Source organism: Nicotiana sylvestris, chromosome 3 (assembly GCF_000393655.2).
Source record: "Nicotiana sylvestris chromosome 3, ASM39365v2, whole genome shotgun sequence".
Classification (NCBI taxonomy): Eukaryota; Viridiplantae; Streptophyta; class Magnoliopsida; order Solanales; family Solanaceae; genus Nicotiana; species Nicotiana sylvestris.
The window spans coordinates 36,328,099-36,400,187 of record NC_091059.1 but is presented as its reverse complement, the minus strand read 5'-3'; the positions used below and the strand labels follow the sequence as shown (position 1 = coordinate 36,400,187).

The following is a 72,089-nucleotide window of genomic DNA, read 5'->3' as shown; positions in this document are numbered from 1 at the left end:
TAGCTGGCAGAGCGGGCGGTGGAACACCTGGTGCCTGAACCATACCACGGAAACCCTGCTACTATGACTTAGTAGCCACCAATCTCGTACAAGCCCTCCGGATATGACCATACTCACCACACTCAAAGCATCCACCTGAGTGCTGCGGTTGAGAAAACTGATACTGACCTAGGCAACCTGAATGACCACCCCAAAAACTCTGGAGCGGCGCGTACTGATAGGAGCTGGTGGTGCACTGTAGGGATACTAATCAGAACACTGCATATGAGAACAACGACCACCTGAAGCACCATGAGAAACCTGAAGGGCTAACTGAAAAGGCCTAGGAGGATGGCCTCTCTGCCTCCAGACAAGGTACCACTGAATCGGCCTGAATGATGAGGCCTCTTGTCAGACCCCTGACCACCTCCCTACGATAGAACCATCTCAACTCTCCTGGCCATATTGGCCGCCTCCTGGAAAGAAATCTCACTCCCAGTCTCTTTGACCATCTGAAGTCGAATAGGATGGATAAGTCCCTCAATGAAACTCCTCACCATCTCTCTCTCGGTGGGAAGTATGATAAGAGCATGACGAGCCAAGTCGATGAATCTGGTCTCATACTAAGTAACAATCATAGAACCCTGCTGGAGACGCTCAAACTGCCTCCGGTAGTTCTCTCTCTAAGTGATAGGGAGAAACTTCTCCAGAAACAGCTGAGTAAACTACTCCCAAGTCAAAACTGGTGATCCGGCTGGTCTAGCCTAGCAATAATCTCTCCACCAAGTCTTGGCGGATCCAGACAAGTGAAAAGTAGCAAAATCGACCCCATTGGTCTCCATTATCCCATATTCCGGAGAACCTCATGATAACTATCTAGATAATCATGGGGATCCTCTGAAGATATACTGCTGAAAGTAGTAGTGAAGAGCTTGGTGAATCTGTCCAACCTCTACAAAGCATCGGCAAACATAGCTGCTCCATCACCGGTTTGGGTTACCACACCCGGCTGAACTGCTCCAATTGGCTAAACTGCTAGAGTTTGGAACTGGGGAGCTACCTGCTCCGGAGTGCGAGTAGCAGGAGTCTAGGCTCCTCCTCCAGCCTGAGAGACGACTGGTGCTACAGGAAGCAAGCCTGCCCGGATGACACTCTCCATAAGGCCCACTAGACGGACCAGAGCATCCTGGAATACAGGGGTACCAATAAACCCCTCTGGGACCTGAGCTGGGCTCATTGGAACTGCTGGGGCCGGAACATCATCATTAAAGTCAACTTGAGGCTCCGCCGTTGGTGCTGCTGCTCTAGGCTGAGTTCTGCCCCTAACTCGGCCTCTAGCACGGCCTCACCCTCTACCCCTCGTGGGAGCTGCTACTAGGGTCTCAGGCTTCTGGTAAGTGGATGAGGAAGCACGTGTTCTCGCCATCTGCGAAAGAACAGAGTAGAAATTCAATTAGCATTGAGAAACCAAACCGCACGACAGGAAAGAATAAATGTGAAGTTTTTCCTAACTCTATAGCCTCTGAGGGATAAATACAGACGTCTCTGTACTGATCCCTCAAACTCTACTAAGCTTTTCCGTGAATTGTGAGACCTAAGTAACCTAGAGCTCTAATACCAACTTGTCACGACCCAGATTTTCCACCCTCGAGAGTCGTGATGGCGCCTACTTGTGAAAGCTCGGCAAGCCGCGTATTATTGGATCACTAAATTATTTACTAGCCCTTTTCAAAAATTTAAACTAACATGTGATTAATAGTGAAATATTAACGATAAATAAATACAAGCGGAAGACTTAATCTGATAAATTAACCATAAACAGTACGACAATGCTAACATACATCTCTACCCGAAATCCGATGTCACAATATCACGGACCGTCTACGAATACTACATACAAATGTCTGAAAAGAAAGTACAATCTGTCTCAAAAGCAAATGAAAACAGAATACATATAAAGATAGAAGAGAACGTTGGGTCTGCAGACGCCTGCAAGACTACCTCGGGATCTCTAGCTGGACTGAAGGCAGCTACCCAATGCTACGGTCCAAAAGTTGCCGCTCTGGGATTTGTACATAGTGCAAAGTGTAGTATCAGCACAACCGACCCCATGTGCTGGTAAGTGACTAGCCTAACCTCGGCGAAGTAGTGACGAGGCTAGGACCAGACTACCAAATAAACCTGTGCAGTTATATAATATGCACCGAAAAATAAAATAGGAAAATAACAAGTAAAGATGGGAGGGGGTAGATGTTGTACGGGAATATTAGTACCAACAGTAAATTAAGAGAAAAGCATAAGAACAATTTAGAATTTATAGCAAAACAATAAGGAACTCGGAACCAATCTATGAACACTTTGTATTATCAATTCTTGCGGCGTGCAACCCGATCCCAAAACATAACAACTCTGTTGCAGCGTGCAACACAATCCATATTATTTATCACTATTGCGGCGTGCAACCCGATCCAATTATATTATTGTTGTGGCGTGCAATCCGATCTATAATATTGTTGCGGCGTGCAACCCGATCCAAATATTATATTGTTGCGGAGTTCAACCCGACCCAAATATAATATTGTTGCAGCGCGTAACCCGATCCACATATACTGTTCAACACTAATCACAACAAGAGTCCCGACAATGGATCAATAAAGAAACAACACTATCATGGCAAGGGAATTGACAGTGTACGTAAATATGTCCCGCAAGGGAAAATCAGCTATAACCAAACATGTTCTGACATCTAACTACCTCAACTAGCACTAATACTCAATCATAAGTAATTTCCACGAGGATAATCATAATCCTTTTTCAACTCAGAGAATCCACAACTTAGGCATTCGTAGTATTTATTCAGAAAACAACAATTTCAATCTAAGACTCACGGTCTTGCTTGACACCAACGTATAGATACTCGTCACCATGCCTATACGTCGTACTCAACAAGTAACATGTAGCAAATAGGACTCAACTCCTAATTCCTCAAGCTACCGGTAACGGATACTTATTCTTGATTGTAACCTTGTTCAACTACCGGTAATCAATACACATTCTCATCGATCTGTCCGTCTTCTTAACAAACAACACCGGCACACCCCAAGGTGAAACACTAGGTCTAATGAGCCTTTTTTAAGCAAGTCCTGCAACTGCTCCTTCAACTCTTTAAACTCAGGCGGGGCCATACGATATGGCGGGATAGAAATGGGCTAAGTGCTCGGAGCCAAATCAATGCAAAAGTCAATATCCCTATCGAGTGGCATACCCGGCAGGTCTGAAGGAAATACCTCAGGGAACTCACGAACAATCGACACATAATCAATAGGAGGAATCTTGGCAATAGAATCGCGAACATATGCCAAATAGGCCAAACACCCCTTCTCGACCATATGTCGAGCCTTCACATAAGAGATGACATTACGGGTAAAATGGCTAGGAGTCCCTCTCCACTCCAAAAGAGGTAAATCCGGCAAGGTTAAGGTCATAGTATTGGCATGACAGTCCAAGATAGCGTGGTAAGGTGATAACCAGTCCATCCCCAGTATGACATCAAAATCAACCATGTACAGAAGTAAAAAATCTATACGAGTCTCAAGACCCCCAATCACAACTATACAAGAATGATGGACTCGATCTACCACAATAGAATCACCCATCGGTGTAGACACATATACATGAGCACTCAAAGAACTACTAGACATGAACATATACGGTGCAAAATAAGACAACACATAGGAGTATGTAGACCCTTGATCAAATAAAATTGAAGTATCTCTGCCACAAACCAGAACAGTGCATGTTATAACTAAATTAGAAGCCTCAATCTCAAGCCTGGCTGAAAAAGCATAACATCGGGGATGGTCTCCACCACCCTAGACTACATCTCTGGGACGGCCTGCAGCCGGCTGGCCTCCACCTCTAGTGGTCTGAGATCCACCTCTAACACCTCTACCTCCACCTCTAGCACCTCTACCCCTACCCCTAGCTGGCAGAGTGGGCGGTGGAACACCTGGTGCCTGAACCATAGCACGGGAACCTTGCTACTATGACTGAGTAGCCACCAATCTCGGACAAGCCCTCCGGATATGACCATACTCACCACACTCAAAGCATCCACTTGAGTGATGCGGTTGAGAAAACTGATACTGACCTTGGCAACCTGAATGACCACCCCAAAAACTCTAGAGCGGCGGTGCACTGATAGGAGCTGGTGGTGCACTGTAGGGCTACTGATCAGAACACTGCATATGAGAACAACGGCCACCTGAAGCACCATGAGAAACCTGAAGGGCTAACTGAAAAGGCTTAGGAGGATGGCCTCTACCATACAAATCTCTTCCTCCAGACAAGGTACCACTGAATCGGCCTGAATGACGAGGCCTCTTGTCAGACCCCTGACCACCTCCCTACGATAGAACCATCTCAACTCTCCTGGCCACATTGGCCGCCTCCTGGAAAGAAATCTCACTCCCAGTCTCCTTGACCATCTGAAGTCGAATAGGATGGATAAGTCCCTCAATGAAACTCCTCACCATATCTCTCTCTCTGTGGGAAGTATGATAAGAGCATGACGAGCCAAGTCGATGAATCTGGTCTCATACTAAGTAACAATCATAGAACCCTGCTGGAGACGCTCAAACTGCGTCCGGTAAATCTCTCTCTGAGTGATAGGGAGAAACTTCTCCAGAAACAGCTGACTAAACTACTCCCAAGTCAAAATTGGTGATCCGGCTGGTCTAGCCAAGCAATAATCTCTCCACCAAGTCTTGGCGAATCCGGCTTGGTGAATCTGTCCAACCTCTACAAAGCATCGGCAGACATAGCTGCTCCATCACCGGTTTGGGCTACCGCACCCGGCTGAACTGCTCCAATTGGCTAAACTGCTAGAGTTTGGAACTGGGGAGCTACCTGCTCCGAAGTGCGAGTAGCACGAGTCTAGGCTCCTCCTCCAGCCTGAGAGACGACTGGTGCTACAGGAAGCAAGCCTGCCCGGGTGACACTCTCCATAAGTCCCACTAGACGGACCAGAGCATCCTGGAGTACAGGGGTACCAATAAACCCCTCTGGGACCTGAGCTGGGCCCATTAGAACTGCTGGGGCCGGAACCTCATCATTAAAGTCAACTTGAGGCTCCGCCATTGGTGCTGCTGCTCTAGGCTGAGCTCTGCCCCTACCTCGGCCTCTAGCACGGCCTCACCCTCTACCCCTTGTGGGAGATGTTTCTAGGGGCTCGGGCTGCTGGTCAGTGGATGAGGAAGCACGTGTTCTCGCCATCTGCGAAAGAACAGAGTAGAAATTCAATTAGCATTGAGAAACCAAACCGCACGACAGGAAAGAATAAATGTAAAGTTTTTCCTAACTCTATAGCCTCTAAGGGATAAATACAGACGTCTCTGCACCGATCCCTCAAACTCTACTAATATTGTCTGTGAATTGTGAGACCTAAGTAACCTAGAGCTCTTATACCAACTTGTCACGACCCAGATTTTCCACCCTCAGGAGTTGTGATGGCGCCTACTTGTGAAAGCTAGGCAAGCCGCGTATTATTGGATCACTAAATTATTTACTAGCCCTTTTCAAGAATTTAAACTAACATGTGATTAATAGTGAAATATTAACGATAAATATAATATTGTTGCAGCGCGTAACCCAATCCACATATACAGTTCAACACTAATCACAACAAGAGTCCCAGCAAGTGATCAATAAAGAAACAACACTATCATGGCAAGGGAATTGACAGTGTACGTAAATATGTCCCGCAAGGGAAAATCAGCTATAACCAAACTTGTTCTGACATCTAACTACCTCAACTAGCACTAATACTCAATCATAAGTAATTTCCACGAGGATAATCATAATCCTTTTTCAACTCAGAGAATCCACAACTTAGGCATTCGTAGTATTTATTCAGAAAACAACAATTTCAATCTAAGACTCACGGTCATGCTTGACACCAACATATAGATACTCGTCACCATGCTTATACGTCGTACTCAACAAATAACCTGTAGCAAATAGGACTCAACTCCTAATTCCTCGAGCTAAAGTTAGACTCAACGCTTACCTCGATGCCACGAACACAATTCAAGTCTCTACTATCGCTTTACCTCTTGATTCCACCACCAATTCGCTCGTATCTAGCCACAAGTTACTTAGTTACATCAATAAATGCTAAATGAATCAATTCTAATGCATGAAAATGAGTTTTCTAAAGTTTTACCCAAAAAGTCAAAAATCGCCCCCGGGCCCACATGGTCAAAACCTGAGGTTCAAACCAAAACCCAATTACCCATTCCCCTACGAACCCAAATATATAATTTGTTTTGAAATCAGACATCAATTCGAGGTCCAAATCCGAAATTTTTTAAAAACCTAGGTTCTACCCAAACACCTAATTTCCCGCATAAATATCATTGATTTTGAGTTGAATTCATGTGAAAAGATGTTAAATATTGAAGAAAACGAGTTTAAATTCACTTACAATCGATTTGGAAGAAGAGTTGTCTTTGAAAAATCGCCCAAGAGTGTTTCGGTTTTGAAAGAGTGTGAAAAATGAGCAAGCCTGCAGGCCTGCACTGAAACAGCTCAAAACCTGCAATTCTCCAAGTCCAAAATCAACCCCGTGGCCTCTCCAAAACACACCCGAGCCCTTGGGGCTCCAAACCAAATATGCACACCAACCTAAAAACATCGTACGGACTCGCTCGTGCATTCAAATCACTAAAATAACATCAACAACTATGAATTTAGCATCAAAATCATGAAATTTCTTAAGAACTTCAAATTTACCAATTTTTCTCAAAAACGATCCGATTCATGTCATTTCAAGTCCGTTTCTTACCAAATTTTACAGACTTATCTAAAATCACATATAAGACCTGTACCGGGCAGCAGGACCATAATACGGGCCCGATACCATCAAGTTTTAAACATATTTCATTTTCAAAACTCATAAATATTCCAGAAAATAATTTTCTTTAAAAATTTATTTCTCGGGCTTGGGACCTCGTAATTCGATTCCGGGCATACGCCCAAGTCCCATATTTTCCTACGGACCCTCTGGGACCGTCAAATCAAGGGTCCAAGTCCGTTTACCCAAAATTTTGACCGAAGTCAACTTTATTTATTTTATAGTCAAAATGCATCATTTTTCACAAATTTTCACAAAATGGCTTTCCGGATACATGCCCAAATTGTGCACGCAAATCGAGGTGATGATTAAAGAGGTTTTCAAAGCCTCAGAATGCATAATTCATTTTAAAAACAAGTGATGGCCTTTCGGGTAATCACATTCTCCACCTCTAAAACAATTGTTCGTCCTCAAACGGACATAAGAAGGAAGTACTTGAGTCGGGGAAAAGATGGGGATAACGGCTCCGCATATCGGACTCAGACTCTCAGGTCGATGCCTCAGCAAGCTGACCTCTCCACTAAACACGAACAGAAGGAAAACTCTTCGATCTCAACTAGCGAACCTGCCGGTCTAGAGTAGCTACCGGCTCCTCCTTATAAGACAAGTCCTTGTCCAACTGGACAGTGCTGAAATCTAACACGTGGGATAGATCGCCATGATATTTTCGAAGCATGGACACATGAAACACTGGATGCACGGCTGATAAGCTCGGTGGGAATGCAAGTTTGTAAGCCACCTCTCCCACTAGATCAAGAATCACAAATGGGCCAATGAACATAGGGCTAAGCTTGCCCTTCTTCCTAAATCTCATCACGCCCTTTATAGGCGATACCCAAAGCAATACCCGCTCACCGACCATGAATGCTAAATCTCGAACCTTACAATCGGCATAACTCTTTTGCCTGGACTGAGCTGTACGAATCCTTTCCTGAATAATCCTGACCTTATCGAAGACATCCTAAACCAGATCTGTACCCAACAACCGAGCCTCCCCCAGCTCAAACTATCCAACCGGCGACCAACACCGCCTACCATACAAAGCCTCATAGGGAGCCATCTGGATACTAGACTGGTAGTTGTTGTAGTAGGCAAACTCTGCTAGAGGCAAAAACTGATCCCACGAGCCTCCAACGTCAATGACACAAGCTCGGAGCATATCCTCCAAAATCTGAATAGTCCGCTCGAACTACCTGTCTGTTTGGGGATGAAACGTTGTGCTCAACCCAATCCGTGTGCCCAACTCTTGCTGACTGCTCTCCAAAAATGTGAGGTAAACTATATGCCTTGATCCGAAATGATAGACACGGGTACACCATGAAGACGAACAATCTCCCGGATATAGATCTCAGCTAACCTCTCGGAAGAATAGGAGACTGCCACGGGAATGAAATGTGCTGACTTGGTCAGCCTATCAACAATAACCCACACTTTATCAAACTTCCTCTGAGTCCTTGGGAGTCCAACAACGAAGTCCATAGTGATCTGCTCCCACTTCCACTCAGGAATCTCAATCTTCTGGAACAACCCACCAGGCCTCTGATGCTCGTACTTAACCTGCTGACAATTCAAACACCGAGCCACATATGCAACGATATCCTTCTTCATTATCCTCCATAAAATAATGCTTCCACAAATCTTGATACATCTTAGCGGTTCCCGGATGAATAGAGTACCGGGAACTATGGGCCTCCTGTAAAATCAACTCTCGGAGTCTATCCACATTAGTCACACAAACTCGACCATGCAATCTCAGAACTCCATCATCTCCTAAGGTAACCTGCTTGGCACCTCCGTGCTGCACTGTGTCTCTAAGGACACACAAATGGGGATCATCATACTGTCGATCACGGATACGCTCCAATAAAGAAGAACGAGCGACCGTGCAAACTAACACACGGCTGGGCTCAGAAACATCCAACCTCACGAACTGTTTGGCCAAAGCCTGAACATCCAAAGCAAGCGGTCTCTTATCGACCGGAATATAAGCAAGACTGCCCATACTGGCTGACTTCCTACTCAAAGCATTGGCCACCACATTGGCCTTTCCCGAATGATATAAGATGGTGATATCATAGTCTTTCAACAGATCCAACCACCTTCTCTGCCTCAAATTCAACTCCTTCTGCTTGATCAAGTACTGCAGACTCTTGTGATCCGTGAATACCTCACAATCCACACCATACAGATAATGCCTCCAAATCTTCAAGCGTGAACAATGGCCGCCAACTCCAAATCATGAACCGGATAGTTCTTCTCATGAATCTTCAACTACCACAAAGCATAGGCAATGATCTTGCCATCCTGCATCAACACCGCACCAAGTCCAATATGAGATGCATCACAATAAACTGTATATGGCCCTGAACCTGTGGGCAAAACCAACACCGGTGCCATAGTCAAAGATGTCTTGTACTTCTGAAAGCTCGCCTCACACTCGTCAGACCATCAAAACTGGGCACCCTTATGGGTCAACCTGGTCATCGGGGCTGCAATAAACGAGAACCCCTCCACAAACCAACGATAATAGCCTGCCAATCCCAAGAAACTTCTATGTAGCTGATGTTGGTCTAGGCCAGTTCTTGACTGCCTCAATCTTCTTCGGATAAACCTGAATACCCTTTGTAGATACAACATGACCCAGGAATGCAATCGAACTCAACTAGAACTCACACTTCGAAAACTTGGCATATAACTAACTATCCCTTGGAGTCTAAAAAACCACTCTAAGATGTTGCTCGTGCTCCTCCCGGCTACGGGAATATATCAAAATATCATTAATGAAGACTATCACGAACGAATCCAAGTAAGGCCTAAACACTCAGTTCATCAGATCAATAAAAGTTGTTGGGGCATTTGTCAACCCGAATGACATCACCAAGAACACATAATGCACGTACCGAGTGCGGAAAGCTGTCTTAGGGACATCGGATGCCCTAACCTCAACTGATGGTAGCTAGATCTAAAGTCAATCTTCGAAAATACCTTGGCACCCTGAAACTGATAAAACAAATCATCAATCCTCGGCAACAGATACTTATTCTTGATTGTAACCTTGTTCAACTACCGATAATCAATACACATTCTCATCGATCTGTCCTTCTTCTTAACAAACAACACCGGGACACCCCAAGGTGAAACACTAGGTCTAATGAACCCTTTTTCAAGCAAGTCCTACAACTGCTCCTTCAACTCTTTCAACTCAGGCGGGGCCAGACGATATGGCGGGATAGAAATGGGATAAGTGCTCGGAGCCAAATCAATGCAAAACTCAATATCCCTATCGGGTGGCATACCTGGAAGGTCTGAAGGAAATACCTTAGGGAACTCACGAACAACCGGCACATAATCAATAGGAGGAATCTTGGCACTAGAATCGCGAACATACGCCAAATAGGCCAAACACCCCTTCTCGACCATATGTTGAGCCTTCACAAAAGAGATGACACTACGGGTAAAATGACTAGGAGTCCCTCTCCACTCAAAACGAGGTAAGCCCGGCAAGGCTAAGGTCACAGTATTGGCATGACAGTCCAAGATAGCGTGGTAAGGTGATAAGCAGTCCCTCCCCAGTATGAAATCAAAATCAACCATGTACAGAAGTAAAAAATCTATATGAGTCTCAAGACCCCCAATCACAACTATACAAGAAAGATGGACTCGATCTACCACAATAGAATCACCCGCCGGTGTACACACATATACAGGAGCACTCAAAGAACTACTAGACATGACCAGATATAGTGCAAAATAAGACGACACATAGGAGTATGTAGACCCTGGATCAAATAAAACTGAATCATCTCTGCCACAAACCAGAACAGTGCATGTTATAACTGCATCAGAAGCCTCAGTCTCAAACCTGGCTGAAAGAGCATAACATCGGGGCTGGGCTCCACCACCCTAGACTACATCTCTGGGACGGCCTGCAGCTGGCTGGCCTCCACCTCTAGTGGTCTGAGCTCCACCTCTAACACCTCTACCTCCACCTCTAGCACCTCTACCCCTACCCCTAGCTGGCAGAGTGGGCGGTGGAACACCTGGTGCCTGAACCATAGCACGGGAACCTTGCTACTATGACTGAGTAGCCACCAATCTCAGACAAGCCCTCCGGATATGACCATACTCACCACACTCAAAGCATCCACTTGAGTGATGCGGTTGAGAAAACTGATACTGACCTTGGCGACCTGAATGACCACCCCAAAAACTCTGGAGCGGCGGTGCACTGATAGGAGCTGGTGGTGCACTGTAGGGCTACTGATCAGAACACTGCATATGAGAACAATGGCCACCTGAAGCACCATGAGAAACCTGAAGGGCTAACTGAAAAGGTCTAGGAGGATGGCCTCTACCATACGAATCTCTGCCTCCAGACAAGGTACCACTGAATCGGCCTGAATGACGAGGCCTTTTGTCAGACCCCTGACCACCTCCCTACTATAGAACCATCTCAACTCTCCTGGCCACATTGGCTGCCTCCTGGAAAGAAATCTTACTCCTAGTCTCCTTGACCATCTGAAGTCGAATAGGATGGATAAGTCCCTCATTGAAACTCCTCACCATCTCTCTCTCTCTCGGTGGGAAGTATGATAAGAGCATGACGAGCCAAGTCGATGAATCTGGTCTCATACTAAGTAACAGTCATAGAACCCTACTGGAGACGCTCAAACTGCCTCCGGTAGATCTCTCTCTAAGTGATGGGGAGAAACTACTCCAGAAACAGCTGAGTAAACTACTCTCAAGTCAAAACGGGTGATCCGGCTGGTCTAGCCAAGCAATAATCTCTCCACCAAGTCTTGGCAGATCCAGACAAGTGAAAAGTAGCAAAATCAACCCCATTGGTCTCTATTATCCCATATTCCGGAGAACCTCGTGATAGCTATCTAGATAATCCTGGGGATCCTCTGAAGATACACTGCTGAAAGTAGTAGTGAAGAGCTTGGTGAACCTGTCCAACCTCTACAAAGCATCGGCAGACATAGCTGCTCCATCACCGGTTTGGGCTACCACACCCGGCTGAACTGCTCCAATTGGCTAAACTGCTAGAGTTTGGAATTGGGGAGCTACCTGCTCCGGAGTGCGAGTAGCAGGAGTCTGGGCTCCTCCTCCAGCCTAAGAGACGACTGGTGCTACAAGAAGCAAGCCTGCCCGGGTGACACTCTCCATAAGGCCCACTAGATGGACCAGAGCATCCTGGAGTACAGCCATCTACGAAAGAACAGAATAGAAATTCAATTAGCATTGAGAAACCAAACCGCACGACAGGAAAGAATAAATGTGAAATTTTTCCTAACTCTATAGCCTCTGAGGGATAAATACAGACGTCTCTGTACCGATCCCTTAAACTCTACTAAGCTTGTCCGTGAATTGTGAGACCTATGTAACCTAGAGCTCTAATACCAACTTGTCACAACCCACACCCTCGGGAGTCGTGATGGCGCCTACTTGTGAAAGCTAGGCAAGCCGCGTATTATTGGATCACTAAATTATTTACTAGCCCTTTTCAAAAATTTAAACTAACATGTGATTAATAGTGAAATATTAACGATAAATAAATACAAGCGAAAAACTTAATTTGATAAATTAACCATAAATAGTACGACAATGCTAACATACATCTCTACCCGGAATCCGATGTCCCAATATCACGAACCGTCTACGAATACTACATACAAATGTCTAAAAGAAAGTACAATCTATCTCAAAAGCAAATGAAAACAGAATACATATAAAGATAGAAGAGAACGTCGGGCCTGCAGACGCCTGCAGGACTACCTCGGGATCTCTAGCTGGACTGAAGGTAGCTACCCAATGCTACAGCCAAAAGTTGTCGCTCTGGGATCTGTACATAGTGCAAAGTGTAGAATCAGCACAACCAACCCCATGTGCTGGTAAGTGACTGGCCTAACCTCGGCGAAGTAGTGACGAGGCTAAGACCAGACTACCAAATAAACCTGTACAGTTATATAATATGCATCAAAAACTAAAATAGGAAAATAACAAGTAAATATGAGAGGGGGTACATGTTGTACGGGAATATTAGTACCAACAGTGAATTAAGAGAAAAGCAGAAGAACAATTTAGAATTTACAGCAAAACAATAAGGAACTCGTAACCAATCTATGAACACTTTGTATTATCAATTGTTGCGGCGCGCAACCCGATCCCAAAACATAACAACTCTATTGCAGCGCGCAATACAATCCATATCATTTATTACTGTTGCGGCGTTCAACACGATCCAATTATATTATTGTTGTGGCGTGCAACCCTATCCAACTATAATATTGTTGCGGCGTGCAACCCTATCCAAATATTATATTGTTGGGGTGTGCAACCCTATCCAAAAATAATATTGTTGCAGCGCGTAGCCCGATCCACATATATAGTTCAACACTAATCACAACGAGAGTCCCGACAAGGGATCAATAAAGAAACAACACTATCATGGCAAGGGAATCGATAGTGTACGTAAATACGTCCCGGCAAGGGAAAATCAACTATAAGCAAACTTGTTCCGACATATAACTACCTCAACTAGCACCAATACTCAATCATAAGTAATTTCCACGAGGATAATCATAATCCTTGTTCAACTCAGAGAATCCACAACTTAGGCATTTGTAGTATCTATTTAGAACACAACAATTTCAATCTAAGACTCATGATCATGCTTGACACCAATGTATAGATACTCATCAACATGCCTATATGTCGTACTCAACAAGTAACATGTAGCAAATAGGACTCAACTCCTAATCCCTCAGGATAATGTTAGACCCAACACTTACCTCGATGCCACGAACACAATTCATGTCTCTACTGTCGCTTTACCTCTTGATTCCACCATTAATTCATTCGTATCTAGCCACAAGTTACTTAATTACATCAATAAATGCTAAATGAATCAATTCTAATGCATGAAAATGAGTTTTCTAAAGTTTTACCTAAAAAGTCAAAAATCGCCCCCGGGCTTACATGGTCAAAACTCGAGGTTCGAACCAAAACTCGATTACACATTCCCCCACGAACCCAAATATATAATTTGTTTTGAAATCGGACCTCAATTCGAGGTCCAAATCCCAAATTTTTGGAAAACCTAGGTTCTACCCAAAACACTCAATTTCCCCTATGAAAATCATTGATTTTGAGTTGAAATAATGTGAAAATATGTTAAAGATTGAAGAAAACGAGTTAAAATTGAATTACAATCGATTTGGAAGAAGAGTTGTCTTTGAAAAATCGCCCAAGAGTGTTTTGGTTTTGAAAGAGTGTGGAAAATGAAAGATTTTCGGCTAAGTTATAAAATTGCAGGTTGCAGATGTCGCAATTGCGAACCCAGACTTCTGCTAAATTCGCATTTGCGAGTTGGGAATTGCGGACAACTTGTCGCATTTGCGATGACTGGCTAAAATAGGGGGGATCGCATTTGCGATAGAATCCTCGCAGTTGCGAGGTAGGCCACCCTGGGTTACATTTCGCATTTGCAACATGGCCCTTGCATTTGCGAGCCAGGCTTCGCAAAAGTGAAGCCTGCAGGCCTACACTGAAATAGCTGAAAACCTGCAATTCTCCAAGTCCAAAATCCACCCCTTGGCCTATCCAAAACTCACCCGAGCCCTCGGGGCTCCAAACCAAATATGCACACCAATCTAAAAGCATCATAAGGACTCGCTCGTTCATTCAAATCACTAAAATAACATCAACAACTATGAATTAAGCATCAAAATCATGAAATTTCTTAAGAACTTCAAATTTTCTAATTTTCTCAAAAACAATCTGATTCACGTCGTTTCAAGTCCGTTGCTTACCAAATTTCACAGACTTATCTTAAATCACATATAAGACCTATATCGGGCGCCGGAACCATAATACGGGCCCGATACCATCAAGTTTTAAACACATTTCATTTTCAAAAACTCATAAATATTCCAGAAAATAACTTGCATTAAAAATTCATTTCTCAGGCTTGGGACCTCAAAATTCAATTCCGGGCATACGCCCAAGTCCCATATTTTGCTATGGACCCTTCAGAACCATCAAATCACGGGTCTGAGTCCGTTTACCCAAAATATTGATCGAAGTCAACTTAATTTATTTTATAGTTAAAATTCATTATTTTTCACAGATTTTCACAAAATGGCTTTCCGACTACGCACGAAAATCGAGGTGATGCTGAAAGAGGTTTTTAAAGCCTCGAAAATAGAATTTATTTTCAAAAAAAGTGATGACCTTTTGGGTCATCACACTAATACCTGCCTCCATATCTGCATGAGGCGAATCCCTGTCTCCCTATCTGCATGAGGCTAATCCCTGCCTCCATACTTGTATGAGGCTAATCCTTGCCTCCATATCTGCATGAGGCTAATCCCTGCTTCCCTATCTGCATGAGGCTAATCCCTGCCTCCATATTTGCATGAGGCTAATCCCTACAAAAATAGGGTGTGGAAGGGTGTGTCAGGAAAAGCAAATGACAATTGCCTCTTCAGAAAAGCAAAGAACAAATGACTTTTCGAGACAAAGATCTGACCAACCATTACGGACGATCAAGATTAACTCAACTATCTCTTAGAAGTCTATATAAAGTCTTCAAATGTAATATAGAGGGCAGACCGAAAATCGCCCTTCTCTTTTCATATATGTTTTCCCTTCCCTCTCTGTAAAAGTTCCTCGTACTGCAGTTTTCAATGTTCTAAATAAAAGTAAGTTTCTTAAACTTGTGTTTATTTCCTTTAAATTCCGCATATTTTTATCTGTACTTACGATCCTTCCACTTGGTATCAGAGCCATGTTAACTAAATCCATGAGAGGCTAAACTCTCAATTGTCTTTAAGGTTTTCATGTTATCTATCTCATGCTCTAGATCTTAATTGTTATATACTATTCATTCCAGTATATGTTTATCGTTCAATCCTGTTATCTAGTGTGAAGTTCATAGTGTGAGGGTCTCTGAAAGAGAGTTAGCTGAACCTTATTAGCTGTCGTCAGTTGCCGTCGTCGTTATAGGCCAGGAAGAGCCGCAGTTTGACAGGACACAACAGGACACAGTAAACAGGTTCAACTTCCAACCCCCAAGAAAACTTAGAACTAAGATAACTTAAACAGGATAAACAGTAAACAATATATTTCTAAGAATAGTACAAAACTATTAAGAGAAATAGTACTGAAAAAGATAACAGAAAAGAAACCTTAAGGACAATACCCCTCTCTTTAACTTCAAAGAAACCTTTAATCTCATTATCACTAGGATATGAAACACAGAACCTTTAGCATCATAGAATCTTATAATAAATTGAGGTGGAAATTCTTGAAGCACCTTCGAGATACGAATAAAAGAATTAGTAATTCCCGACTCAACATTAGATCAACAAGATCTATCATTAGAGAAAACAAAATAAAGAACGTAGCTTTATGGTTATTAAAAGATGAAATAGATTTTAATAAAAGAAATATCAACAGGTATCTTGAGCAAAGGCAAATGATAGTGAGCAATATACGAAGTATTAATCGCTCTATTAGCAGATAATATTAAAATCTTAAATGAAGCAACAACCTTCTTTTCAATATATTAGAAATATAAATTATGAAAGATGGATACTTAATAAAGAATTAAGAAAGATAAACAGAAAAATAGAGTGTTCTAAACACAATCTAAGAGTTTGTAAAACCCTTGCTTCAAATAAGAATATTAGCAAACTACCTCTATTAAACATAATAAAGGAGATTAATTATTATAACAACAATTTAAAAAATTGTGAATCACTAAAAAATACATATCTTGACAATTTGGGTATGCTAAAAACCTGTATTAGCTGGTACACCTGTCAATATTAATATGAATAATTCAGAAAGAAATAACACGCTAAATAGTGTTAATATTTCGGCAGTAGCAGATATTGCCAAAATAGAAAATGATTTACAAAATTGGAGTATTCCTAGAGAATCCTTTAGCACTATATATCATACAGGCAAGTTTGATTTTATTAAAAGTTATAATATCAAAACTTGTGAATCAACGATCGCTATTAATAACTCAATCGAAACCATTAAGTTATTAGCAGCACATGACATACAACAATATAGGAGAAAATATAATTTCCTACATATTGGACTAGTACAAGTAGCTCTCAAACCTTTATACAGATTAGGTTTAGACACACCCCTTTGTCTCTTATGTCGCATATTTTTAATAAAAGAAATATCAACAGGTATCTTGAGCAAAGGCAAATGATAGTGAGCAATATACGAAGTATTAATCGCTCTATTAGCAGATGCTCTTCTCAATATTAAAATCTTAAATGAAGCAACAACCTTCTTTTCAATATATTAGAAATATAAATTATGAAAGATGGATACTTAATAAAGAATTAAGAAAGATAAACAGAAAAATAGAGTGTGCTAAACACAATCTAAGAGTTTGTAAAACCCTTGCTTCAAATAAGAATATTAGCAAACTACCTCTATTAAACATAATAAAGGAAATTAATTATTATAACAACAATTTAAAAAATTGTGAATCACTAAAAAATACATATCTTGACAATTTGGGTATGCTAAAAACCTGTATTAGCTGGTACACCTGTCAATATTAATATGAATAATTCAGAAAGAAATAACACGCTAAATAGTGTTAATATTTCGGCAGTAGCAGATATTGCCAAAATAGAAAATGATTTACAAAATTGGAGTATTCCTAGAGAATCCTTTAGCACTATATATCATACAGGCAAGTTTGATTTTATTAAAAGTTATAATATCAAAACTTGTGAATCAACGATCGCTATTAATAACTCAATCGAAACCATTAAGTTATTAGCAGCACATGACATACAACAATATAGGAGAAAATATAATTTCCTACATATTGGACTAGTACAAGTAGCTGTCAAACCTTTATACAGATTAGGTTTAGACACACCCCTTTGTCTCTTGTTAAGAGATGACAGATTATTAAATTTTGACGATTCATTATTAGGAGTCCTACAAAGTAACCTAGCTCAAGGCCCGGTCTACTTTAACTGTTATCCAAATTATTCGGTTGACATAAATGACCAGAATATTTTAGATACTTTGACTCTTAATATTAAAACAAAAAATATGAATAGTAAAATTAATACAAGAGAGATAGCTGTAATATACCGAGTATATTATAGGCTAATGAAAACCACTTTAGCCCCGAAGGCTAAAATTGAAAGTAATAAGGGAGTTACAATGCTCATGGAAGCAAACCAAGAGCATAGTAATACCTTCGTCCCTAGAATGATTCGATGGGATGAAATATTATCCAAAGATGAATGGCGTTTTGAAGCCATAACTCAACCTAAATATGAACTAGAAAGTTCACACATCGAACAAGTAATTCAACACCCAACTGGGGCAGTAGACTTAAAATTTTTAAGCTCTAACTCAATAAGCGATGCTTCTTCCAGTAAAAGAATGTCCTTCAGTGGACCTTCTTCTTCTAAACCCCCGGAGGAAAGATATAAAAGCGATAAAAGCGATGAAGAATTAATTGAAGAACTTGATAGGAAAATAAAAGGAGTAGATTTTAACAAAACTGTTCCTAAAGTAATCTATCAAAAGGGTCCTTTTATTCATAAAAGTTCATCCGCAGAAACAATAGATAGGCTTGGAACTCTTAAAGAAGAAAGTAACTTCGAAATAGATTGGAAAAGTCTAAATGCTCAGTGGAAACACCCTGATAACAACATTAAAAGAAAATGGTATGTAAATGCCTATTCTTTAGATCAACGAAAGTCTTTCAAGAACAATTGGATTAAAGATCTAAAAAGACTTAAATGTGATATAGAATTCTTTAGATGGTTTGAATTAACAGGGCAGATTCCAAATCAAAAAGAATCTTTACAAATGATTATTAACAAATGGTATACTAAAAATAAAGGTACAATAGAAGCCACTATTCCGCCTTTAGATGAAATAGTGATACCAGTTCAAACTGAGGTCATAACAGCTTCCCCCTTCAAAAGAGAAAGCATTCACCTCGATAAAGAACCAATAAATAAAGATTTGAACAAAATAATTGTCCAAAATAATTATACGAACAATCTTTTACATGTTGTAGCTAATCAATTAAAAGACACTAACAGATTAGGAATCCCAACAAAATCAACAGTAGCACCTACTATAGAAACACACCCTACTATCAAAATCCCTGAATTTTCAAAAGAAAAGTTCCCGCAATTAAAAGATAAATTTGATTTTACAAATGAACTTCTTGAAGAACAACTTAAAACAAAACTGAGTATATCAAAAATCCATACAGAACAAACTAGTAATAGTATAGATAAAACTATAGAACTGCATAAATTACAAAACCAATTAACTTCATTAAATAAAGCATATGAAGCAATACTAAAGGATGAATCCATCCCGGATAGAGAAGCAAAGTTAATAATAATAGAGAAAGCTTCTAACGAATGCTCAGACTCTATTAATAAGATAAAACCTCTTGTAACATTAAAAACTATTTATGCTAATACTCTTGAAGTAAGTAAAATAATGGGAAATCCTAGACATCCTAATAAGAAAAATTATAATGGGAGACCAACATTCCCAGATGTTCAATTTCAAGAAGGCATCTATCTATCCTACTCCAGTCATGACGGAACTGGAATTTCTGAATGGAATATTGATGGCCTAGCAGAAGGCCAAATCTACAAAAAACTCCACGAAATAGGAATTGCGGTAACAGCCTATAAAATGAAAAATGCGTCAGATAAAAACGCTGCAACTCTAGTAGTATCAGGTTTTACCGGTTCATTAAAAAATTGGTGGGATAATTACCTTTCAGAAGACGACAAAAATCAAATTCTTAATGCTACGACCATAGCAACTATAATAAAAACTGAAAATAATAATCAAACAACTGAACAAGTAGCTAAAGAAGATGCCACAGCAACTTTAATCTACTGTATAGCCAAACATTTTATCGGTGAACCAAAACTATTCCAAGATAGAAGTCTTGAACTTCTTAATAATCTTAGCTGCCCAAAATTAACAGATTTTAGGTGGTATAAAGATATGTTTATAGAAAAGGTATTGGTCAGAGAAGACTGTAATAAACCTTTCTGGAAAGAAAGATTCATTAGTGGATTACCCAGGCTGTTTGCCGAAAAGGTAAGAAATAAGATTAAAAATAGATTTAATGGCTCAATCCCATATGATAACCTAACGTATGGAGATTTAATAAGCTTTATAAATGTCACAGGTTTAGAACTATGTACAGACCTAAAGCTAAAAAGCCTTATTAAAAAGGACAGGCTACAATCCAAAGCTGAACTTGGTAGTTTTTGCCAGGACTTCGGTTACAAAACAATTGCAGCTCCTTCAAAAAGAGCATCAAAGAAAAACAAACATAAATCTTCTGATAAACCTAGAAGACGCCATAAGCGTAAAGAAAAGAAAGAGGGCGAAACCTCTAAGAAGAAAAGGTTTAAAAGGAAGAAAAATTATGGTGATAAATGCTGGTCTTGTGGAAAAACAGGGCATAGAGCCAGTGACTGTAAGGTCACGAAAAAGAAAAGAAATAAAGTAAATTCTTTAGAACTTGATGAAAATACTAAAGAAACACTTTACGCTATTCTAGAAGATAATGACAACAGTTCATCATCTTCATCATCTTCACCCACTGACAGTTATTCGAATAGTGACAATGAACTTATCAATGTCGCATATGATTCAGGCAGTAGCAGCTCAATAGAAAACAACTGTAGTTGTACTGGCGCAATTTGCGTGTGTAGCCAAAACTCACTTAGAGTAATATCAGAAGACTCCAAAGAGGTCTTATTCGACATCATCGAACACATTGATGACGATGACTTAAAGAAAAAGTATCTAATTGAATTAAAAAACATTATGGTTAAACAAAAGGGAAATCGGCCACAGATAGAACCTTTTGATATGAAGAAAGTAATGGATAGATTCTCCGTTAAAACAGAAGAACCCACTACAGTCCAACATCTTCAAACTGAACTTAAATCAGTAAAAGAAGAATTAAAAGATATTAAGCTTAGACTTAATAAAATCGAAATGGAAAATATTACTGATAAAATATTATCCCAAGTAAATAAGGGAAAAACGATTAATCAAGAATTCCTCAACGAAGAAGAAGATGGTAATGATTATGACAACACTTCAAAATTAAATGATTCAATTATAGAAGAATCGAAAGATGATTCAGCAGCCCTAGTTAAACTTACTAAAGTAAAGGCTAAAAGTTATCATCTCCCCATAACCTTAAAAGTGCAAGATATGACTTTTAACAAATTAGCATTATTAGATTCAGGTGCAGATAAGAACTGCATAATGGAAGGAATAATACCATTAAAGTATTTAGAGAAAACTACACAAAGATTATACTCTGCAACAGGAGAATTATTAAAGATAAATTACAAATTATCTAAAGCACATATCTGTAATGACGGAATATGTTTTATTAATGATTTTATAATAACTAGAGATATAAACGAAGAAATAATTCTTGGTATTCCTTTCCTGACTCAAATAAAACCGCATTACGACGACTTAAGTGCCCTCTGCACTAATGTATTAGGAAAAGAAATACGATTTCCTTACCTAAATCCAATCTCTAAAGAAGAAAGTGATTACATTAAATCACAAACAATTTTTAAAATAAACCTATTATCTCAACAAGTGAATTATTTAAAAAATGATATTAAAGTTCGCAAAATTGAACAAACTTTAAAAACCCCCGGAGTAGAAGATAAGATTAAACTGTTTCAGCAAAAACTCGAGCTAGAAGTTTGTTCCGATTTACCTACAGCCTTTTGGGAAAGAAAAAGGCACATAATCCACCTACCTTACATAAAAGAATTTAATGAACAAAATATACCTACTAAGGCAAGACCTATTCAGATGAATCATGACTTAATGGAAGTCTGTAAAACGGAAATAGGTGATCTTCTCCAAAAGAAGATTATTAGGCCTTCTAAATCCCCTTGGAGCTGTGCAGCTTTCTACGTTAACAACAACGCAGAAAAGGAAAGAGGAGCTCCTAGGTTAGTAATTAACTATAAACCTTTAAATAAGGTATTACAATGGATTAGGTACCCGATACCTAATAAAAGAGATTTATTAAAAAGAACTTATAAAGCTAATATTTATAGCAAATTCGATATGAAATCAGGATTTTGGCAAATTCAAATTGCTGAAGAAGATAAATATAAAACGGCCTTTAATGTCCCATTTGGACAATATGAATGGAACGTAATGCCTTTTGGGTTAAAAAATGCCCCATCAGAATTCCAAAATGTGATGAATAATATATTTAACCCTTATAGTAACATGTCAATAGTTTATATTGACGATGTATTAGTATTCTCAGAGGACATAGATTCTCACTTTAAACACCTTAATATTTTTTTAAAATAATAAAACACAATGGTTAGTAGTCAGTGCTAAGAAGATTAAGTTATTCCAAACAACCATTAGATTGTTAGGGCACGACTTATATCAAGGTACTTATAAACCAATCTGTAGAGCCATTGAGTTCTCCTCTAAGTTTTCCGACGAAATCACAGATAAAACACAATTACGGAGGTTCTTAGGAAGCCTTAACTACGTAGCAGATTTTATTCCTAACATTAGAAAAATCTGTGAACCCCTCTACAAGCGTCTTAGAAAAAACCCAGTCCCCTGGAGACTAGAACAAACAAACACAGTCAAAAGAGTCAAGTCCATTGTTCAAAAACTCCCGTGTCTAGGGATTCCAAATCCTAAAGCATTTATGATAGTCGAAACCGACGCTTCTGATGAAGGGTACGGTGGTATTCTAAAACAACGAATTTCTTCAGAATCTCCTGAACAGTTAGTTCGTTTCACTTCTGGTATCTGGAATCCGGCTCAAAAGAATTATAGTACAGTCAAAAAAGAAATTTTGTCTATAGTACTATGTATTACAAAGTTTCAAGACGATTTAATAAACAAAGAATTTTTATTAAGAGTTGATTGTAAGTCAGCTAAAGAGATTTTACAAAAGGATGTTAAAAACCTTATTTCAAAACAAATTTTTGCCAGATGGCAAGCTTTACTATCTAGTTTTGATTTTGAAATTGAATTTATAAAAGGGGAACAAAACTCTTTGCCTGATTTTCTAACCAGAGAATTCTTACAGGGAAAAATGAGACCACAAAAGGGTCCCTTCAGGGCCTCTCCGAAAAGGGAGAATAAGTATTCTGTTCTTGCAGAATACCCACAATTACCAGTGAGACCAATGTTACTACCACCGGTGAGACCATCCGTGAAATCACTACTAGATATAATGGTTACCCCTCCGAGAGTACCCACTACTGATAAAACCTCTGCCATGACAGTTCTTGGATCTATCCCACAAAGAACAGGTCCATTTCAACAGGCTTCCTCAAAAGCCTCCACCAGCCAAGCGGTAAAAACCTTGACAAGTGCTGATTACGAAATGAAGGTTCCTGAAACCTTCGCCCAAGCAGTTAATCCTCACACACCCTCAAAAGCGGAAGATAAAAGACCGGTTTCCTCAGAGAAGGAAACGTTTGAGTTAATTGCAAAAGAACCAGTTAAAGTCTTAGCCCTAGACAAAGGCTATGAAAACCTTGACCTAGCAGACCTAATTCTAAAACGGCCTTGGCTAAGACTTTAACTGGTTCTTTTGCAATTAACTCAAACGTTTCCTTCTCCGAGGAAACCGGTCTTTTATCTTCCGCTTTTGAGGGTGTGTGAGGATTAACTGCTTGGGCGAAGGTTTCAGGAACCTTCATTTCGTAATCAGCACTTGTCAAGGTTTTTACCGCTTGGCTGGTGGAGGCTTTTGAGGAAGCCTATTGAAATGGACCTGTTCTTTGTGGGATAGATCCAAGAACTGTCATGGCAGAGGTTTTATCAGTAGTGGGTCCTCTCGGAGGGGTAACCATTATATCTAGTAGTGATCTCACGGGTGGTCTCGTCGGTGGTAGTAACATTGGTCTCACTGGTAATTGCGGGTATTCTGCAAGAACAGAATACTTATTCTCCCTTTTCGGAGAGGCCCTGAAGGGACCCTTTTGTGGTCTCATTTTTTCCCTGTAAGAATTCTCTGGTTAGAAAATCAGGCAAAGAGTTTTGTTCCCCTTTTATAAATTCAATTTCAAAATCAAAACTAGATAGTAAAGCTTGCCATCTGGCAAAAATTTGTTTTGAAATAAGGTTTTTAACATCCTTTTGTAAAATCTCTTTAGCTGACTTACAATCAACTCTTAATAAAAATTCTTTGTTTATTAAATCGTCTTGAAACTTTGTAATACATAGTACTATAGACAAAATTTCTTTTTGACTGTACTATAATTCTTTTGAGCCGGATTCCAGATACCAGAAGTGAAACGAACTAACTGTTCGGGAGATTCTGAAGAAATTCGTTGTTTTAGAATACCACCGTACCCTTCATCAGAAAGGTCGGTTTCGACTATCATAAATGCTTTAGGATATGGAATCCCTAGACACGGGAGTTTTTGAACAATGGACTTGACTCTTTTGACCGTGTTTGTTTGTTCTACTCTCCAGGGGACTGGGTTTTTTCTAAGACGCTTGTAGAGGGGTTCACAGATTTTTCTAATGTTAGGAATAAAATCTGCTACGTAGTTAAGGCTTCCTAAGAACCTCTGTAATTGTGTTTTATTTGTGATTTCGTCGGGAAACTTAGAAGAGAACTCAATGGCTCTACAGATTGGTTTATAAGTACCTTGATATAAGTCGTGCCCTAAGAATCTAGTGGTTGTTTGGAATAACTTAATCTTCTTAGCACTGACTACTAAACCATTGTGTTTTATTATTTTAAAAAAATATTAAGGTGTTTAAAGTGAGAATCTATGTCCTCTGAGAATACTAATACATCGTCAATATAAACTATTGACATGTTACTATAAGGGTTAAATATATTATTCATCACATTTTGGAATTCTGATGGGGCATTTTTTAACCCAAAAGGCATTACGTTCCATTCATATTGTCCAAATGGGACATTAAAGGCCGTTTTATATTTATCTTCTTCAGCAATTTGAATTTGCCAAAATCCTGATTTCATATCGAATTTGCTATAAATATTAGCTTTATAAGTTCTTTTTAATAAATCTCTTTTATTAGGTATCGGGTACCTAATCCATTGTAATACCTTATTTAAAGGTTTATAGTTAATTACTAACCTAGGAGCTCCTCTTTCCTTTTCTGCGTTGTTGTTAACGTAGAAAGCTGCACAGCTCCAAGGGGATTTAGAGAGAAGATCACCTATTTCTGTTTTACAGACTTCCATTAAGTCATGATTCATCTGAATAGGTCTTGCCTTAGTAGGTATATTTTGTTCATTAAATTCTTTTATGTAAGGTAGGTGGATTATGTGCCTTTTTCTTTCCCAAAAGGCTGTAGGTAAATCGGAACAAACTTCTAGCTCGAGTTTTTGCTGAAACAGTTTAATCTTATCTTCTACTCCGGGGGTTTTTAAAGTTTGTTCAATTTTGCGAACTTTAATATCATTTTTTAAATAATTCACTTGTTGAGATAATAGGTTTATTTTAAAAATTGTTTGTGATTTAATGTAATCACTTTCTTCTTTAGAGATTGGATTTAGGTAAGGAAATCGTATTTCTTTTCCTAATACATTAGTGCAGAGGGCACTTAAGTCGTCGTAATGCGGTTTTATTTGAGTCAGGAAAGGAATACCAAGAATTATTTCTTCGTTTATATCTCTGGTTATTATAAAATCATTAATAAAACATATTCCGTCATTACAGATATGTGCTTTAGATAATTTGTAATTTATCTTTAATAATTCTCCTGTTGTAGAGTATAATCTTTGTGTAGTTTTCTCTAAATACTTTAATGGTATTATTCCTTCCATTATGCAGTTCTTATCTGCACCTGAATCTAATAATGCTAACTTGTTAAAAGTCATATCTTGCACTTTTAAGGTTATGGGGAGATGATAACTTTTAGCCTTTACTTTAGTAAGTTTAACTAGGGCAGCTGAATCATCTTTCGATTCTTCTATAATTGAATCATTTAATTTTGAAGTGTTGTCAGAATCATTACCATCTTCTTCTTCGTTGAGGAATTCTTGATTAATCGTTTTTCCCTTATTTACTTGGGATAATATTTTATCAGTAATATTTTCCATTTCGATTTTATTAAGTCTAAGCTTAATATCTTTTAATTCTTCTTTTACTGATTTAAGTTCAGTTTGAAGATGTTGGACTGTAGTGGGTTCTTCTGTTTTAACGGAGAATCTATCCATTACTTTCTTCATATCAAAAGGTTCTATCTGTGGTCGATTTCCCTTTTGTTTAACCATAATGTTTTTTTAATTCAATTAGATACTTTTTCTTTAAGTCATCGTCATCAATGTGTTCGATGATGTCGTATAAGACCTCTTTGGAGTCTTCTGATATTATTCTAAGTGAGTTTTGGCTACACACGCAAATTGCGCCAGTACAGCTACATTTGTTTTCTATTGAGCTGCTACTGTCTGAATCATATGCGACATTGATAAGTTCATTGTCACTATCCGAATAACTGTCAGTGGGTGAAGATGATGAAGACGATGAACTGTTGTCATTATCTTCTAGAATAGCGTAAAGTTTTTCTTTAGTATTTTCATCAAGTTCTAAAGAATTTACTTTATTTCTTTTCTTTTTCGTGACCTTACAGTCACTGGCTCTATGCCCTGTTTTTCCACAAGACCAGCATTTATCACCATAATTTTTCTTCCTTTTAAACCTTTTCTTCTTAGAGGTTTCGCCCTCTTTCTTTTCTTTACGCTTATGGCGTCTTCTAGGTTTATCAGAAGATTTATGTTTGTTTTTCTTTGATGCTCTTTTTGAAGGAGCTGCAATTGTTTTGTAACCGAAGTCCTGGCAAAAACTACCAAGTTCAGCTTTGGATTGTAGCCTGTCCTTTTTAATAAGGCTTTTTAGCTTTAGGTCTGTACATAGTTCTAAACCTGTGACATTTATAAAGCTTATTAAATCTCCATACGTTAGGTTATCATATGGGATTGAGCCATTAAATCTATTTTTAATCTTATTTCTTACCTTTTCGGCAAACAGCCTGGGTAATCCACTAATGAATCTTTCTTTCCAGAAAGGTTTATTACAGTCTTCTCTGACCAATACCTTTTCTATAAACATATCTTTATACCACCTAAAATCTGTTAATTTTGGGCAGCTAAGATTATTAAGAAGTTCAAGACTTCTATCTTGGAATAGTTTTGGTTCACCGATAAAATGTTTGGCTATACAGTAGATTAAAGTTGTTGTGGCATCTTCTTTAGCTACTTGTTCAGTTGTTTGATTATTATTTTCAGTTTTTATTATAGTTGCTATGGTCGTAGCATTAAGAATTTGATTTTTGTCGTCTTCTGAAAGGTAATTATCCCACCAATTTTTTAATGAACCGGTAAAACCTGATACTACTAGAGTTGCAGCGTTTTTATCTGACGCATTTTTCATTTTATAGGCTGTTACCGCAATTCCTATTTCGTGGAGTTTTTTGTAGATTTGGCCTTCTTCTAGGCCATCAATATTCCATTCAGAAATTCCAGTTCCGTCATGACTGGAGTAGGATAGATAGATGTCTTCTTCAAATTGAACATCTGGGAATGTTGGTCTCCCATAATAATTTTTCTTATTAGGATGTCTAGGATTTCCCATTATTCTACTTACTTCAGGAGTATTAGCAGAAATAGTTTTTAATGTTACAAGAGGTTTTATCTTATTAATAGAGTCTGAGCATTCGTTAGAAGCTTTCTCTATTATTTTTAACTTTGATTCTCTATCCGGGATGGATTCATCCTTTAGTATTGCTTCATATGCTTTATTTAATGAAGTTAATTGGTTTTGTAATTTATGCAGTTCTATAGTTTTATCTATACTATTACTAGTTTGTTCTGTATGGATTTTTGATATACTCAGTTTTGTTTTAAGTTGTTCTTCAAGAAGTTCATTTGTAAAATCAAATTTATCTTTTAATTGCGGGAACTTTTCTTTTGAAAATTCAGGGATTTTGATAGTAGGGTGTGTTTCTATAGTAGGTGCTACTGTTGATTTTGTTGGGATTCCTAATCTGTTAGTGTCTTTTAATTGATTAGCTACAACATGTAAAAGATTGTTCGTATAATTATTTTGGACAATTATTTTGTTCAAATCTTTATTTATTGGTTCTTTATCGAGGTGAATGCTTTCTCTTTTGAAGGGGGAAGCTGTTATGACCTCAGTTTGAACTGGTATCACTATTTCATCTAAAGGCGGAATAGTGGCTTCTATTGTACCTTTATTTTTAGTATACCATTTGTTAATAATCATTTGTAAAGATTCTTTTTGATTTGGAATCTGCCCTGTTAATTCAAACCATCTAAAGAATTCTATATCACATTTAAGTCTTTTTAGATCTTTAATCCAATTGTTCTTGAAAGACTTTCGTTGATCTAAAGAATAGGCATTTACATACCATTTTCTTTTAATGTTGTTATCAGGGTGTTTCCACTGAGCATTTAGACTTTTCCAATCTATTTCGAAGTTACTTTCTTCTTTAAGAGTTCCAAGCCTATCTATTGTTTCTGCGGATGAACTTTTATGAATAAAAGGACCCTTTTGATAGATTACTTTAGGAACAGTTTTGTTAAAATCTACTCCTTTTATTTTCCTATCAAGTTCTTCAATTAATTCTTCATCGCTTTTATCGCTTTTATATCTTTCCTCCGGGGGTTTAGAAGAAGAAGGTCCACTAGGGACGAAGGAGTTACAATGCTCTTGGTTTCTGTGTTTCATATCCTAGTGATAATGAGATTAAAGGTTTCTTTGAAGTTAAAGAGAGGGGTATTGTCCTTAAGGTTTCTTTTCTGTTATCTTTTTCAGTACTATTTCTCTTAATAGTTTTGTGCTATTCTTAGCAATATATTGTTTACTGTTTATCCTGTTTAAGTTATGTTAGTTCTAAGTTTTCTTGGGGGTTGGAAGTTGAACGTGTTTACTGTGTCCTGTTGTGTCCTGTCAAACTGCGGCTCTTCCTGGCCTATAACGACGACGGCAGCTAATAAGGTTCAGCTAACTCTCTTTCAGACACCCTCACACTATGAACTTCACACTAGATAACACGATTGAACGATAAACATATACTGGAATGAATAGTATATAACAATTAAGATCTAGAGCATGAGATAGATAACATGAAAACCTTAAAAACAATTGAGAGTTTAGCCTCTCATGGATTTAGTTAACATGGCTCTGATACCAAGTGGAAGGATCGTAAGTACAGATAAAAATATGCGGAATTTAAAGGAAATAAACACAAGTTTAAGAAACTTACTTTTATTTAGAACATTGAAAACTGCAGTACGAGGAACTTTTACAGAGAGGGAAGGGAAAACATATATGAAAAGAGAAGGGCGATTTTCGGTCTGCCCTCTATATTACATTTGAAGACTTTATATAGACTTCTAATAGATAGTTGAGTTAATCTTGATCATCCGTAATGGATGGTCAGATCTTTGTCTCGAAAAGTCATTTGTTCTTTGCTTTTCTGAAGAGGCAATTGTCATTTGCTTTTCCTGAAGGGCAGATGTCGCTTTCTCGAAAGGTCATTTGTTTTTTGCCTTTCTGAAGGGGCAAGATACTATTTATCGATTAGACTGGGTATAGGCTAGGGCTATCTTCCCGTCTAATTCTTCCATGTCTCTGTTTTGTCTGCTTTTTGCAGAGGATGAATTTGAGATTGTATCTATCATTGCCTGTATTTGAGTTGGATCCGTTGATTCTATGCTTGCAAACATGCTGAATAGTTTCTTTTTTAACTCATTTTTTGAGTTACCTGATTCCGTTGTTGAGTTCGTCTGAGCCGGTCTGGATTTCCTAGTTTCTTTAACTTTCGGAATCCATCCTTTTATTTTGGGTATCTTTACCAAATATTTGATTTTGTCAATCTGTTCTACTTCGAATGACCAATTAATTATAAAAGAGATTCGTTTCGCAAAATAATATTTGCATAATTTTATATGGTCAGGAAGGGTAGAGATTTCTTGTTCTAGTAGGAATCTCTCATAGTACTTGTGGAAGCTACGGGGCATCGTTTGCTCTGTTCCTCCAAAGATTTTCCACCAGTCGTAGAACCACCTGGGTAATATAGATCTCTGGGCTTGCTCACTGTATTTAACGAACCAAGTATGGGTCTTTGGTCGTAGGTAGAGAAAGTTAAACCAGGCATCTATGTAATCTCTGTAATTATAGGTTTGGGGCCTATACTGGACCGATAAAGCTATAGGGGTGTGCAAATGATCCATATTCCATTCAAATGGGCTTAAAATTTTGTTGATGGTTATTTTTGAAATCCTAATACTAGTAGGATCTCTTTCATCATAGAGAGTGTGTTCGAAAGTAACAGACTTAGTATCTGTAAGAATTAATTCGTAGTATCTTCTTGTTTTTAGGGGATCACATGTATCAACATAATTTCTGTCCGTGTAACAGGGACGAATTAGGTCTGCTAGGTCAAGGTTTTCATAGCCTTTGTCTAGGGCTAAGACTTTAACTGGTTCTTTTGCAATTAACTCAAACGTTTCCTTCTCTGAGGAAACCGGTCTTTTATCTTCCGCTTTTGAGGGTGTGTGAGGATTAACTGCTTGGGCGAAGGTTTCAGGAACCTTCATTTCGTAATCAGCACTTGTCAAGGTTTTTACCGCTTGGCTGGTGGAGGCTTTTGAGGAAGCCTGTTGAAATGGACCTGTTCTTTGTGGGATAGATCCAAGAACTGTCATGGCAGAGGTTTTATCAGTAGTGGGTACTCTCGGAGGGGTAACCATTATATCTAGTAGTGATCTCACGGGTGGTCTCACCGGTGGTAGTAACATTGGTCTCACTGGTAATTGTGGGTATTCTGCAAGAACAGAATACTTATTCTCCCTTTTCGGAGAGGCCCTGAAGGGACCCTTTTGTGGTCTCATTTTTTCCCTGTAAGAATTCTCTGGTTAGAAAATCAGGCAAAGAGTTTTGTTCCCCTTTTATAAATTCAATTTCAAAATCAAAACTAGATAGTAAAGCTTGCCATCTGGCAAAAATTTGTTTTGAAATAAGGTTTTTAACATCCTTTTGTAAAATCTCTTTAGCTGACTTACAATCAACTCTTAATAAAAATTCTTTGTTTATTAAATCGTCTTGAAACTTTGTAATACATAGTACTATAGACAAAATTTCTTTTTTGACTGTACTATAATTCTTTTGAGCCGGATTCCAGATACCAGAAGTGAAACGAACTAACTGTTCGGGAGATTCTGAAGAAATTCGTTATTTTAGAATACCACCGTACCCTTCATCAGAAGCGTCGGTTTCGACTATCATAAATGCTTCAGGATTTGGAATCCCTAGACACGGGAGTTTTTGAACAATGGACTTGACTCTTTTGACTGTGTTTGTTTGTTCTAGTCTCCAAGGGACTGGGTTTTTTCTAAGACGCTTGTAGAGGGGTTCACAGATTTTTCTAATATTAGGAATAAAATCTGCTACGTAGTTAAGGCTTCCTAAGAACCTCTGTAATTGTGTTTTATCTGTGATTTCATCGGGAAACTTAGAGGAGAACTCAATGGCTCTACAGATTGGTTTATAAGTACCTTGATATAAGTCATGCCCTAAGAATCTAATGGTTGTTTGAAATAACTTAATCTTCTTAGCACTGACTACTAAACCATTGTGTTTTATTATTTTAAAAAAATATTAAGGTGTTTAAAGTGAGAATCTATGTCCTCTGAGAATACTAATATATCGTCAATATAAACTATTGACATGTTACTATAAGGGTTAAATATATTATTTATCACATTTTGGAATTCTGATGGGGCATTTTTTAACCCAAAAGGCATTACGTTCCATTCATATTGTCCAAATGGGACATTAAAGGCCGTTTTATATTTATCTTCTTCAGCAATTTGAATTTGCCAAAATCCTGATTTCATATCGAATTTGCTATAAATATTAGCTTTATAAGTTCTTTTTAATAAATCTCTTTTATTAGGTATCGGGTACCTAATCCATTGTAATACCTTATTTAAAGGTTTATAGTTAATTACTAACCTAGGAGCTCCTCTTTCCTTTTCTGCGTTGTTGTTAACGTAGAAAGCTGCACAGCTCCAAGGGGATTTAGAAGGCCTAATAATCTTCTTTTGGAGAAGATCACCTATTTCTGTTTTACAGACTTCCATTAAGTCATGATTCATCTGAATAGGTCTTGCCTTAGTAGGTATATTTTGTTCATTAAATTCTTTTATGTAAGGTAGGTGGATTATGTGCCTTTTTCTTTCCCAAAAGGCTGTAGGTAAATCGGAACAAACTTCTAGCTCGAGTTTTTGCTGAAACAGTTTAATCTTATCTTCTACTCCGGGGGTTTTTAAAGTTTGTTCAATTTTGCGAACTTTAATATCATTTTTTAAATAATTCACTTGTTGAGATAATAGGTTTATTTTAAAAATTGTTTGTGATTTAATGTAATCACTTTCTTCTTTAGAGATTGGATTTAGGTAAGGAAATCGTATTTCTTTTCCTAATACATTAGTGCAGAGGGCACTTAAGTCGTCGTAATGCGGTTTTATTTGAGTCAGGAAAGGAATACCAAGAATTATTTCTTCGTTTATATCTCTAGTTATTATAAAATCATTAATAAAACATATTCCGTCATTACAGATATGTGCTTTAGATAATTTGTAATTTATCTTTAATAATTCTCCTGTTGCAGAGTATAATCTTTGTGTAGTTTTCTCTAAATACTTTAATGGTATTATTCCTTCCATTATGCAGTTCTTATCTGCACCTGAATCTAATAATGCTAACTTGTTAAAAGTCATATCTTGCACTTTTAAGGTTATGGGGAGATGATAACTTTTAGCCTTTACTTTAGTAAGTTTAACTAGGGCTGCTGAATCATCTTTCGATTCTTCTATAATTGAATCATTTAATTTTGAAGTGTTGTCAGAATCATTACCATCTTCTTCTTCGTTGAGGAATTCTTGATTAATCGTTTTTCCCTTATTTACTTGGGATAATATTTTATCAGTAATATTTTCCATTTCGATTTTATTAAGTCTAAGCTTAATATCTTTTAATTCTTCTTTTACTGATTTAAGTTCAGTTTGAAGATGTTGGACTGTAGTGGGTTCTTCTGTTTTAACGGAGAATCTATCCATTACTTTCTTCATATCAAAAGGTTCTATCTGTGGTCGATTTCCCTTTTGTTTAACCATAATGTTTTTTTAATTCAATTAGATACTTTTTCTTTAAGTCATCGTCATCAATGTGTTCGATGATGTCGAATAAGACCTCTTTGGAGTCTTCTGATATTACTCTAAGTGAGTTTTGGCTACACATGCAAATTGCGCCAGTACAGCTACATTTGTTTTCTATTGAGCTGCTACTGTCTGAATCATATGCGACATTGATAAGTTCATTGTCACTATCCGAATAACTGTCAGTGGGTGAAGATGAAGAAGACGATGAACTGTTGTCATTATCTTCTAGAATAGCGTAAAGTTTTTCTTTAGTATTTTCATCAAGTTCTAAAGAATTTACTTTATTTCTTTTCTTTTTCGTGACCTTACAGTCACTGGCTCTATGCCCTGTTTTTCCACAAGACCAGCATTTATCACCATAATTTTTCTTCCTTTTAAACCTTTTCTTCTTAGAGGTTTCGCCCTCTTTCTTTTCTTTACGCTTATGGCGTCTTCTAGGTTTATCAGAAGATTTATGTTTGTTTTTCTTTGATACTCTTTTTGAAGGAGCTGCAATTGTTTTGTAACCGAAGTCCTGGCAAAAACTACCAAGTTCAGCTTTGGATTGTAGCCTGTCCTTTTTAATAAGGCTTTTTAGCTTTAGGTCTGTACATAGTTCTAAACCTGTGACATTTATAAAGCTTATTAAATCTCCATACGTTAGGTTATCATATGGGATTGAGCCATTAAATCTATTTTTAATCTTATTTCTTACCTTTTCGGCAAACAGCCTGGGTAATCCACTAATGAATCTTTCTTTCCAGAAAGGTTTATTACAGTCTTCTCTGACCAATACCTTTTCTATAAACATATCTTTATACCACCTAAAATCTGTTAATTTTGGGCGGCTAAGATTATTAAGAAGTTCAAGACTTCTATCTTGGAATAGTTTTGGTTCACCGATAAAATGTTTGGCTATACATTAGATTAAAGTTGATGTGACATCTTCTTTAGCTACTTGTTCAGTTGTTTGATTATTATTTTCAGTTTTTATTATAGTTGCTATGGTCGTAGCATTAAGAATTTGATTTTTGTCGTCTTCTGAAATGTAATTATCCCACCAATTTTTTAATGAACCAGTAAAACCTGATACTACTAGAGTTGCAGCGTTTTTATCTGACGCATTTTTCATTTTATAGGCTGTTACCGCAATTCCTTTTTCGTGGAGTTTTTTGTAGATTTGGCCTTCTGCTAGGCCATCAATATTCCATTCAGAAATTCCAGTTCCGTCATGACTGGAGTAGGATAGATAGATGTCTTCTTCAAATTGAACATCTGGGAATGTTGGTCTCCCATAATAATTTTTCTTATTAGGATGTCTAGGATTTCCCATTATTCTACTTACTTCAGGAGTATTAGCAGAAATAGTTTTTAATGTTACAAGAGGTTTTATCTTATTAATAGAGTCTGAGCATTCGTTAGAAGCTTTCTCTATTATTATTAACTTTGATTCTCTATCCGGGATGGATTCATCCTTTAGTATTGCTTCATATGTTTTATTTAATGAAGTTAATTGGTTTTGTAATTTATGCAGTTCTATAGTTTTATCTATATTATTACTAGTTTGTTCTGTATGGATTTTTGATATACTCAGTTTTGTTTTAAGTTGTTCTGCTAGAAGTTCATTTGTAAAATCAAATTTGTCTTTTAATTGCGGGAACTTTTCTTTTGAAAATTCAGGGATTTTGATAGTAGGGTGTGTTTCTATAGTAGGTGCTACTGTTGATTTTGTTGGGATTCCTAATCTGTTAGTGTCTTTTAATTGATTAGCTACAACATGTAAAAGATTGTTCGTATAATTATTTTGGACAATTATTTTGTTCAAATCTTTATTTATTGGTTCTTTATCGAGGTGAATGCTTTCTCTTTTGAAGGGGGAAGCTGTTATGACCTCAGTTTGAACTGGTATTACTATTTTTAGTATACCATTTGTTAATAATCATTTGTAAAGATTCTTTTTGATTTGGAATCTGCCCTATTAATTCAAACCATCTAAAGAATTCTATATCACATTTAAGTCTTTTTAGATCTTTAATCCAATTATTCTTGAAAGACTTTCGTTGATCTAAAGAATAGGCATTTACATACCATTTTCTTTTAATGTTGTTATCAGGGTGTTTCCACTGAGCATTTAGACTTTTCCAATCTATTTCGAAGTTACTTTCTTCTTTAAGAGTTCCAAGCCTATCTATTGTTTCTGCGGATGAACTTTTATGAATAAAAGGACCCTTTTGATAGATTACTTTAGGAACAGTTTTGTTAAAATCTACTCCTTTTATTTTCCTATCAAGTTCTTCAATTAATTCTTCATCGCTTTTATCGCTTTTATATCTTTCCTCCGGGGGTTTAGAAGAAGAAGGTCCACTGAAGGACATTCTTTTACTGGAAGAAGCATCGCTTATTGAGTTAGACCTTAAAAATTTTAAGTCTACTGCCCCAGTTGGGTGTTGAATTACTTGTTCGATGTGTGAACTTTCTAGTTCATATTTAGGTTGAGTTATGGCTTCAAAACGCCATTCATCTTTGGATAATATTTCATCCCATCGAATCATTCTAGGGACGAAGGTATTACTATGCTCTTGGTTTGCTTCCATGAGCATTGTAACTCCCTTATTACTTTCAATTTTAGCCTTCGGGGCTAAAGTGGTTTTCATTAGCCTATAATATACTCGGTATATTACAGCTATCTCTCTTGTATTAATTTTACTATTCATATTTTTTGTTTTAATATTAAGAGTCAAAGTATCTAAAATATTCTGGTCATTTATGTCAACCGAATAATTTGGATAACAGTTAAAGTAGACCGGGCCTTGAGCTAGGTTACTTTGTAGGACTCCTAATAATGAATCGTCAAAATTTAATAATCTGTCATCTCTTAACAAGAGACAAAGGGGTGTGTCTAAACCTAATCTGTATAAAGGTTTGACAGCTACTTGTACTAGTCCAATATGTAGGAAATTATATTTTCTCCTATATTGTTGTATGTCATGTGCTGCTAATAACTTAATGGTTTCGATTGAGTTATTAATAGCGATTGTTGATTCACAAGTTTTGATATTATAACTTTTAATAAAATCAAACTTGCCTGTATGATATATAGTGCTAAAGGATTCTCTAGGAATACTCCAATTTTGTAAATCATTTTCTATTTTGGCAATATCTGCTACTGCCGAAATATTAACACTATTTAGCGTGTTATTTCTTTCTGAATTATTCATATTAATATTGACAGGTGTACCAGCTAATACAGGTTTTTAGCATACCCAAATTGTCAAGATATGTATTTTTTAGTGATTCACAATTTTTTAAATTGTTGTTATAATAATTAATCTCCTTTATTATGTTTAATAGAGGTAGTTTGCTAATATTCTTATTTGAAGCAAGGGTTTTACAAACTCTTAAACTTGTGTTTATTTCCTTTAAATTCCGCATATTTTTATCTGTACTTACGATCCTTCCACTTGGTATCAGAGCCATGTTAACTAAATCCATGAGAGGCTAAACTCTCAATTGTCTTTAAGGTTTTCATGTTATCTATCTCATGCTCTAGATCTTAATTGTTATATACTATTCATTCCAGTATATGTTTATCGTTCAATCCTGTTATCTAGTGTGAAGTTCATAGTGTGAGGGTCTCTGAAAGAGAGTTAGCTGAACCTTATTAGCTGCCGTCAGTTGCCGTCGTCGTTATAGGCCAGGAAGAGCCGCAGTTTGACAGGACACAACAGGACACAGTAAACACGTTCAACTTCCAACCCCCAAGAAAACTTAGAACTAAGATAACTTAAACAGGATAAACAGTAAACAATATATTGCTAAGAATAGTACAAAACTATTAAGAGAAATAGTACTGAAAAAGATAACAGAAAAGAAACCTTAAGGACAATACCCCTCTCTTTAACTTCAAAGAAACCTTTAATCTCATTATCACTAGGATATGAAACACAGAACCTTTAGCATCATAGAATCTTATAATAAATTGAGGTGGAAATTCTTGAAGCACCTTCGAGATACGAATAAAAGAATTAGTAATTCCCGACTCAACATTAGATCAACAAGATCTATCATTAGAGAAAACAAAATAAAGAACGTAGCTTTATGGTTATTAAAAGATGAAATAGATTTTAATAAAAGAAATATCAACAGGTATCTTGAGCAAAGGCAAATGATAGTGAGCAATATACGAAGTATTAATCGCTCTATTAGCAGATGCTCTTCTCAATATTAAAATCTTAAATGAAGCAACAACCTTCTTTTCAATATATTAGAAATATAAATTATGAAAGATGGATACTTAATAAAGAATTAAGAAAGATAAACAGAAAAATAGAGTGTGCTAAACACAATCTAAGAGTTTGAATCATCTTTCGATTCTTCTATAATTGAATCATTTAATTTTGAAGTGTTGTCAGAATCATTACCATCTTCTTCTTCGTCGAGGAATTCTTGATTAATCGTTTTTCCCTTATTTACTTGGGATAATATTTTATCAGTAATATTTTCCATTTCGATTTTATTAAGTCTAAGCTTAATATCTTTTAATTCTTCTTTTACTGATTTAAGTTCAGTTTGAAGATGTTGGACTGTAGTGGGTTCTTCTGTTTTAACGGAGAATCTATCCATTACTTTCTTCATATCAAAAGGTTCTATCTGTGGTCGATTTCCCTTTTGTTTAACCATAATATTTTTTAATTCAATTAGATACTTTTTCTTTAAGTCATCGTCATCAATGTGTTCGATGATGTCGAATAAGACCTCTTTGGAGTCTTCTGATATTACTCTAAGTGAGTTTTGGCTACACACGCAAATTGCGCCAGTACAGCTACAGTTGTTTTCTATTGAGCTGCTACTGTCTGAATCATATGCGACATTGATAAGTTCATTTTCACTATCCGAATAACTGTCAGTGGGTGAAGATGAAGAAGACGATGAACTGTTGTCATTATCTTCTAGAATAGCGTAAAGTTTTTCTTTAGCATTTTCATCAAGTTCTAAAGAATTTACTTTATTTCTTTTCTTTTTCGTGACCTTACAGTCACTGGCTCTATGCCCTGTTTTTCCACAAGACCAGCATTTATCACCATAATTTTTCTTCCTTTTAAACCTTTTCTTCTTAGAGGTTTCGCCCTCTTTCTTTTCTTTACGCTTATGGCGTCTTCTAGGTTTATCAGAAGATTTATGTTTGTTTTTCTTTGATGCTCTTTTTGAAGGAGCTGCAATTGTTTTGTAACCGAAGTCCTGGCAAAAACTACCAAGTTCAGCTTTGGATTGTAGCCTGTCCTTTTTAATAAGGCTTTTTAGCTTTAGGTCTGTACATAGTTCTAAACCTGTGACATTTATAAAGCTTATTAAATCTCCATACGTTAGGTTATCATATGGGATTGAGCCATTAAATCTATTTTTAATCTTATTTCTTACCTTTTCGGCAAACAGCCTGGGTAATCCACTAATGAATCTTTCTTTCCAGAAAGGTTTATTACAGTCTTCTCTGACCAATACCTTTTCTATAAACATATCTTTATACCACCTAAAATCTGTTAATTTTGGGCGGCTAAGATTATTAAGAAGTTCAAGACTTCTATCTTGGAATAGTTTTGGTTCACCGATAAAATGTTTGGCTATACAGTAGATTAAAGTTGATGTGGCATCTTCTTTAGCTACTTGTTCAGTTGTTTGATTATTATTTTCAGTTTTTATTATAGTTGCTATGGTCGTAGCATTAAGAATTTGATTTTTGTCGTCTTCTGAAATGTAATTATCCCACCAATTTTTTAATGAACCGGTAAAACCTGATACTACTAGAGTTGCAGCGTTTTTATCTGACGCATTTTTCATTTTATAGGCTGTTACCGCAATTCCTATTTCGTGGAGTTTTTTGTAGATTTGGCCTTCTTCTAGGCCATCAATATTCCATTCAGAAATTCCAGTTCTGTCATGACTGGAGTAGGATAGATAGATGTCTTCTTCAAATTGAACATCTGGGAATGTTGGTCTCCCATAATAATTTTTCTTATTAGGATGTCTAGGATTTCCCATTATTCTACTTACTTCAGGAGTATTAGCAGAAAATAGTTTTTAATGTTACAAGAGGTTTTATCTTATTAATAGAGTCTGAGCATTCGTTAGAAGCTTTCTCTATTATTATTAACTTTGCTTCTCTATCCGGGATGGATTCATCCTTTAGTATTGCTTCATATGCTTTATTTAATGAAGTTAATAGGTTTTGTAATTTATGCAGTTCTATAGTTTTATCTATACTATTACTAGTTTGTTCTGTATGGATTTTTGATATACTCAGTTTTGTTTTAAGTTGTTCTTCAAGAAGTTCATTTGTAAAATCAAATTTATCTTTTAATTGCGGGAACTTTTCTTTTGAAAATTCAGGGATTTTGATAGTAGGGTGTGTTTCTATAGTAGGTGCTACTGTTGATTTTGTTGGGATTCCTAATCTGTTAGTGTCTTTTAATTGATTAGCTACAACATGTAAAAGATTGTTCGTATAATTATTTTGGACAATTATTTTGTTCAAATCTTTATTTATTGGTTCTTTATCGAGGTGAATGCTTTCTCTTTTGAAGGGGGAAGCTGTTATGACCTCAGTTTGAACTGGTATCACTATTTCATCTAAAGGCGGAATAGTGGCTTTTATTGTACCTTTATTTTTAGTATACCATTTGTTAATAATCATTTGTAAAGATTCTTTTTGATTTGGAATCTGCCCTGTTAATTCAAACCATCTAAAGAATTCTATATCACATTTAAGTCTTTTTAGATCTTTAATCCAATTGTTCTTGAAAGACTTTCGTTGATCTAAAGAATAGGCATTTACATACCATTTTCTTTTAATGTTGTTATCAGGGTGTTTCCACTGAGCATTTAGACTTTTCCAATCTATTTCGAAGTTACTTTCTTCTTTAAGAGTTCCAAGCCTATCTATTGTTTCTGCGGATGAACTTTTATGAATAAAAGGACCCTTTTGATAGATTACTTTAGGAACAGTTTTGTTAAAATCTACTCCTTTTATTTTCCTATCAAGTTCTTCAATTAATTCTTCATCGCTTTTATCGCTTTTATATCTTTCCTCCGGGGGTTTAGAAGAAGAAGGTCCACTGAAGGACATTCTTTTACTGGAAGAAGCATCGCTTATTGAGTTAGACCTTAAAAATTTTAAGTCTACTGCCCCAGTTGGGTGTTGAATTACTTGTTCGATGTGTGAACTTTCTAGTTCGTATTTAGGTTGAGTTATGGCTTCAAAACGCCATTCATCTTTGGATAATATTTCATCCCATCGAATCATTCTAGGGACGAAGGTATTACTATGCTCTTGGTTTGCTTCCATGAGCATTGTAACTCCCTTATTACTTTCAATTTTAGCCTTCGGGGCTAAAGTGGTTTTCATTAGCCTATAATATACTCGGTATATTACAGCTATCTCTCTTGTATTAATTTTACTATTCATATTTTTTGTTTTAATATTAAGAGTCAAAGTATCTAAAATATTCTGGTCATTTATGTCAACCGAATAATTTGGATAACAGTTAAAGTAGACCGGGCCTTGAGCTAGGTTACTTTGTAGGACTCCTAATAATGAATCGTCAAAATTTAATAATCTGTCATCTCTTAACAAGAGACAAAGGGGTGTGTCTAAACCTAATCTGTATAAAGGTTTGATAGTTACTTGTACTAGTCCAATATATAGGAAATTATATTTTCTCCTATATTGTTGTATGTCATGTGCTGCTAATAACTTAATGGTTTCGATTGAGTTATTAATAGCGATCGTTGATTCACAAGTTTTGATATTATAACTTTTAATAAAATCAAACTTGCCTGTATGATATATAGTGCTAAAGGATTCTCTAGGAATACTCCAATTTTGTAAATCATTTTCTATTTTGGCAATATCTGCTACTGCCGAAATATTAACACTATTTAGCGTGTTATTTCTTTCTGAATTATTCATATTAATATTGACAGGTGTACCAGCTAATACAGGTTTTTAGCATACCCAAATTGTCAAGATATGTATTTTTTAGTGATTCACAATTTTTTAAATTGTTGTTATAATAATTAATCTCCTTTATTATGTTTAATAGAGGTAGTTTGCTAATATTCTTATTTGAAGCAAGGGTTTTACAAACTCTTAGATTGTGTTTAGCACACTCTATTTTTCTGTTTATCTTTCTTAATTCTTTATTAAGTATCCATCTTTCATAATTTATATTTCTAATATATTGAAAAGAAGGTTGTTGCTTCATTTAAGATTTTAATATTGAGAAGAGCATCTGCTAATAGAGCGATTAATACTTCGTATATTGCTCACTATCATTTGCCTTTGCTCAAGATACCTGTTGATATTTCTTTTATTAAAATCTATTTCATCTTTTAATAACCATAAAGCTATGTTCTTTATTTTGTTTTCTCTAATGATAGATCTTGTTGATCTAATGTTGAGTCGGGAATTACTAATTCTTTTATTCGTATCTCGAAGGTGCTTCAAGAATTTCCACCTCAATTTATTATAAGAAGATGGTAATGATTCTGACAACACTTCAAAATTAAATGATTCAATTATAGAAGAATCGAAAGATGATTCAGCAGCCCTAGTTAAACTTACTAAAGTAAAGGCTAAAAGTTATCATCTCCCCATAACCTTAAAAGTGCAAGATATGACTTTTAACAAGTTAGCATTATTAGATTCAGATGCAGATAAGAACTGCATTATGGAAGGAATAATACCATTAAAGTATTTAGAGAAAACTACACAAAGATTATACTCTGCAACAGGAGAATTATTAAAGATAAATTACAAATTATCTAAAGCACATATATGTAATGACGGAATATGTTTTATTAATGATTTTATAATAACCAGAGATATAAACGAAGAAATAATTCTTGGTATTCCTTTCCTGACTCAAATAAAACCGCATTACGACGACTTAAGTGCCCTCTGCACTAATGTATTAGGAAAAGAAATACGATTTCCTTACCTAAATCCAATCTCTAAAGAAGAAAGTGATTACATTAAATCACAAACAATTTTTAAAATAAACCTATTATCTCAACAAGTGAATTATTTAAAAAATGATATTAAAGTTCGCAAAATTGAACAAACTTTAAAAACCCCCGGAGTAGAAGATAAGATTAAACTGTTTCAGCAAAAACTCGAGCTAGAAGTTTGTTCCGATTTACCTACAGCCTTTTGGGAAAGAAAAAGGCACATAATCCACCTACCTTACATAAAAGAATTTAATGAACAAAATATACCTACTAAGGCAAGACCTATTCAGATGAATCATGACTTAATGGAAGTCTGTAAAACAGAAATAGGTGATCTTTCTCCAAAAGAAGATTATTAGGCCTTCTAAATCCCCTTGGAGCTGTGCAGCTTTCTACGTTAACAACAACGCAGAAAAGGAAAGAGGAGCTCCTAGGTTAGTAATTAACTATAAACCTTTAAATAAGGTATTACAATGGATTAGGTACCCGATACCTAATAAAAGAGATTTATTAAAAAGAACTTATAAAGCTAATATTTATAGCAAATTCGATATGAAATCAGGATTTTGGCAAATTCAAATTGCTGAAGAAGATAAATATAAAACGGCCTTTAATGTCCCATTTGGACAATATGAATGGAACGTAATGCCTTTTGGGTTAAAAAATGCCCCATCAGAATTCCAAAATGTGATAAATAATATATTTAACCCTTATAGTAACATGTCAATAGTTTATATTGACGATGTATTAGTATTCTCAGAGGACATAGATTCTCACTTTAAACACCTTAATATTTTTTTTAAAATAATAAAACACAATGGTTTAGTAGTCAGTGCTAAGAAGATTAAGTTATTCCAAACAACCATTAGATTCTTAGGGCACGACTTATATCAAGGTACTTATAAACCAATCTGTAGAGCCATTGAGTTCTCCTCTAAGTTTCCCGACGAAATCACAGATAAAACACAATTACAGAGGTTCTTAGGAAGCCTTAACTACGTAGCAGATTTTATTCCTAACATTAGAAAAATCTGTGAACCCCTCTACAAGCGTCTTAGAAAAAACCCAGTCCCCTGGAGACTAGAACAAACAAACACAGTCAAAAGAGTCAAGTCCATTGTTCAAAAACTCTCGTGTTTAGGGATTCCAAATCCTGAAGCATTTATGATAGTCGAAACCGACGCTTCTGATGAAGGGTACGGTGGTATTCTAAAACAACGAATTTCTTCATAATCTCCCGAACAGTTAGTTCGTTTCACTTCAGGTATCAGGAATCCGGCTCAAAAGAATTATAGTACAGTCGAAAAAGAAATTTTGTCTATAGTACTATGTATTACAAAGTTTCAAGACAATTTAATAAACAAAGAATTTTTATTAAGAGTTGATTGTAAGTCAGCTAAAGAGATTTTACAAAAGGATGTTAAAAACCTTATTTCAAAACAAATTTTTGCCGGATGGCAAGCTTTACTATCTAGTTTTGATTTTGAAATTGAATTTATAAAAGGGAACAAAACTCTTTGCCTGATTTTCTATCCAGAGAATTCTTACAGGGAAAATATGAGACCACAAAAGGGTCCCTTCAAGGCCTCTCCGAAAAGGGAGAATAAGTATTCTGTTCTTGCAGAATACCCACAATTACCAGTGAGACCAATGTTACTACCACCGGTGAGACCACCCGTGAGATCACTACTAGATATAATGGTTACCCCTCCGAGAGTACCCACTACTGATAAAACCTCTGCCATGATAGTTCTTGGATCTATCCCATAAAGAACAGGTCCATTTCAACAGGCTTCCTCAAAAGCCTCCACCAGCCAAGCGGTAAAAACCTTGACAAGTGCTGATTATGAAATGAAGGTTCCTGAAACCTTCGCCCAAGCAGTTAATCCTCACACACCCTCAAAAGCGGAAGATAAAAGACCGGTTTCCTCAGAGAAGGAAACGTTTGAGTTAATTGCAAAAGAACCAGTTAAAGTCTTAGCCCTAGACAAAGGCTATGAAAACCTTGACCTAGCAGACCTAATTCGTCCCTGTTACACGGACAAGAAATTATGTTGATACATGTGATCCCCTAAAAACAAGAAGATACTACGAATTAATTCTTACAGATACTAAGTCTGTTACTTTCGAACACACTCTCTATGATGAAAGAGATCCTACTAGTATTAGGATTTCAAAAATAACCATCAACAAAATTTTAAGCCCATTTGAATGGAATATGGATCATTTGCACACCCCTATAGCTTTATCGGTCCAGTATAGGCCCCAAACCTATAATTACAGAGATTACATAGATGCCTGGTTTAACTTTCTCTACCTACGACCAAAGACCCATACTTGGTTCGTTAAATACAGTGAGCAAGCCCAGAGATCTATATTACCCAGGTGGTTCTACGACTGGTGGAAAATCTTTGGAGGAACAGAGCAAACGATGCCCCGTAGCTTCCACAAGTACTATGAGAGATTCCTACTAGAACAAGAAATCTCTACCCTTCCTGACCATATAAAATTATGCAAATATTATTTTGCGAAACGAATCTCTTTTATAATTAATTGGTCATTCGAAGTAGAACAGATTGACAAAATCAAATATTTGGTAAAGATACCCAAAATAAAAGGATGGATTCTGGAAGTTAAAGAAACTAGGAAATCCAGACCGGCTCAGACGAACTCAACAACGGAATCAGGTAACTCAAAAAATGAGTTAAAAAAGAAACTACTCAGCATGCTTGCAAGCATAGAATCAACGGATCCAACTCAAATACAGGCAATGATAGATACAATCTCAAATTCATCCTCTGCAGAAAGCAGACAAAACGGAGACATGGAAGAATTAGACGGGAATATAGCCCTAGCCTATACTCAGTCTAATCGATAAATAGTATCTTGCCCCTTCAGGAAAAGCAAAAGACAGTTGCCCCTTCAGAAAGGCAAAAAACAAATGACCTTTCGAAAAAGCGACATCTGCCCTTCAGGAAAAGCAAATGACAATTGCCTCTTCAGAAAAGCAAAGAACAAATGACTTTTCGAGACAAAGATCTGACCATCCATTACGGACGATCAAGATTAACTCAACTATCTCTTAGAAGTCTATATAAAGTCTTCAAATGTAATATAGAGGGCAGACCGAAAATCGCCCTTCTCTTTTCATATATGTTTTCCCTTCCCTCTCTGTAAAAGTTCCTCGTACTGCAGTTTTCAATGTTCTAAATAAAAGTAAGTTTCTTAAACTTGTGTTTATTTCCTTTAAATTCCGCATATTTTTATCTGTACTTACGATCCTTCCACTTGGTATCAGAGTCATGTTAACTAAATCCATGAGAGGCTAAACTCTCAATTGTCTTTAAGGTTTTCATGTTATTTATCTCATGCTCTAGATCTTAATTGTTATATACTATTCATTCCAGTATATGTTTATCGTTCAATCCTATTATCTAGTGTGAAGTTCATAGTGTGAGGGTCTCTGAAAGAGAGTTAGCTGAACCTTATTAGCTGCCGTCAGTTGCCGTCGTCGTTATAGGCCAGGAAGAGCCGCAGTTTGACAGGACACAACAGGATACAGTAAACACGTTCAACTTCCAACCCCCAAGAAAACTTAGAACTAAGATAACTTAAACAGGATAAACAGTAAACAATATATTGCTAAGAATAGTACAAAACTATTAAGAGAAATAGTACTGAAAAAGATAACAGAAAAGAAACCTTAAGGACAATATCCCTCTCTTTAACTTCAAAGAAACAGTTTAATCTTATCTTCTACTCCGGTGGTTTTTAAAGTTTGTTCAATTTTGCAAACTTTAATATCATTTTTTAAATAATTCACTTGTTGAGATAATAGGTTTATTTTAAAAATTGTTTGTGATTTAATGTAATCACTTTCTTCTTTAGAGATTGGATTTAGGTAAGGAAATCGTATTTCTTTTCCTAATACATTAGTGCAGAGGGCACTTAAGTCGTCGTAATGCGGTTTTATTTGAGTCAGGAAAGGAATACCAAGAATTATTTCTTCGTTTATATCTCTGGTTATTATAAAATCATTAATAAAACATATTCCGTCATTACAGATATGTGCTTTAGATAATTTGTAATTTATCTTTAATAATTCTCCCGTTGCAGAGTATAATCTTTGTGTAGTTTTCTCTAAATACTTTAATGGTATTATTCCTTCCATTATGCAGTTCTTATATACACCTGAATCTAATAATGCTAACTTGGTAAAAGTCATATCTTGCACTTTTAAGGTTATGGGGAGATGATAACTTTTAGCCTTTACTTTAGTAAGTTTAACTAGGGCTGCTGAATCATCTTTCGATTCTTCTATAATTGAATCATTTAATTTTGAAGTGTTGTCAGAATCATTACCATCTTCTTCTTCGTTGAGGAATTCTTGATTAATCGTTTTTCCCTTATTTACTTGGGATAATATTTTATCAGTAATATTTTCCATTTCGATTTTATTAAGTCTAAGCTTAATATCTTTTAATTCTTCTTTTACTGATTTAAGTTCAGTTTGAAGATGTTGGACTGTAGTGGGTTCTTCTGTTTTAACGGAGAATCTATCCATTACTTTCTTCATATCAAAAGGTTCTATCTGTGGTCGATTTCCCTTTTGTTTAACCATAATGTTTTTTAATTCAATTAGATACTTTTTCTTTAAGTCATCGTCATCAATGTGTTCGATGATGTCGAATAAGACCTCTTTGGAGTCTTCTGATATTACTCTAAGTGAGTTTTGGCTACACACGCAAATTGCGCCAGTACAGCTACAATTGTTTTCTATTGAGCTGCTACTGTCTGAATCATATGCGACATTGATAAGTTCATTGTCACTATCCGAATAACTGTCAGTGGGTGAAGATGATGAAGACGATGAACTGTTGTCATTATCTTCTAGAATAGCGTAAAGTTTTTCTTTAGTATTTTCATCAAGTTCTAAAGAATTTACTTTATTTCTTTTCTTTTTCGTGACCTTACAGTCACTGGCTCTATGCCCTGTTTTTCCACAAGACCAGCATTTATCACCATAATTTTTCTTCCTTTTAAACCTTTTCTTCTTAGAGGTTTCGCCCTCTTTCTTTTCTTTACGCTTATGGCGTCTTCTAGGTTTATCAGAAGATTTATGTTTGTTTTTCTTTGATGCTCTTTTTGAAGGAGCTGCAATTGTTTTGTAACCGAAGTCCTGGCAAAAACTACCAAGTTCAGCTTTGGATTGTAGCCTGTCCTTTTTAATAAGGCTTTTTAGCTTTAGATCTGTACATAGTTCTAAACCTGTGACATTTATAAAGCTTATTAAATCTCCATACGTTAGGTTATCATATGTGATTGAGCCATTAAATCTATTTTTAATCTTATTTCTTACCTTTTCGGCAAACAACCTGGGTAATCCACTAATGAATCTTTCTTTCCAGAAAGGTTTATTACAGTCTTCTCTGACCAATACCTTTTCTATAAACATATCTTTATACCACCTAAAATCTGTTAATTTTGGGCAGCTAAGATTATTAAGAAGTTCAAGACTTCTATCTTGGAATAGTTTTGGTTCACCGATAAAATGTTTGGCTATACAGTAGATTAAAGTTGTTGTGGCATCTTCTTTAGCTACTTGTTCAGTTGTTTGATTATTATTTTCAGTTTTTATTATAGTTGCTATGGTCGTAGCATTAAGAATTTGATTTTTGTCGTCTTCTGAAAGGTAATTATCCCACCAATTTTTTAATGAACCGGTAAAACCTGATACTACTAGAGTTGCAGCGTTTTTATCTGACGCATTTTTCATTTTATAGGCTGTTACCGCAATTCCTATTTCGTGGAGTTTTTTGTAGATTTGGCCTTCTGCTAGGCCATCAATATTCCATTCAGAAATTCCAGTTCCGTCATGACCTGGAGTAGGATAGATAGATGTCTTCTTCAAATTGAACATCTGGGAATGTTGGTCTCCCATAATAATTTTTCTTATTAGGATGTCTAGGATTTCCCATTATTCTACTTACTTCAGGAGTATTAGCAGAAATAGTTTTTAATGTTACAAGAGGTTTTATCTTATTAATAGAGTCTGAGCATTCGTTAGAAGCTTTCTCTATTATTATTAACTTTGCTTCTCTATCCGGGATGGATTCATCCTTTAGTATTGCTTCATATGCTTTATTTAATGAAGTTAATTGGTTTTGTAATTTATGCAGTTCTATAGTTTTATCTATACTATTACTAGTTTGTTCTGTATGGATTTTTGATATACTCAGTTTTGTTTTAAGTTGTTCTTCAAGAAGTTCATTTGTAAAATCAAATTTATCTTTTAATTGCGGGAACTTTTCTTTTGAAAATTCAGGGATTTTGATAGTAGGGTGTGTTTCTATAGTAGGTGCTACTGTTGATTTTGTTGGGATTCCTAATCTGTTAGTGTCTTTTAATTGATTAGCTACAACATGTAAAAGATTGTTCGTATAATTATTTTGGACAATTATTTTGTTCAAATCTTTATTTATTGGTTCTTTATCGAGGTGAATGCTTTCTCTTTTGAAGGGGGAAGCTGTTATGACCTCAGTTTGAACTGGTATCACTATTTCATCTAAAGGCGGAATAGTGGCTTCTATTGTACCTTTATTTTTAGTATACCATTTGTTAATAATCATTTGTAAAGATTCTTTTTGATTTGGAATCTGCCCTGTTAATTCAAACCATCTAAAGAATTCTATATCACATTTAAGTCTTTTTAGATCTTTAATCCAATTGTTCTTGAAAGACTTTCGTTGATCTAAAGAATAGGCATTTACATACCATTTTCTTTTAATGTTGTTATCAGGGTGTTTCCACTGAGCATTTAGACTTTTCCAATCTATTTCGAAGTTACTTTCTTCTTTAAGAGTTCCAAGCCTATCTATTGTTTCTGCGGATGAACTTTTATGAATAAAAGGACCCTTTTGATAGATTACTTTAGGAACAGTTTTGTTAAAATCTACTCCTTTTATTTTCCTATCAAGTTCTTCAATTAATTCTTCATCGCTTTTATCGCTTTTATATCTTTCCTCCGGGGGTTTAGAAGAAGAAGGTCCACTGAAGGACATTCTTTTACTGGAAGAAGCATCGCTTATTGAGTTAGACCTTAAAAATTTTAAGTCTACTGCCCCAGTTGGGTGTTGAATTACTTGTTCGATGTGTGAACTTTCTAGTTCATATTTAGGTTGAGTTATGGCTTCAAAACGCCATTCATCTTTGGATAATATTTCATCCCATCGAATCATTCTAGGGACGAAGGTATTACTATGCTCTTGGTTTGCTTCCATGAGCATTGTAACTCCCTTATTACTTTCAATTTTAGCCTTCGGGGCTAAAGTGGTTTTCATTAGCCTATAATATACTCGGTATATTACAGCTATCTCTCTTGTATTAATTTTACTATTCATATTTTTTGTTTTAATATTAAGAGTCAAAGTATCTAAAATATTCTGGTCATTTATGTCAACCGAATAATTTGGATAACAGTTAAAGTAGACCGGGCCTTGAGCTAGGTTACTTTGTAGGACTCCTAATAATGAATCGTCAAAATTTAATAATCTGTCATCTCTTAACAAGAGACAAAGGGGTGTGTCTAAACCTAATCTGTATAAAGGTTTGACAGCTACTTGTACTAGTCCAATATGTAGGAAATTATATTTTCTCCTATATTGTTGTATGTCATGTGCTGCTAATAACTTAATGGTTTCGATTGAGTTATTAATAGCGATTGTTGATTCACAAGTTTTGATATTATAACTTTTAATAAAATCAAACTTGCCTGTATGATATATAGTGCTAAAGGATTCTCTAGGAATACTCCAATTTTGTAAATCATTTTCTATTTTGGCAATATCTGCTACTGCCGAAATATTAACACTATTTAGCGTGTTATTTCTTTCTGAATTATTCATATTAATAAATTGAGGTGTACCAGTCTTGAAGCACCTTCGAGATACGAATAAAAGAATTAGTAATTCCCGACTCAACATTAGATCAACAAGATCTATCATTAGAGAAAACAAAATAAAGAACGTAGCTTTATGGTTATTAAAAGATGAAATAGATTTTAATAAAAGAAATATCAACAGGTATCTTGAGCAAAGGCAAATGATAGTGAGCAATATACGAAGTATTAATCGCTCTATTAGCAGATGCTCTTCTCAATATTAAAATCTTAAATGAAGCAACAACCTTCTTTTCAATATATTAGAAATATAAATTATGAAAGATGGATACTTAATAAAGAATTAAGAAAGATAAACAGAAAAATAGAGTGTGCTAAACACAATCTAAGAGTTTGTAAAACCCTTGCTTCAAATAAGAATATTAGCAAACTACCTCTATTAAACATAATAAAGGAGATTAATTATTATAACAACAATTTAAAAATATTCTAAAGGTATAAGTTCTTTTTAATAAATCTAATTGAATATGCAGTACGAGGTTTTGAAGATACCTGAGTTTAAAAATTATGAAGGTGGAGACGATAAAAACACCTGTATTACTTATATTTTTAAACAAATATAAGTTCTCGTACTTGGTATAGAACCCTACTGGAGACGCTCAAACTGCCTCCGGTAGATCTCTCTCTAAGTGATGGGGAGAAACTACTCCAGAAACAGCTGAGTAAACTACTCTCAAGTCAAAACGGGTGATCCGGCTGGTCTAGCCAAGCAATAATCTCTCCACCAAGTCTTGGCGGATCCAGACAAGTGAAAAGTAGCAAAATCAACCCCATTAGTCTCTATTATCCCATATTCCGGAGAACCTCGTGATAGCTATCTAGATAATCCTGGGGATCCTCTGAAGAAACACTGCTGAAAGTAGTAGTGAAGAGCTTGGTGAACCTGTCCAACCTCTACAAAGCATCGGCAGACATAGCTGCTCCATCACCGGTTTGGGCTACCACACCCGACTGAACTACTCCAATTGGCTAAACTGCTAGAGTTTGGAACTGGGGAGCTACCTGCTCCGGAGTGCGAGTAGCAGGAGTCTGGGCTCCTCCTCCAGCCTAAGAGACCACTAGTTCTACAGGAAGCAAGCCGGCCCGGGTGACACTCTCCATAAGGCCCATTAGATGGACAAGAGCATCCTGGAGTACAGGGGTACCACTAAACCCCTCTAGGACCTGAGCTGAGCCCATTGGAACTGCCGGGGACGGAACCTCATCATCAAAGTCAATTTGAGGCTCCGCCTTTGGTACTGCTGCTCCGGCTGAGCTCTACCCCTACCTCGGCCTCTAGCACGACCTCACCCTCTACCCCTCATGGGAGCTGCTGCGAGGGGCTCGGGCTGCTGGTCAGTGGATGAGGAAGCACATGTTCTCGCCATCTACGAAAGAACAGAATAGAAATTCAATTAGCATTGAGAAACCAAACTGCACGACAGGAAAGAATAAATGTGAAATTTTTCCTAACTCTATAGCCTCTGAGGAATAAATACAGACGTCTCTGTACCGATCCCTCAAACTCTACTAAGCTTGTCCGTGAATTGTGAGACCTATGTAACCTAGAGCTCTAATACCAACTTGTCACAACCCAGATTTCCCACCCTCGGGAGTCGTGATGGCGCCTATTTGTGAAAGCTAGGCAAGCCGCGTATTATTGGATCACTAAATTATTTACTAGCCCTTTTCAAAAATTTAAACTAACATGTGATTAATAGTGAAATATTAACGATAAATAAATACAAGCGGAAAACTTAATTTGATAAATTAACCATAAATAGTACGACAATGCTAACATACATCTCTACCCGGAATCCGATGTCCCAATATCACGAACCGTCTACGAATACTACATACAAATGTCTGAAAAGAAAGTACAATCTATCTCAAAAGCAAATGAAAACAGAATACATATAAAGATAGAAGAGAACGTTGGGCCTGCAGACGCCTGCAGGACTACCTCGGGATCTCTAGCTGGACTGAAGGTAGCTACCCAATGCTACAGCCAAAAGTTGTCGCTCTGGGATCTGTACATAGTGCAAAGTGTAGTATCAGCACAACCAACCCCATGTGTTGGTAAGTGACTGGCCTAACCTCGGCGAAGTAGTGACGAGGCTAAGACCAGACTACCAAATAAACTTGTACAGTTATATAATATGCATCAAAAAATAAAATAGGAAAATAACAAGTAAAGATAGGAGGTGGTACATGTTGTACGGGAATATTAGTACCAACAGTGAATTAAGAGAAAAGCAGAAGAACAATTTAGAATTTACAGCAAAACAATAAGGAACTCGTAACCAAATATATAATTTGTTTTGAAATCGGACCTCAATTCGAGGTCCAAATCCCAAATTTTTGGAAAACCTAGGTTCTACCCAAAACACTCAATTTCCCCTATGAAAATCATTGATTTTGAGTTGAAATAATGTGAAAATATGTTAAAGATTGAAGAAAACGAGTTAAAATTGAATTACAATCGATTTGGAAGAAGAGTTGTCTTTGAAAAATCGCCCAAGAGTGTTTTGGTTTTGAAAGAGTGTGGAAAATGAAAGATTTTCGGCTAAGTTATAAAATTGCAGGTTGCAGATGTCGCAATTGCGAACCCAGACTTCTGCTAAATTCGCATTTGCGAGTTGGGAATTGCGAACAACTTGTCGCATTTGCGATGACTGGCTAAAATAGGGGGGATCGCATTTGCGATAGAATCCTCGCAGTTGCGAGGTAGGCCACCCTGGGTTACATTTCGTATTTGCAACATGGCCCTTGCATTTGCGAGCCAGGCTTCGCAAAAGTGAAGCCTGCAGGCCTACACTGAAATAGCTGAAAACCTGCAATTCTCCAAGTCCAAAATCCACCCCTTGGCCTATCCAAAACTCACCCGAGCCCTCGGGGCTCCAAACCAAATATGCACACCAATCTAAAAGCATCATAAGGACTCGCTCGTTCATTCAAATCACTAAAATAACATTAACAACTATGAATTTAGCATCAAAATCATGAAATTTCTTAAGAACTTCAAATTTTCTAATTTTCTCAAAAACAATCTGATTCACGTCGTTTCAAGTCCGTTGCTTACCAAATTTCACAGACTTATCTTAAATCACATATAAGACCTGTATCGGGCGCCGGAACCATAATACGGGCCCGATACCATCAAGTTTTAAACACATTTCATTTTCAAAAACTCATAAATATTCCAGAAAATAACTTGCATTAAAAATTCATTTCTCAGGCTTGGGACCTCAAAATTCAATTCCGGGCATACGCCCAAGTCCCATATTTTCCTACGGACCCTTCAGAACCATCAAATCACGGGTCTGAGTCCGTTTACCCAAAATATTGATCGAAGTCAACTTAATTTATTTTATAGTTAAAATTCATTATTTTTCATAGATTTTCACAAAATGGCTTTCCGGACTACGCACGAAAATCGAGGTGATGCTGAAAGAGGTTTTTAAAGCCTCGAAAATAGAATTTATTTTCAAAAGAAGTGATGACCTTTTGGGTCATCACACTAATACCTGCCTCCATATCTGCATGAGGCGAATCCCTGTCTCCCTATCTGCATGAGGCTAATCCCTGCCTCCATACTTGCATGAGGCTAATCTTTGCCTCCATATCTGCATGAGGCTAATCCCTGCTTCCCTATCTGCATGAGGCTAATCCCTGCCTCCATATTTGCATGAGGCTAATCCTTGCCTCCATACTTGCATGAGGTTAATCCTTACCTCCTTATTTGCATGAGGCTAATCCCTGCCTCCATATCTGCATGAGGCTAATCCTTGCCTCCATACTCGCATGAGGCTAATCCTTGCCTCCATATCTGCATGAGGCTAATCCAAGCCTCCATATCAACATGAGGCCAATCCTTGCCTCCTCATTTACATGAGACTAATCCTTGCCTCCATATTCGTATGAGGCTAATCCCTGCCTCCACACCTCCATGAGGCTAATCCCTGCCTCCATACCTGCATGAGGCTAATCCCTGCCTCCATATTTGCATGAGGCTAATCCTTGCCTTCCCATTTGCATGAGGCTAATCCTTGCCTTCCTATTCGCATGAGGCTAATCCCTGCCTCCGTATTTGCATGAGGCTAATCCCTGCCTCCGTATTTGCACGAGGCTAATCCCTGCCTCCACATTTGCACGAGACTAAGAAATGTCCCTCCTTGCATAAATATTGCTCTATTTTTGTACTATCCATTTTTTTCAATCGGGCTAAGACCTGCCATGCATTTCACAAGACTAATCCTTGTCTTGGTAGCATCGTATTATTACATCTCATGGGCTGAAATATCGCCAATCTATCCAAAGGTGTCATAGTCTAAAAGGCATCATCCTCGTAGCCGGAAGACACCATGTCATGGCCTGAGGATCCCTCAAATTTGCATATCATTATTCAAAGGTGTCATGGTTCGGAGGCACCATCTGCATGGCCAAAGAACACCATTACATGGCCTGCGAAACCCTCATTAAACAATTCATGGCCAGGACATCATGGTCCGAGGACGTCATCCTTAACCATCCAAAGACAACTTTCATGGTCAAAAGGGAATCTGCATCATGTTTAAATTTTCATACAAATACATGTCTGTAGCATCTCTTTATCTGCAGGTGACCAGCAAGCAACCGCTATCCTAGCAGGAGCAACCTCGCTCCAGTTCCTTCAACTATCTCAAACTTAGCCGCTCACCATAACCGCTCTTGCATCTCGTGTCCGTTCTTGCAATGACTTCATCGGTATATTCCGCCAATGAATCCAGAACTGCACATGGCCTGATTCCTGTAAAAACCAGGGATATGTAGGGAGCTTAAAGACCGGAGTCTGGCCTCTATCTTTCAAAACATCCCCACCGGTCAAAATTGGCCATCATTTCTTTACCCGAAAGCTCTTTCATCCTTCCCAGGTAAAGAGGGGCAGTTGTTGATACCCAATTTTTTCTCATATATTTTAATACATATATACTTTCAAAATAGCACATATGCAGTTATAACCATGCACATACATTTTTATAATTTTTCTATAATTTATTTTAAAAAAAGCTCCAAATCAATTTATTTCTTCTCTTTTATTTATAAAATACCCAATAATTATCCTCTAAATTACTTTTGTGATGATTTAGTCATCTAAATTCCTCTTTTATTCCTAGTGTTTAAATATTTTTAGTGTATTTTTTTGTAATTATGTTTACATTTTTAGGCTAAATTGCACATCTTTGCAATAATAGCCCATACTAATGCATAATTACATTATTGATGCATAAAATGGTCTTTTATATTTTTAAAAATGTTAACTGAATTTTTAAAATCATTTTAGTACATGAAAAATATTTTTTAGAACTCATTTATTATTTTTATAAATTATGTAGTTATTAAAAGTAGCTATTTAAAATCTGGCCTATTTTCATTTTAATTTTAGCCCTATTCAACCCAATACCATCCCAATTTCAATTTAAATTTACCCAGCCCAAACCCTAATACCTGGTCCAGCCCCAAAACCCTTTCAATCTCGGCCGTTGATCATATAGATTAACGGCCACAAACAGCCCTTACCTAAAATAAACCAAACGACCCCCCAAACCCTCTCATTTCCTCACCGTCCGCCACCCTGAAATCCCTCTCCTCTCTCAAATGCTCTCAAACCTAACCCTAATCGTCACTCATCTATGGCTATCTTAGTGGCTTATCACCACTCCCCGGGCCTCTATTGGCCTCCCTCACGTTGGTATTGGCATCTCCAGGGTCCTCAAGGGATCAGGCTTAGTTTGCTTGCATCTATGGCCCTTTCTCGCCTATTTCAAGCTGTCCTGGTTTGATTTTGAGTGAGATATTCCGATATCTATGGGTTTCTAGTTTTGATTTTTCATTTCTGTGATTATTCTTCTCGAAACCCTAATTTTTTTCTTCTAAACTTCTTAGATCTGTAGAGATCTAAAATGGTTTGGACCTATTTCATATAAGTTTTACAAGAATCTTTTGGTTTTTTACAAGAATCGTGTTATTTTTGAATGATTTTTCATTTTTTTTCTCTAAACTAGGGTTTCTGGAAATTTCTTTTCCAAAATGTTTGATGATTCTTGAGTGTTTGATCTTCTGCTTCTTATGTGTTTTAACTAATTTTGTAAGTTTTCCACAATCTTAACTTGCTTGTACTAAAAGCCCTAATTTTTGACATTCTTTGTTTGGTTTCTGAGTACTGGTGTACTTACTATGTTCTTGACTTGGTTCTTGTGATTTCTCTTTAGTCATTTGAATGTCTCATGGTTTTCTTTTCCTAATATGCCTCTACTGAATTTCTTAGTTCAACCTTTCACTGATTCTATATGTTTGTGTTCATCCTGACTATTCATGTTAAGATCTATATCTTTCTACTTGAATCAATGTCGTCTTCTTGATTTAACGATTTGTTTCGTTAAAATTATGTGTCGAATCCCGACTATTCATTTCTTCCCTTATTTTATCTGCTAAACTTGCTGACTCTTTACGTGATTTTCTCTTTGATTGGATCCTTGATTATTCTGAAGTCCTTATTTCCTGGTTTGATTTGAACACCTTTCCTTAACAAAACTTTTGATTCTTGCCTCTCTACTCGGTTTAATTGAATTGCTTGCCTTAATTAATTTTTCCTTGCCTTATTTGTTATTTTATTGATTCTTACTGAGTGTTTCCTTAATTGAAACCCCTGTGCATTCACCCCTAATTACCTACTCTGTACTCAATTTCCTTCCTTAATTATCTGTCTTGCTTTTACCATTGATTATCCCTTGATTAAAGGGAAGACTTACTGATTTTACATGTGATTGATTCCGTGAATTTCTCTAATTGATACTTAATTGATCCCTTACCTTATTTTGCTAAGCTTTTGATTACTATATAAAATCCCTCCTATTCTCACTTCTAATAACGAATATTAGTTCAAAAACACACTTACACTCTAATGCTCTCTTTTTCTCCTCTGCTACTTATGATATTTATTGGTCTAGCCGGCTGAAAGCAAAGCTAGATATTGGAACTACATCTGCTTTATATTCTGCACTCTTTTCTTCAACTGGTATGTCTCTAGTTAAAATTTGAAATTTAAACCCTATATGTTTAATTCCTGCACTAGTTCATCAACTATGAATTCAACTTGTATTCCTGCTTTCTTCTTTGCCTAGCATGTGTAAACTCTATCCTGTTCAATGTATTATTAGCATATCTACACTTCACCTAGTTATTTGATACTTGACCAGTATGTTTGTGAATATCTGTTCAATCCCTCAATTATGTGATCATGTTGGCTATTTGATGTATGTGATTGACCCTGCCTGTATGTTTAATACTATTCAAGACATGTCAGGCTTTCTGTATTACAACTGTGATCTATGTCTTAACTATTCACTGTCCATGACTAGCCTGCTAAGTCTCTAAAACCCTAAGTGTTTTATACAGTTTGTTGACTATATGTTTCCTCTATACCCTATCTATGTACCCCTAATGTGACTCTTCTATGCCCCAATCCCTTTATCCCCATGTGAGATCTGTTTATTGAGTGTATCTGAATCTAGATGTTTTATGACCAATTGATTGTCTGTTGTCTTCAAAATAGTTTTTGTACTCTTCTCAAACTGTCTTTTACCACCAAACTATCTCCTGTTTCAGAAAACCTTTTCACTCCTAAAGTCATCTCTATACTATTTTCAAAACTATGTCAAGCACTCTCAGTTTAATCTTAGAATACTAGGTTTTACCCCTCTGATATGTGTACTGCCTTGAGATCCTTGAGATCTCTCTGAACTCTGGCATGTCAGAGCCGGCCTTTCCACACTTCACCTAAATCAGTTATTATTTGAGAAAAGGTCTAGGTGTGAGCATTGTCCGTGATCCTTGAGGTCCTTAGGGAATTCTGACACACCTAGACATGAATTTGGCTATGGAACTTTGGGGATTTGAGGCTATTGGAGGCTTGGAAGTCATTTAAGCCTACTGCAGGCTCCCTATAGATTAATTTTCTATTTATGTAAATTGTCATTTGATTCATTGGTCTGTAATAGTTATTATAAACAAACAATGGGGTGATTAGTGAAAAAAGGAGGGTAGTTATATATATTGGGTAAACTAGGTAGATACCATGCCTATAGGGTCCATGCTGATTCAAATGTGTTTGTTATGTTTGCTTTACTTTCACATAATTAGAAACCATGCCTATAGGATCTAAAAATGGCTTTAATAATAGAGATCATGTCTATAAGGTTAAAAATCAGCTCTATAGAAGTCATGCCTATAGGAGTTTCACTTTGGTTAAATGAATGTTGTTTGTTTTATCTTGCTTAACTAGAAATCATGCCTATAAGACTTAAAATAGTATAGTTAGAAAACTCAGTTCAATTCATGTTTATATATTCTGAAGTGGTTTAATTAATTAATTTGTCCACTTTTTGAAAGATTTTCAAACGCTGCCTCAATATAGGATCTCAAGTTGTCCATTTAAAAACTGTTCACTAATTTACTGCATTCCTAATCAATATAGATATCATGCTCTTAGGACGTCACTATTATGCGCTTAGGCAAGCCTATAGGGCGATTAAAAATCCTGCAACTATAAAACTGCGCTTTGTTATTTGAGACTGCTCACATTCAACATGTCTAAAATCAGTAGGCAAGCTGAATAGGTCTTTGACACTTTTGTCATAATTCAATGATGTATAATCTCTGCTCACCTAGATATTATGTTCTAGGGTTTTTCTCTTAAATATTTGAAACTGTTTTTTGAGACGTGCACTTATTTGTCCTGTTTGTGGAGGTAAATGTGAGCCTTTAATTATTCCTTCTTTTAGTGTAGTCCTAAGTATTTTTGATTGAAGCCTAGATTTTTCTCCTTTAAACCTTAGGATAGTCTAGAACTACCTAAAACTAGAGGTCCTAAATAGCTCCAGGGCCACGAGGAAGGGACGGGTAGTGCACGCATAGGATATTTTCAAGGTTACTAGAACACTTTAGGCTAAGACCAAGGGGAGGGAATTGGGTAGTAAGGATATGATGACTACGCGCTAATGTCACATGTAGCCCCTCATTGACGAGTGATTACCAGGCATTGTGTGGGGTGATCCTATAGGCTGACCAACCTAGGACCCCTCTTTCCCAATTCCTGTTGTTTAAATTTTACTTTCCTCAATATATGTGCAACTTGTTCAAGTCTTTTTCCTTGCTTGAGTCATACATGTGCTTTAAAATGTCAAAACATGCTTTATTTGCAAGTATGTGTTAAAACTATTAATTTGTTAGAAGGACTAATTCACATAGCTTAAGTTCGGCCGGAACCCACCATTATGGACCGCGAGGGGTGCCTAACACCTTCCCTTCAAGGTTATTTTGAGCCCTTACCCAAGATCTCTGGTAATGCAAACTAGTCTGAGAGTTAAATGCTCTAGGTGCCCTAACACACCATAATCCGTTAGGTGGCGACTCTTCAAATACCCAATTCCCAAAAGGAAATGAGTTATTCCCCCCGTGAATGTCAAAACCCAGACTTCCCTATCAAAACAAGTTATTAAATACTATAGCAACACTTGATGAGTGGTTGCGCTCTTACAATTTATTACCCTTAAATTCGGAAAGACTTATTTGCGATAAAACTAGTCGATCAGTAGCGCAGTCGACGGTTCCGTGCCTTTTCCCCTCAAGTTGTCCCCTTGAGGGTACCAGTCTAGACCCCCATAGTAACCTTACTCTGATTGAAATTGTGCATCCATCATGGTCAAACCTAGTCAAATTAATATGTTATCCACATAATGATCCTTTAAGACGAGCCTTATCCAAAAGTCCACTAGGGTTTCCATAATCCCAACGGACACAACCACATTCTATTCATTAATTTGGAGAACTAACTGCCAATATGCTAATCATGAACGTATAAATAGTCGAGTCTAGTGGGGGAGAAGGGCCTAACCTTTTGTTTTGCGGAAAATGAGGCACGAGGTCCCCAGATTCAATATGGTTAGCAACATTCCACCATTGCTGCTAGATTGGTGGGAGGACATTTCCAAAAGTGACAAGAAACATGTAAGAAAGTACTTGGGCAATTTGCCGTCTCTACTAGACATTAAGCCAAACAATAGGTTGATTGAGGCTGCCACTTTATTCTGGGACAATGAAAGGGCTGTGTTCCATTTCGGCGACATAGAAATGACTTCACTCCTAGAGGAAATCGGGGGACTTGCGGGATTGATCTGGGATAGCCCTGGGTTGTTGGTACCGGAGAATCGTACTGGTAAAGGGTTCCTAAAAATGATGGGGCTAAAGAAAAATGCTGACTTGGGATGCCTGGAGAAGTCCTACATACCTTTTGAATACATGTATGAGAGATATGGCCATAGCAAGTCTTTATGTACCTTCCATGACGAGCTCTCTATCACTTCTCTAGGACACATCTACCGTAGAGTGTTCTTGTTCATCATATGCTTCTTGGGCTTGATAGTATTCCCAATAAAAAGGGAAAGAATCCACACTAGGTTGGCCATAGTCACCAAGACTCTGATGGAAGGGGTCAATGAACAAACATACACTATAGTCCCCATGATCATAACCGACATCTAAAGGGCTCTGGAACGCTGTCAAAGGGGGATCAAACATTTCGAGGGTTGTAATTTGTTGTTGTAGTTGTGGTTATTAGAACATCTTCAGAAGGGTCACTATCGCCAAGAATTTCCGCGAAGGGCTGGAACGACCTTATTGCCTTCCATCACCCCAAGCGGATGACTTACTTTCCATACAAGTTTGCTCAGCTGGAAAGTGCCAAAGAGTGGGTAGAGTTCTTCGACAATCTGACCGAGGAACAGGTGCAATGGATGTTTGAATGGTTCCCCACAGATGAATTCATCATCATATCCAGAGACGCTCCACACTTGGTATTGATTGGGTTGAAAGGGATATACACTTATTCCCCTATCGGAGTCTTGAGGCAAGCAGGTAGGAAATAGGTTGTACCTAGGATCGCCAAAATGAGCCATTTCAGAGCAGACTTTCAGGATGATGATGTCCCTTACAAGTGCCAAGCTCAGCATATATGGCACTACAAGATCATTGTGGAAAATAACACCATTCATCTAGACAAGTATCATGCGAGGTGTGGACCTCTCTACCCAGCATGGTTAGAGGACAATCTGATGGGGATGGTGATGGCAGGAGCTGGTCGAAGGAATAGGATCATAGACGAAGAAGCTGAGGCTCTAGTCAAATACAATAGGCTGCGCAAGAGGGTCCACGACTCTAAGAATGAGCATCGAGAAATACACAAAAGAAATATGAGGTTGATCGACGAATGGAAAAACATAGTTGTCACTTCCAATAGAAAGTTGGAATATCCGGAGTGAGGATTAGTGGAGCTAGAGGGAAAAGTCATAAAGAGGATTGAGGATTGCTAGAATGTTGAAGGAAGGGAAGGAGGACATCTGGCCAGAGCCTACCTGTTGCTGGGTCTATGCGAGCTGGGGAACCTGTACGATGAAGTCAAGAAGATCGAATCTGGGGAAGGTCTTTCTGGGACCAAGTAGGCTAGATTTATTTGCTTTCCTAAATGTAATAAGGCCAAGCTCCAATAGTAACTTACTTTTCTATTGTCTTAATGTCATTTTGGGATTCGTCTGTTTTCACATTATGAAATAAAGCTTTTACCGGCATCTAAAGTTCTCCAAATTTATTTGTCGCTAGGCCTACCTCGGGCACAATGAGGCTCCCAAATTAGGACACGAATTTACATTCCGGCAATATGTGTTTAAATATTACAAACATTTCAGAATCCTTACTGACTTGTTTACCTTTTCATTTTTTCTTTATTTCTTATTCCCATTCCCTAAGGTTGGTTCACTCATACTGGCATCATTAGCATATCACACCAGATCTAGTGGTCCTCTACCTCCTTCTCCTCCAAGAAACACAAAAGGCAAAGGAAAAGTAAATATGGACAATTTAAGTGGTATTCGATAGGATAATGCTGAGAACGCAGAAGCTTTAGATGGTCGGAGTACTCAGACACCAAATGATCTAGTCTTGAGGTTAGAACAAAAGATATTGGAGCTATAGGGAGATCTTGACTATGTCCGCAACTTGGAAAACTTGTCACTCACCCTGAATGTCCCCGACATCAACCAACAAAACAAAAAGAACCCAGCAGCTCCCCAAAACACACCAAACCAACATCTGCAAAACCCTCCTGCACCGAATCAATACACAACCCCACCCCAAAATCTCAACCTCTTACCAATACCAACTCTGTCACAACATCACCATCAACCAATTCAGTACCCACCAACCACCACTTACCGCACTCCCAAAACACGCCACAACCCATTCCCGATCCTCAAAACTAAACCAATGACCATCATTATGCCCAAGTCCCTAGCACCCATCAAAGCAATCCTATATACGTAGAAACCGTACCTCACTCTATCCAACCAATCTCCTATACACCGGAATCCTTCTAGAAGGACCTGCTCATTAAAAACATTGCCGAAGAACTCAAGAAGTTGACGAGTCAAGTTTAGGGTGTCGAAGGCGGCAAAGGAATAGAAGGGTTGAACTATGAAGACCTATGCATACAGCCAGATGTAGAACTGCTAGAGGGTTACAAACCTCCCAAGTTTAAGATGTTTGATGGTACAGGTGATCCCAAGGTTCATTTGAGGACCTATTGTGACAAGCTTGTCGGGGTCGAAAACGATGGAAAGATCCGGATGAAACTCTTTATAAGGAGTCTTACTAGAGATGCTCTGTCCTGGTATATCAGCCAGGATCCCAAGAAGTGGTCCAATTGGGTGAGTATGGCGTCTGATTTCATGGACTGATTTAGGTTCAACACAGAAAATGCATCAGTTGTTTTCTACATCCAGAATATTAAGAAGAAACCCACTAAAACCTTCCGCGAGTATGCTACTCATTGGAGGTCGGAAGCGGCCAAGGTCATGCCATCTTTGGACGAGGAACAGTTGAACAAATTCTTCGTCAGAGCACAAATCCGTAGTACTATGAAAGATTGATAGTTATTGAAAACCATAAGTTCCAATATCATCAAGTTTGGAGAAAGAATTGAGGAAGGCATAAAAAGCGGGATGGTAACAAATTTTGAGGCATTACAGGCCACAAACAACGCATTACAATCAGGCGGCATATCAAAGAAGAGAGTTGTTGGGGCAGTAATGGTGGCGTAGGGCCTAAAATCTCCACTTACCTATCAAACACCTCCACCTACATATCAAAAACCTCCACCCACATATCAAACACTTCCACCCACATACCAAGTATCACCGCCTACATATCAGCCTTCATCTCCCAAATATTCCCAACCAGCCATTGTCCATCACACCTATAACTCCAAACCATCCTGTTTCCAATTACCTCCACCTTGCCAAAACTTTCCAAGACCAAGACCCAATTTCGAAGGCAATCCACCCGAACAATACACCGCCATTGCTGAATCCATCGACCAACTGTACAAAAGGTTGAAAGCTACTGGTTATATCACCCCCATTACTGTTATGGCATTAGAGAATCCATCCCAATGGGTCAATCCAAAGAAAATTGTGTGTACCACTCCTGTATGAAGGGGCACACCACTGATGAGTGCCGAACATTGAAGGATAAGATCCAGACGCTAATTGACAACAAGGTCATACAGGCAATGGAAGCCGCACCCAATGTCCGCAACAACCCCCTCCCTGATCATAGAAGTGGTGGGGTACATGTGATAGAGATGAACGAAGAATGGGACCTTGAGGGGTCGATCGGGCTTATTCGAGAAGGCAATAACTTTAAAGTTGTAGTCACACTTACTCCTATAGTGGTACAGACTTAGTCACCAATCGAGGTCGAGGTAGCTGCACCGGTTCCATTTGAGGTAGAGGTGGCTCCACCTGCGGCCACCCCCACTCCATTTGAAGTAGAAGTGGTCACACATTTCATAGTGACAATATCAACCACACCTCCTTTCAACTCAAAAGAAATACCTTGGGATTACGTTGACGATGCTCGGAGAAAGAGAAAGGAAAAAATAGAGGAATTCTATGCTGCACAAGGAATGACTAGGACTGGAAGAGTCCATACACCTGAACATTTGGGAAGACCAAGTAAGGATGCCACTGCCAGGCAGTCTATCATTGAAACATGGCCAGATGACCTGTGGTGGAAAGTACAAGCAAAGGAGTATTCTGTAGTTGGCCATCTAAACAAAATTCCAGCTCAGATATCCATCCTGACACTGTTGCAAAATTCAGAGGCGCATAAGAACGCTTTAATGAAAGTGTTGAGTGAAGCTTATGTACCCAATAACATCACCAGTGGAGAGATGGCCAATATGGTAGGGAAAGTACAGAAAAGTCATAAGATCATCTTCCACGAAGATGAGCTACCACCTGAAGGGTTGAATCACAACCGAGCATTGCATATTATAGTACAATTTGAAGACAAATTCATTACTAGGGTATTCGTTGACAGAGGTTCAAGCCTCAATATTTGTCTGTTAGACACTCTGAAAAGGTTGGACAAAGGTTTTCATGAAATACGGGTAAGAAGCATGAATGTGAAAGTTTTCGACGGGTCTCAAAGAGCCACGGTTGGGGAAATTAACCTGTGCTTGCAGATGGGGCCAACTTGGTTCAATGTCGAGTTTCAGGTGCTTGACATACTAGCCTCATACAATCTTTTGTTAGGCCGACCATGGATCCATGCCGATGGGGCTGTGGCATCCACACTACATCAAGTTGTGAAATTTGAATGGAATCGTCAGGAGGTGACATTCATGGAGATGGGAGTTACCCCATTTACACCAGTAAAACTATCCCGGTCATTGGACATATAAGAAGGCTAGGAGGGGAAACCTATCATCACATTGAACGTGCCAATGCTGTTTAGAAAGATAAATGGTGGAGCAGTAAAATAGAAAGCATATTGGCATGGTCTGGGTATGAGCCTAGCAAAGGGCTGGGGAAGAATCTCCAAGGTATTACTAAACCAAAATGGCGGAAGGGTCATGGTACTACCTTTGGGCTTGGATATCAGTACACATGGCAAGAATACAATGATTGGCCGCCTCCATTGCACTGACTGTATTACCCTCTCGAGCAACCAGTGCCACATCTATATCAAGCTTTTCACCAAGCTGATACAATATGGGGAACCATAGAAGAGGAAGCATTAGCTGGGTTAAAGAATCTATTCTTGGAGGATGAAGACATGGACAACAGTGCCATAATTGAGAAGGAGGAGGAAGAAGGCCTCACTATTCAGATTGTAAAGAAGGGAGTTGTTCTTAGGAACTAGACCGCCACACCATCCCGGGGCATCCGAGTCCCTGGGTAGCTTGGCATATTCTATTTTATAGTCATTCTAGGCATTTAAGATTTTTAGTAACTTTGTTTTAAGATTTACTTGTTTCAAAATAATTGCTCGATTCATTGAGTCGTACTTGTCTAGATTTTTTTTAAGTTCTTAATCAAATGCTTCTGCTCTTTATTATTCATTACTATCTTCTACACTTTTCTTTTCTATAGCGATATTATTACTTTTCCTGATGAACCGGTGACTATGACATGTAACGAGGCACCGCAGCATGAGAATAGTGATTCAGAAGATGAAATACCCGAAAAAGTTATCAAGGAAGTTGAAAACTTTGAGAATAAGCCTAAGTCCAATCTGGATGAAACCGAAGCATTAAATTTGGGGGACGCCGAGACTATCAAAGAGACTCGCATCAGCATTCATTTGTCACCAACAGAGAAGGAAGAGTACATTCGTTTCCTAAAAGAGTATGAGAACATTTTTATATGGTCATATGATAACATGGCCGGTTTGAGTACGTCCATAGTGGCTCACAAGTTGCCTACTAATCCCATATGCTTGCTAGTGAAATAGAAACTCAGAAAGTTTAAACCAGACATGAGCTTGAAAATCAAGGAGAAAGTTACCAAGCAGCTCAAAGTCAAAGTTCACAGGGTGGTTGAGTACCCAACCTGGTTAGCTAACATTGTGCCAGTTCTGAAGAAGGATGGGAAAGTTAGGGTATGTTTTGACTATCGGGATTTAAACAGAGCAAGTCTCAAGGACGACTTTCCATTTCCAAACATACACATCCTGATTGATAATTTTGCTTAGCATGAACTCCAATCCTTTGTAGATTGTTTCGCGGGTTATCACCAAATCTAGATGGATGAAGAAGATACGGAGAAAATAGCTTTTATTACACTTTGGTGGGGGGGGTATACTGTTACAAAATGATGTCATTCGGTCTGAAGAATGCTGGGGCTACTTACATGAGAGTCATGAGAACCATCTTTCACGATATGATACACACTGAAATAGAGGTGTATGTGGACGACTTAATTATCAAATATAAGAGAGTCTCATATCACATAGACTTGATAAAGTTCTTTGACAGGCTAAGGAGGGACAACTTAAAACAGAACCCCACAAAGTGTGCATTCGGGGTTCTTGTAGGAAAGCTACTGGGATTCATTGTCAGTTGTCTAGGGATCAAGCAAGATCTGTCTAAAGTCAAAGCTATTCAAGAGTTACCACCACTTAGGAGCAAAAAGGACGTGATGAGCTTCCTAGGATGTCTCAATTATATCAGTCGCTTCATAGCACAATCCACAGTCATATGTGAACCTATCTTCAAGATGCTGAGGAAAGATGTTGAGACAAGTTGTACTGAGGATTGTCAGAAAGCTTTTGACAAGATCAAGGAGTACCTGTCCACACCACCAGTTCTGGTCCTGCCAGAACCAGGACGGCCTTTGTTACTCTATCTATCTATTTTAGATAGAGCCTTCGGATGTGCTCTAGGGCAACATGCCGAGATAAGGAAGAAGGAGAAAGTCATATATTACTTGAGTAAGAAGTTCACACCTTATGAAGAACGGTACTCTCTGCTGGAACGCACTTGCTGTGCGTTGACCTGGACAGCTCAGAAATTGAGGCATTACTTTTATGCCTATACTACAAAGCTCATATCCAGGATGGACCCTCTGAAGTACATATTCCAGAAACCCATGCCGACTGGGAATTTAGCTAAGTGGCAGATACTATTGAGTGAGTTCGACATCGTCTATGTAACTTAAAAGACAGTCAAAGGACAAGCATTGGCAGATCATCTTGCTGAAAATCCGGTGGGAGAAGAATACGAACCCTTGAAAACGTACGTTCCTGATGAAGAAGTGTCATTCGTAGGAGAAGACATTATCGAAGCCTACGACAGTTGGAGGATGTTCTTTGACGGAGCTGCAAATTTCAAAGGAGTAGGCATTAGAGCAGTTTTGGTATCAGAAATAGGTCAACATTATCCTGTATCTGCTAACTCAGATTTCCTTGCACCAACAACATGGTAGAGTATGAAGCCTGCATACTAGGACTCAACATGGTTGTCGACATGAATATTCAGGAGTTGTTGGTAATCGGTGATTCAAATTTGCTTGTACACCAGGTACAAGAAGAGTGGGCCACCAAGATTTCCAAGATATTGCCATATCTGTACCATATGCAAGAATTTAGAAAGAGGTTCACGAAGGTAGAATTCTGACAAGTGCCTAGAATTCAGAATGAGTTTGCCGATGCATTGGCCACCCTATCATCTATGATACAATATCCAGATAAGAATTTCATTGATCTCATCCCAGTAAGAATCCATAATCAGCTGGCATATTGTGCTCATGTTGAAGAAGAAACAAATAGAAAACCTTGGTTCCATGACATCAAAGAGTATTTATCAAAGGGAGAATATCCGGAGCATGCAAACCACACTCAGAAATGTACACTCCGGAGATTGTCCAATCACTTCTTCCACAGCGGAGGAAACTTGTACAGAAGAACTCCTGATTTGGGATTGCTAAGATGTGTCAACACAAAAGAAGTTTCTAAGCTACTTGAGGATATACATGTTGGGACCTGTGGCCCGTACATAAATGGTTTTGTCTTGGCTATGAAGATACTTAGGGCCGGTTACTTTTGGATGACCATGGAGACAGATTGTATCTAGTATGTCTGCAAATGCTTCCACTGCCAAGTACATGCCGATATGATAAAAGTGCCACCGAATGAGCTCAATGCAACAAGATCACCTTGGTCGTTCGCCGCCTGGGGAATGGATGTCATTGGTCCGATTGAGCCCACTGCATCAAACGGACACAGGTTTATTCTAGTGGCCATTGATTACTTCACAAAATAGGTAGAGGCTGCATCTTACAAAGTTGTGACCAAGAAACCTATACAAATCGAACATCGGCTTCGCCTATCGGAGCCTTGTATATAGCAAATTGCAAACTTCACCAACAAAGAAATCTGCACCGCCGCTCCAACGTAATAGATGCCAGAATAGATAGTCGCACTCCCCGTCACTAACGGTTTGCCAATCGATGGACGCAACTTAGCTTCGCAGTCAAGAGTATCTCTTAGGCATGCTTTTATTTCATTTGCTATTTGCTTTGAATGTTTCGACGTTTTGCTCATGCATTTTCAGGCATGATTATAGTTTTAGTTAATCACTCTCAAGCAGAGTATACTTTACATTCTTCAGTGCAAAGATCTCCCAACAAGCGAAGACGCACTCTTCAAATCAAGCTCTCCCAACTAGCGGAGACACTTCTTAGTACAAAGCTCTCCTAACAAGCGGAGACACTTCTTAGTACAAAGCTCTCCTAACAAGCGGAGACGCACTTACCAATAAAGCTCTCCCAACAAGCGGAGATGATTTTCAAATGATACGACAGTTGTGGAACAGTACATAGCCCGGCTAACAAATCGAGTTAAAATCAAGTATCCCTTCATCCCGATCCCAAATAATGGCTTGCCGGTAGCTAGGCATCATCATTCTTGCATCATTTATATTTCATCTTAGTATATTCTGCATTCCAATATCTTGGTATGCGTGTTTTTCATTTGTTCAGGAATAAACACCACAGCATGGAACCTTTCTCAGCAGCAGACCAAACTACAATGCTATAGGGACAACAAGTGCTTCATGTCGCATAAGATTGAATAGGAAAGAAATAAAGACATAAGCCTCAAAGGAATCAAATCGCACGAAGAGGAATCAAGAAGGGAAGTGATCCTAATAGCCCCATAGCCTCTCAAAGCTAAGTATAGATGTCTTTGTACCGATCCGCAAGACTCTACTAGACTTGTTCATGACTCGTGAGACCTAAGTGAACCTAGTAATCTGATATCATGTTGTCATGACCCAAAATCTATTAAAGGTCGTGATGGCGCCTAACACTACTATCAGGCAATCCAGCAATAAATGATTAACTTAATTACTCACTTTAGTATTCTTGAAATCAAAATTTCCTTCAATTAAATAGTAAAAGGTAGAATTTACAGAGTAATGATAATATTTTTCCCAACTACAATACTGAACAACCCATAATCACCCCCAAAACCCGGTGACATAAGTGTATGGGCGTCAACTAGGAAATATAGTGAAATATAACATCTGTTTGTAATATAATTACACAAGAGGGCGTAAATAACTCTAATGGAGACTCTATGTGCTGCAGGCTCGTAACATTGGATGCAACTCACCTAAGTCCCTACAATAACCTCGCCTTTGCGCCCACAAGTCTACTAGACATATATGTATCTGCACAAAATATGCAGCAAGTGTAGTATGAGTATGAAAATCAACGTGTACCTAATAAGTATCTAGTCTAACCTCGAAGAAGTAGTGACAAGGGGCTGACTCCGACACTTACTATAGGCTAACTGTAAAATAACGATAATATAATTAAGCATGGGTTATGTAGAAACAGATGAAAACTCAAGAATAGGAAGATAAATAAACAATTCTTTTACCAATAAGAATTTCCAAATTTATTTCCATCATTTAACAATTTATATTTCAAACTAATGAAGCAATATCAATTATTATTAGTTCCAAAGATTTATCATGTGCACCTCATGTCGAGGTCGTACGGCCCGATTCAACATAAAATATTTAAAGTGTGCACTGCCGAGGGTCGAACGGCACGAATGATAGATGCATCTATCTGCTACCGAGGCGTTCAGCCCACTCCACAAGAAGAGAAAATACATTAAAACAACCAATTCAAGATTTATTAAGAGTTAATATTCAAGGAATATAAATTCTCATTAATGGTCAAGTGACCCGTCCCAAACTCAAGTAAATGAAGTTTAACCTTTTACAGTTCCTTTATCAAGTTTCAACATGTTTTAAAAAATTTAAAATAACAAGTAGGGTGCAAACATCGCAAGTATAACATGATTTGGGTCCTAGATTATCTGAACATAAGTACAATTAGTAACTTCGTACAGAATCTTATCACCTTATGCATACGTAGCCCCCCCCCCACAAATAGAAGCACGTATTAAATCAATTCACCTATGAGGTTAATTCCCTCTTACAAGGTTATAAAAGAGACTTACTGTAACGACCCGACCGGTCGTTTCATGAGTTACCGCTCTGTTTCCCCCATTTCTGCTTCTTTATATGTTGTCCAGCTATATTTCATCGCATTGTGTTGGTTAGTTTGGGTTCGGAGTGATTTTGTAGAGAAATGAGACACTTAGCCTCTTAAGTTGGCCTTTTATTTGGAAAAGTCAATTGGAAGTTGAATTGTGAGTAAACGATATCAGAATTTGGTTTTTATGATCTAGATAGCTTCGAGAGGCAGATTTGGGACTTTGGAGCGTGATCGGAATGTGTTTTGGAGGTCCATAGTAGATTTAGGCTTGAATTAGCAAAATTGAAATTTTCGCATTTTTCGATGGATAGGGGAGATTTTGATATAGGGGTCCGAATAGAATTCTAAAAGTTAGGGTAGGTCCATGGTGTCATTTGTGATGTGTGTGCAAACTTTCAGGTCATTCGGACGAGGTTTGATAGACTTTTTGATCGAAAGCGGAATTTGGAAGTTTTTGGAATTCTTAGGCTTGAATCCGATGATAATTTGATGTTTTTATGTTGTTTTGAGTGTTCTGAGGGTTGGAACAAGTTGTAATGATGTTATGGAATATGTTGGCATGTTTGGTTGAGGTCTCGAGGGCCTCGGGTGAGTTTCGGGTGGTTAAACGGATCAAATTCATGATTGAAAAGTTGCAAATTTTTCTCCAGGCCTGTTGCAGACATTTGTTCATTGCTATCGCGTAGAAGGGTCCGCGATCGCATAGTCTCAATTAGGCAGGGGTGAAAAATTATTCTATGCGATCCCAGAGGTCAGGGCGCGATCGCAGTAGGTTGTGAAATTGTTGTTCGCGAACGTGTGGTCAATGTCGCGTTCGTGTAGTAGGAAGGAGCTTGTTAGGAGTAGGCAGGTTGTTCTATGCGATCGCGTGGGAGAGGCCGCGATCAAGTAGGTTTGTGAAGCCAGTGCTTTGTGTTCGCATGGGAAGCGAAGCATTCGCGTAGAGTTAATTTTGAGTCAGAAAAGTTTGTGCTTTGCGATCGCAAGGCTATTTATGCGTTTGCAGTGAAGGAATTTAAATCGCTGGGCAGAATGTTTAAAAGGCCATTTTTGCAATTTTTGGCCATAGTTCACCATTTTTGAGTCGGTTTTGGAGCTTCTTGGGGAGATTGAAGGGGAAATTCAAAAGAACTTCTTTGAGGTAAGATTATTGAACCTAAAACTCGATCCTATGTTGATTCTTACTTATTTAAACATGAAATTTGGGAGGATTTGAAGCCAAAAATTGGGGAGTTAGGGCTTGAAAATGGAGACTTTGATTTGAGGATTTGAGGGGCCGTTTGTGGTCAAATTTTGATGTTCTTAGTATGTATGGACTCCTGGGAGGATAAAGATTCTATTGATGTAATTTTTATTAAATTTCGAGATGTGGGCTCGGGGGTCGGGTTTTGACCAATTTCGGGATTTGTGATGTAATTTGACTATTTTCGCGTAGGCTTTATTCCCTTAGCATATATTGATGTTATGGTTCTGATTTTGGTTAGATTCGAGGCATTTGGAGGCCGAATCGAGAGGAAAAGGCATCGC

At 37.5% G+C, this 72,089-nt stretch overlaps 1 protein-coding gene across 1 annotated transcript; it reads right to left on the bottom strand.

The window, feature by feature from the left end:
- Positions 1 to 44,899: 44,899 nt before the first annotated feature.
- Positions 44,900 to 49,465, bottom strand: LOC138887244 (uncharacterized). Its single transcript, XM_070168968.1, has 4 exons — positions 48,170 to 49,465; positions 46,453 to 48,099; positions 45,126 to 45,176; positions 44,900 to 44,977 (listed from the first exon to the last, which is right to left on the bottom strand). The coding sequence occupies exons 1-4, from the start codon at positions 49,463 to 49,465 to the stop codon at positions 44,900 to 44,902; spliced, it is 3,072 nt and encodes a 1,023-aa protein (XP_070025069.1).
- Positions 49,466 to 72,089: the final 22,624 nt, after the last annotated feature.

Bases quoted from the DNA above. Each gene is read 5' to 3' on its own strand.
- LOC138887244 (XM_070168968.1), bottom strand. From the start codon at position 49,465: ATGCTCATGGAAGCAAACCAAGAGCATAGTAATACCTTCGTCCCTAGA. The intron at 48,100-48,169 runs GTAAGTAGAATA...CAACATTCCCAG, and splicing joins TTTCTGCTAATACTCCTGAA to ATGTTCAATTTGAAGAAGAC. The intron at 45,177-46,452 runs GTAAAGGCTAAA...GCTTTTCTGAAG, and splicing joins CCCTAGTTAAACTTACTAAA to AGGCAATTGTCATTTGCTTT.